General features: G+C 38.1%; 1 protein-coding gene across 3 annotated transcripts; it reads right to left on the reverse strand.

The window, feature by feature from the left end:
• Positions 1 to 2,484: 2,484 nt before the first annotated feature.
• Positions 2,485 to 22,881, reverse strand: VCAM1 (vascular cell adhesion molecule 1). Of its 3 annotated transcripts, none has more exons than XM_003260120.3 (9): positions 22,609 to 22,881; positions 21,979 to 22,068; positions 18,881 to 19,201; positions 17,339 to 17,605; positions 12,164 to 12,439; positions 10,018 to 10,338; positions 8,852 to 9,118; positions 6,762 to 7,028; positions 2,485 to 3,411 (listed from the first exon to the last, which is right to left on the reverse strand). In XM_003260120.3, exons 1-9 carry the CDS (start codon positions 22,670 to 22,672, stop codon positions 3,251 to 3,253), a joined length of 2,034 nt encoding a protein of 677 aa, XP_003260168.1. In that variant the 5' UTR covers positions 22,673 to 22,881; the 3' UTR covers positions 2,485 to 3,250. The 3 variants fall into 3 exon arrangements, with proteins under 3 accessions (XP_003260168.1, XP_003260166.1, XP_003260167.1); XM_003260118.3 differs by having other exon boundaries at positions 21,793 to 22,068; positions 22,609 to 22,776; XM_003260119.3 differs by lacking the exon at positions 12,164 to 12,439 and having other exon boundaries at positions 21,793 to 22,068.
• Positions 22,882 to 72,089: the final 49,208 nt, after the last annotated feature.

The following is a 72,089-nucleotide window of genomic DNA, read 5'->3' on the forward strand; positions in this document are numbered from 1 at the left end:
AATGCCAAGTGTTTATGTAGTCGTAGAGTAACTGGGACCAAATCCTAGGTCTGTCTCTTTCTTTCTCTCCCTCTCTCCACATATTCCACATAAATATCTGTATTTAAATATTTATACCAGACTTATTAACAATAACCAAAACTCATAAACAACCCAATTGTCTACTGATGACTAGATAAATAAGCTTTACCATAAGCATTCAGTGGTATGCTCTAACAAAAAAAAATAACAAACAGTTGATATACATAATGACATAAATAAACCTCAGGAGAGTCGAGCTAAGTGAAGGAAGACAGACGTAAAAGACTATATACTCCCCGTCTCTACTAAAAATACAAAAAATTAGCCTGGCGTGGTGGCGGGCGCCTGTAGTCCCAGCTACTCAGAGAGGCTGAGGCAGGAGAATGGCGTGAACCCGGGAGGCGGAGCTTGCAGTGAGCCGAGATCGCGCCACTGCACTCCAGCCTGGGCGACAGAGCAAGACTCTGTCTCAAAAAAAAAAAAAAAAAAGACTATATACTGTACAATCTCATTTATATAAAATTCTAGAATAGGCAAGAGTATAGTGACAGAAAACAGATTGATTTTTGCCAACGGCCAGAGGAGGTGGTGGGTGGGGAGATTCACTGCAATGGAGCCTGATGGAAATCTTAAAGTGATAAAAAAAAGTTGTATTTGTTGATTGTGGTGGTAGTTAATGAATTTTATTGTATGAAAGTTATACCTCAAATAAATATAATTTTGAAGATACTACTAATAACAGTATAAAAATCCAAACTCCATAGAAATAAATTTTTAAAAGGAATAAGGCATTTATGAAATTAAAAAAACATTTCTGTAAGACATCAAAGATAATCTAAAAATAACTATACGTTTTTCATGGATTAGAAGACTCAATGCTTTAAAAATATCAATTCTATTCAAAGTGATCTATATATTCAATATAATTTGAGTTAAAAATCTTAATTTTTTGTTCTATATCTTAACAAAATGACTTTAAAATTCATATGGAAGTTCAAAAACTAGAATAATCAACAGACATTTATAAAAAGAAATATATATTAATTTATGAATATAAATATATAAATTCATATATATAATGAGCTTTTCAATAAATGGTATAAGGACAATTGTTTCATGCCCACCCTGCGTTGTATAAAAAATCCATTCCAACTATACAGCCATAAAAAAGAACGAGATCATGTTCTTTGCAGAGACATGGATGAAGCTGGAGGTCATTATCCTTAGCAAACTAACACAGAAAACCAAATGCCACAAGTTCTCACTCATAAGTGGGAGCTAAATGATGAGAACACATGGACACATACAGGGGAACACACACACTGGAGCCTTTTGGAGGGAGGAGGGTGGGAAGAGGGAGAGGATCAAGAAAATCAGCTGATGGGTACTAGGGTTAATACTTGGGTAATAAAATAATCTGTACAACAGACCCCCATGACACAAGTTTACCCATGTAACAAACTTAAACTTGTACCCCTTAACTTAAAACTTAAAAAAAATCCATTCCAAGTGGAGAAAAATGAATGACCTATAACTACACAACACAAATGTATCATGAAAAACATAACTTTGAGTGAAAGAATAGTTACAAGGCAAATGTATAATTGGATTGTATTTATATAAAATGCAAAATCTAGCAAAACTAAGTAATGTACTACTTAAGGATACACAGACAGGTATAAAACCTCCAATGGGGCCAGGCGCGGTGGCTCACGCCTGTAATCCCAGCACTTCGGGAGGCCGAGGCCAGCGGATCACGAGGTCAGGAGATCGAGACCATCCTGGCTAACACAGTGAAACCCCGTCTCTACTAAAAATACAAAAAAATTAGCGGGCGTGGTGCCGGGCGCCTGTAGTCCCAGCTACTCGGGAGACTGAGGTGGGAGAATGGCGTGAACCCGGGAGGGGGAGCTTGCTGTGAGCCGAGATGCAAGATGGCGCCACTGCACTCCAGCCTGGGCGACAGAGCGAGACTCCATCTCAAAAAAAAAAAAAAAAACCTCCAGAGGAAGCATGGAAATGATCAATGTATGATTCACGACATTTATGGGTGACTGCTCAGTGAGGGAAGAGTGTTGCCATCACTATGTGGTATATAAAAGGTAGCTATACTATCTCTTGCTTTTAATGTTCTGTACACAGGTGTTCATTTGTTGCCCATTAACATGTGCATGTTCATCTGCATTAAATCTTTTTGTGTATATTTTTCTAAATTAAAAAATTGCAGATTCCAAGGACCAAAAACCAGACATTTCTATTCAATATCTTAGACTGGCACCAAGAAATCTAAATTTTTATCAAGTTCCTACAGTAATTTTAATAATAGTAGTCTGAGGGTCACATTTTGAGTATCTGTATTATTTCCATAGTTTGAATATTTTACTCTTGTAACTTGGCATTTCAGAAAGAGCTACAATGTCAATCACTAAAGGAGGCAGTTTATAATAAATAAACATACAACCGTTCTAATTCCAGAAATTATCACTTTACTATACAAAAAAACCTAAACATTTACAAAAGAAAATAAAAAGAAGTTGCATTTTTAGGCCACATTGGGAAAGTTGCACAGGAGTCTGATGAACAAACTTCGTGAAACATCTCCGTACCATGCCAGTACTATACAGAGAAACCCAGTCAACCATTATACCATAGGTTGAGATATTTAGTACCTGAAAGTCAACCCAGTGCTCTCTTTGCTTATTATTTGTCTATAAAAATATGAAACCCGGCATCTTTACAAAACCTGAAATTATTGTCAATAAACTTTACAGGAATGAAATTTTGTTAAAGGGAATAAAATAGAAGAAAGGTGACAAAGGTCAGCTATCAGTCCATATTAATGTGAAATTCTCCTAACATGCATTAAATTATAATAGTCAGTCCAAGCAACACCAGTTATTTTAACAATCTAAATATAGAGTGTTGCTATTTTAAGCAATCTTGCTATGGCATAATTTTATTTTACATATGTACAAATCATGTTATTGTATATACAGATCAAGGAACTCCTCCAGTTCTCTCATCTCGATGGCAGTTACTGTTTTTCAGGCAGCAAGTTTTCCTTTGACTTCTTGCTCACAGCAAGGGACATAGATGGGCATTTCTTTCCAAGTTCAATACATTCAGGGAAGTCTGCCTCTCAGCTCATTGTTTTTCTCATGGAATGATGAGCAGTATCAAGGATTTGCACAGATAAATAGTGTCTCCAGTTGAACATATCAAGCATTAGCTACACTTTTGATTTCTGTGCTTCTACAAGACTATATGACCCCTTCATGTTGGCTTTTCTTGCAAAGTAAATTATCATTCCAATGGCAGGTATTATTAAGGAGGATGCAAAATAGAGCCCGAGAAGCCCAGGAGAAAAATAGTCTTTCTTGTTTTCTCTTCCTGGAAAATAACAAAATGGATACAATTAATGTCTAGTACAAAAAGATAGCATTTAATAACAACAGTTACATGCTTTTTTATAACAGTACAACTAGTTCTCCAAAGAGAAGGGAATCAAAGCAGTGATAAGGACCATCAGGACCCAAGATGCATATTTCTCCGAATTATCCAAATAATCAGTTGGTGGTTGCTATGGTCATGATGGATCTAAAGACAATAGTTGTTGGCTTCCACAAACTTGGATGAAAATAGATTCAGGTTCAGTTGTAAAATGGAAGGGAGGATACAAGTTTTTAGGGCTCTTTGAACAAGAGCAGGAATTGGAGAGAGGCACTTGCTTTGGGAAATAAAAATATCTGCTAAAGAACTGGGACTCTGATGACCATGAATTGAAATGATTAATCAGTTCTCTAAGAAAATCCTTATAATATGCAGAGTGTGACCATTATAGCTAAATGCCACAAATAAGATCGTAAGAGAAAAAAAGATTTTGCCAATGGCTTTTTCAGAGATATATAAAAGTTTCTATGTTTTTAATGTCAGAAATAGGGCATATTAATATGTTTTTCCTCTTCAGCATTTATATCATCTTTTGATAAACTGGAGTTCCTTGGACAGTATTATGTTACAGCTTAAATGTTTCTTAGAGGCATTCTCTGATCTGTATCTCCCTCATTCTAAATTAAGAACCTCAACATATTCTCAAAACCCACTCGTTTTCCCTTCAAAACCCTTATCACAGCTTTTAATTAAACATTTATCCATATAATTACTTATTAAGTTTAGTTTCCTCCCCTAAGCTATAAACTACATCAAGACATGTATATCTATTTTCTTTTTAGTCCATCACTGAACAGCCAGCACCTGACTCACTGCTTGGCCTAGTTGGCACCAAAAAAATATTTTTTAAACACTAATAACACTTTTTTCTCTCTACATTTTGCTTTTGCCATTTAATTGTAAATGGAGTACAGTAGGTAACAGCATTCAAAAACTTTAAAATTAGCATTCTTTCTAACCTGCTAAAAAATCATCTGACAGCTGCTATACTGTTTAACATCTTAACTTTATAAGAACGCCTGGAGAAGATAGTGTGTCATTTACTGAAGACTCACTTCTGTTTATACTTTGCACAGCATCATGTCACCACACAAGTATTAAGTTTCACCAAGTGGCATATACATTGTCTCAGTCCTGGCAGAAACTAGAGATCTGACTTTGGTGATTACTACATTCTTTCCAGAGCTTTCTAATGACTGGAGGTCAACCAAGTAAAAAGAATCACGAGCATCAGATGACGTGAAGTCATTTTTTCAAATTATTGAAGAAAAACAGTTCACCCTAAGCATAATGATAATTGCCTCACTTTTTGACTTTCCCTTGCTAGAGCTCAGCTAGTCAAAGTATAAGGGCAATATTTGAATGGGATGACCATCAACATGATTGTGGATAGGCATCAATATTGGTGACATGCTGAGAAACAGAAATACTATTTCTATTTCTTTTCTTTCTTTCTTTTCAATGTAACATATATTATCTTTTGCCTTTCAGTCTTCCCCGCAGGCATCGGCAGAAAAATACAAATTTGCTGCCAAGGTAGTTGCCAGGGCAACCTTCAAATACAAGTCTCTATTTGTTGGATAAACACTGAATATCTTTAAAAAAAAATCCTGATGATTTCTATTAATGGAATACATTCAAGCTAAGACAAAATGAAACAAATAAAAAATCCAGCCAAATGCAAAAGGAATCTAGTTCAAAATACCCAGAAAAATGTCCATTTTTTGGTCTTCATTAAAATTTAGCTAGTTTAAACTATATACAGTTTGGGGACGTGAGTTTCTAGCTGAGTGCTTAATATTCTTTGATTGTTCATTTAAATAATGAGTAAAAAGTAGCAACTGTGTAAGTGGCTAATTTGATAAAGCAATTAGAAAATAAAGCAATGTGTGTGAGACAGAGTTCAAAAGTAGAGAAGCAGGTTTGATGTGTCTTTAAAAGATCACAATTAATTAACAAAAGAATTACAGAAATGTTAGGGGACCAATTTCCCAGGGCTAGGCTTAATTAAAGGTGGCCCAGAGGCATTAAGGACTAAAGAAAATAGGGATGAATAAATTCAACCTACTGATAACTGAGATTGCAATCTGTCCAGAATCATCCCCAACCTCATTGGAAGCACTGATTACATATACCCCTAAATCATTTTGAGTGACATGATACAAAGTAAATGTTCCCTTCTTTGAACACATAATAACTTCATTGGCTAGATCAACTCTTTTCAGGATAATTACTGCAGGTGGATGACTAGAAGTTTTATATATAATCGTGATGTTTCCCCCTTCTTTAACATTTCTAGATGGATGTATAGCTATATAGCTATTGTCATGTTTTGAGGAGGTACTGTGAAGATGGAAAACATACATACGGTAAGGCTTGCCATTTTGAGAAATTTGGGTAGACGAACAAACATTTTACCTGTTTCTGATGTGGATTCAAATTTTCTCTGCATTGACAAGTGATTGCTCATTCCAATAGCCAAGTGCCAGACCTCTTAAGACCTGGCATTTATTTGCAGTCCTGTTTGCACTCCACCGCCAAGTATGGCCTCCATTACACAATAGCAGCTAATTGGTGTGCAAGGGGTGTGATACTGATCAGCCAAGGCTGATGTATTTTGCTTACACCAATAAGATCAGCAGATCCTACCTACTGTGCATTCACAAGAGGGCTTAGGAGATTAAGGGGCCCCTGAAGTTTCTCCAATGAGGATACTGCTCCTCTCTTTCTCCATCCACCAGAATAGAGTAGGATGGCAAGTGGGTTGGAATTTTAATGAGGCTTTTCGATAGTCTAGAGATTTTTTTATGTTTTTCAGGATCAAGTTTACTATTCCCAATTATTATCCTGAAAACAGTCAATCCAGAATATTGCAGTTACTCCATGTTCAGAAAATAGTGTTTCCTTCTGGTAGAAAGGAAGAGGGTCTGGATAGAAGCCTTCTTTTTCAATGTGCCAATCCTACTTCTTTAGTTTCCTTATAACCTCCAGGGAGAAGGTTTGAAAATATGGTTAAACATTTAGCAACTGCAAGACCTCAGAGACAAATGATAAATTGTAAACTGAAAAAAGCAAGCAGGAGTTCCTCACTCACGAATGATTAATGTCAACTTCCTGGCTAAACTTTATAGGATAAAGCAGCTGTGCTTGATTTTTCTAAGAACCATTAAGAAATAAACCACAGCTCCATTTTGCCAACTCATTCGTCAAATATTGGAAACTCTTAGTAATCCTTGGAACCTCTGAACTATTACCAAGAAAACAAAAACAAAAACTCAAAACAAACTCACCTTGAACATCTAGTGTTAAACTTCTTAATTGTGAGCCAACTTTGTTTTTAGATTCACATTCATATACTCCTGCATCTTTCAACTGGGCCTTTTGGATGGTATAGGCGCCATCTATAGATTTTAGTACTGTGTCTCCTGTCTCTGCTTTTTTCTTCAGGATTATCCATGTTTCTGGAACATTTCCACATGTACAAGAGATGATGACAGTGTCTCCTTCTTTGACACTCTCAGAAGGAAAAGCTGTAAGTTTTATGTCTTTTGGAGTAACTGTAAAGAGAATTTAAAAGGCATCTCTGATTGAGTGAAATATAAACCATTCCATATTAATGTAGTGACATCAACAACAGCTTCCATGGAGCTATTTGTGCTTAGTGTTTGCATTAAATGTTAAGAAGGGCAAGTAAAGAAGTCAAGCATTGCTGGATTGTTGGAAATGATCATGTTTTAACTAAGAGAGTACATGGCTTATGCTTCTTTCATGTTCCTTTATAAAATTATTTACCCAGCCTAGCACAAAGAATAGGTGTTTGATATGGTTTGGCTCTGTGTCCCCATCCAGGTCTCAACTTGAATTGTAATCCTCAGGTTTTGAGAGAGGAACCTGGTGAGAGGTGACTGGATCATGGGGGCTGTTTCCCCCATGCTGTTCTCATGACAGTGAATGAGTTCTTACGAGAACTTTTGGTTTTAAAGTGTGGCACTTCCTCACTCTCTCTTGCCTGCTGCCATGTTAAGGTGTGCCTTGCTGCCCTTTCTCCTTTGCCATGATTGCACATTTTGTGAGGTCTTCCCAGCCACGTGGAACTGTATCAAACCTCTTTTATAAATTACCAATCTCAAGTGGTATCTTTATGGCAGTGTGAAAATTGACAAATACAATGTTTAATAAAGAGCTATAGAATTCAGATGTGAAATAGAAACTTAATTTTTTGTAATACCGTTTTGCAAAAATTTCCTTGAAGTACAAAGGCCTTTACAGATTTCTGAGTTTTGAGTTGGATCCTTCAATCAAGAAGTTAAGCTGTACAGATGTGGCTTTTTCACTATCCTTAACAATACTACTGCCATTTATTAAGTTCCAAGCACTGAGCTAAGTACTTGACATATAACATCTCTATTAATGCAACAACCGCTGGAGGCAGGTACCATATCACCAATTTTTAATCCCTATTAAGGTCTTCTATTTTGTAAGTTGATTTGAAATTCTTTCCCCATCCAAGGTCATGGCAACCATCCAAAAGGTTTTTTTGTTTGTTTGTTTGTCTGTTTTTTAAGGATGTGTATTGCCTTTCCAATATTCTTCTTCTAAAATACAAATCTTATTGAGTTGAGATAACAAGAAAGTCACTAATATCTTAATGGGAATAATGCCAAGGGGTAAGAGAGGAAATGACAGCCCTGGCAAAGAAAAGAACCCTGCTACCCTAAAGGGACAGGATAGAGGAAATCCTCATTGATTACTTGATGATTTTGCTCATAACTCCGTATGGCTTCAACCTGCCAACTAGGAATTGTCTTGTTCTCAGTCTTGGGTCTCCATCCTAAAAAGAAGGGGCCTGGATCTGTTGACTTAATCTACTTTAGTGGTTCCATGCTCTCAGGCTGATGAGCCAGAGGACAGAGTCACAGCTACCCATAATCTCAGAATTTGCAAAAGACTTAAGTGCCAGCTTAGGCTTCTAAGCAAATAATACTGGCCATCTTGTGAGATTGCCACTCAGAGTTCAATTCAGCCAGATATGGTGGCTTTAATCCTACATAATTCCAAATGCAGGCATTCCTCATCCTATTCTTATTTCAATACCATAACCACTGCCTCATAAGTGTAACTGGAACTTCTGACACAGGTCCTGAAGGCTTGCACTTCACTTGAGTTTAAAAGAGTCTCAGGACAAGAAACTTGTAACAATTCATGAGAAAGGACAATTTCAGGAGATTTCTCCATACATTGGAAACATCATAAACTCTTCGAAACCCTCAACACACTTTTGTAGTAAAAATTTTGTTTTCAGAGAAGACTTTACTCATAATCAGTAACATAACCAAAAACATTACTAGCAAGGATAACTCATTACTCACACTCTGCTCACCTTGGATAATTAATTCCACTTCCTTTCTGCTTCTTCCAGCCTGGTTAATTCCTTCACATAAATAAACCCCAGAATCTTCCATTTTTGTAGAAATTAAGGTGAGAGTTGCATTCTCAGAAAAAGGCTGTAGCTTGCCATTAGGGAGCTGCTTGCTCCACAGGATTTTCGGAGCAGGAAAGCCATGGCTCAAGCATGTCATATTCACAGAACTGCCTTCCCCCAGGATGGAGGAAGGGCTGACCAAGATGGTTGTATCTCTGGGGGCAACTGAAAAGACAGAGACGCTTGTTAGCTTGACCTGTTATGCCCTGAGTTCCAAAGAGTTTTAATAATGTTGCAAAACTGGGCTATGGATTCAGCAGACTCAAACAGTTTATAAACCTTCATAATTTACCACGAGAGGTTTTGGTCCTCATTTACTTTAGCTGATACCAAATGACAGAGTAGAACATGGACACGTAAGGGTGTTTTCTAATGGAAGTAAGTTCAGTATATACTTCCTTGCAACCAAAGAATGACAAGGGTCAATGATAGTGTGTACTGCCATTTATAGTAGAGTCAACATGACTACGAATTATTTGAATCTCCTTCTGTGAAAAGATGTGGTCTATTTTTCCACCCCTTGAATCTCTAGGCTGGCTTCATGACTCACTTTGACCAATAGAATGTGGAAGAAGAAGTAACACTGTAGGACTTCCAAACCCAGGCCTTGAAGAGGCTGCTTTCATTTACACCTTCTTGAAACACTGAGCTCTGGTGAGTAAATCTAGGCTACTGTTCCTCAGGGTGACACCACATGAAGAAAGAGAGGCCAAGTCATCCCAGATACGGCTCCAGACACGTGGGTGAAGTCATCTGAGACCAGCCAGCCCTGCTAACCTTACTGAAAATGCACGAGTGAGCTCAGCTAATACCATATTGAACAGAATAACTGCCTAGCTGGCCCCTTCCGAAATTGCCTACTCAAAGCATCATAAGCCAGTAAATAGTCACTATTTTAAGTTTAGGGAGGGTGATTTGTTACAATCATCATTATTTTGAAATTTCTTTTCAGTAATGTTTTTTCTCCACAGAGGTTTTAACAATTAACCTTATGTTAACTATTGCCTGGCAAACACAATAAAGAGACAGGTATTAAACTGTAGATACTTCACATATGTACTTACCATTGACATAAAGTGTTTGTGTACTCTGCCTTTGTTTGGGTTCGAATTCCATGTCATCAATATGTAACTTAGCCTGACAAACAAGAGCTTTTCCCGTATCTTCAATGGTAGGGATGAAGGTCATTTCCAAACTTTTGTTCTCTAGAGATTTCATGTCCGTATCCTCCAAAAACTCTATATTCTTCAGAATAGTCTCCCCCTTAAGTAATTCAATCTCCAACCGGTCAAGGGGGTACACGCTAGGAACCTTGCAGCTTACAGTGACGGGGCTCCCACCAATGAGGTCACCACTCATCTCGATTTCTGGATCTCTAGGGAATGCTGCAAATCGCAAGCAAAAACGATTTTTATTCTTCATATTCAAGGAAAAATTGAGCTAAGCTTTATTAAATGTAAAGGCCTAAAAATGACAGCTTTAAGTCACCTGGGATAGAATGACTGTCAATATATAAGTAATGACAGTATTTATAAATGATGTATTTATGATATTATATATGAATAATGTTAGAAACAAAAACTACTTAGTATATCCAGTCATTGAGTAATAAATTTTCACTTACTTTTTTTCTTCTTAATATGCAATCTTGCTGTGTGCCATGGCTTGATCTTTTCTAACTACACATCAGCTTCCACCATCTTATTTAGTAAGTATATATTTCACATGTTTTAAAATTTGCCATGTTATGCTGAATACTTACTGTAAACTAGTCCCCTAATATTCATTATCTCAGTCTTCAAAGCAGCTACATAAAATGGGTATTACTTATTTTACAGCCAGGAATACTGAAACATATAGAGGCTAAGAGACTTTCCTCACACATTATGACTAGTAAGTCACTGAGACGGGCTGAGAATCCGTATTTCTCTGACCTCAGAGCCCAGCTTTGGTTTTACAGAGCTGTGCAGTCTCTGAGTATCAAATAAGACAAACAAGGAAGTTCTCAACTTAGTTTAAATTTTAATGACCAAATTTAGGCAGCAAGTTTTAAATATTTCTCAGATAATACTTGTAATCAAGAAAAGAACTGCCTTAACTGTATTCTTTATAATACAGTACAAATCAATAAAATGAGACTAAAATAGCTTTAAGGGCAAGAGTAATGCTTAAACATTGTTTTTCCTTAACCAAAATGTTGTTAAAGTGATACATGCTCAAATATTTCTATGTTGCAATAAGACTCCACTGCTGGTTCTCATTTCTGCTGGGAATGTGCCTATCTCAGCAGATCATGGACTCTGGGTAATATGATAATGCAAATAAAATTTATCTTTCTTTGGAGAGACCCAAATCCCTTTACAGGCATACTCTAACTCATTCTGAACAAAATCCTGAAGGGTAACACAAGTTTGGGCAAGGTTTCTGGTAGAAAATCTCTATAATATGTTCTCTTGAGTTCTACTGAATAAAACAAGGCAGAGTGATCCCCTCAAAAAAAAATAACTTTATGGTCACTTTGCATATTTTGTTCTTCATTCAATATGGACTGAGGAACTCCAGCAATGTCAAGTTCATAGAGATTTGAGGTTGCAAAGAATGTTTATTAAGACAAAAGAAGAGTGAGAGAAAGTGTAGTATATGTAGGGGGCATAAATCAACATTAAGATCTAGCGCTGCTTCCCGATTCTGCTCTTCACCTGAGCCACTGCCACTGACCATCCCCATCTCCAATCTAACTTCTTATCTTTAATTTTGGCTTCCTTCTGCTTCCTATTCCCTTATTTTTTTCCCATCCTGCAGACAGCTCTTCAAATGTGCCTCTAAAACAGTGCCTTAAAACAGTTTAAAACTACTCATTCCCAACTGGAGTAGCTGAACAGTAGTCACCTCTACTCAGTCCTCTGAATGGACACTGACCCCAATGCAGTCACCTCCAGCATGGAGTGTGTTCAAGTGCATGATGAGAGAGTATTGACAAGGCATAAACCAAGGACTGTGGGTGCTGTGTACATATGTAATATGTACTTAAGATTTAGGCTAATTATGTTGCATCAAACCATTCTGATTCAGATTTAGGAACAAAATTCACAACGCTAAATTCCTTTTCTAAACATAAGGATCTCATTGCACTTAACAGACTTGTATTCTTTTTCTTCCAATAGAACTGAAAAAAAAAAAAAACAGTAAACAATTCTGAAAACCACTTACAGTAGAGCTCCACCTGGATTCCCTTTTCCAGTTTCTTATGTCCACAAGTCACTGTGCACAGGTAAGAGTGTTCGTTCTCAAAACTCACAGGGCTCAGGGTCAGCGTGGAATTGGTCCCCTCACTCCTCACCTTGCCGCTCAGAGGGCTGTCTATCTGGGTTCTCCAGGAGAAAGATGGGGACTCACAGCCCATGACACTACATGTCAACATGACGGAGTCTCCAATCTGAGCAGCAATCCGGGGTCCAGGGGAGATCTCAACAGTAAATGGTTTCTCTGGGACAGAGATGGAAAACAAGATGAAAAGAACATAAGATTCTTTTCTTCTTTCATCACATTCTGACATATGATCTTTATTTTTCCTGATCTCCTTTCAGCTAATATCTATGCCAAGAAGAAATTACTCTTTTCCACCTTGGGACCATCAGAAATGAGACCACATCTTTTAAGAATGAAACCATGATAGTTTGTTGATTCATTCATTTAACAAATTGAATAGATAAAAATTTGTCAAGAGAGGTTGCTATCTCTTCACAGCAATAATAGTCTCTGCTCAAATGTAGTTTATCAAATAAATCACTGTAAGAGTGAACAATCACTCAAATAATTTTTAAATGGTTCTTGTGTGTCAAGCACTATCTAAATTACTATATATATATATATATATATATTCTCATTTAATCCTCACAACAATTTTGTACACTAGTACTATTCTTTCTTCTTTGCCTTCTCTTTCTGCTTCTACTCTTTCTCTTCCTCCTTTTCCCCCTCCTTTTTCTTCTTGAGGAAATTTAGGCTCAGAAATGCTAAATAACTTTGCCCAGTTTGCAAGTAGCAAAATTAGGACTTGATGCCAGGTGGGTCTGATTCAAGATCCCAGCTTTTCAGTTGCTACAACAACTAAATCAAGTCATCCTCATATGGAGATAAAATGATCTAAAAGAGGTACTGGAAAAAGCTACAAAAAATGTCTTCTAATTAGATATAATACCCACAGTGGACAAGCATTTAGAGCTTCTGTTCCAATAATACAGTTATACCATCGAAAGTCACATAGCATCATCCTGAAATCAAAGTCAAAATCTAAGCATTAAAATGATACATAAGTCACCTCCAAAATTTGCCTGATGCAATATAAAAATATTTTACAATTAATTCAGGGTCTGAAAGCTGAGATGTGAGGGCAAACTCCTAAGATTCAAATATCCAGGAATGCTCTTTGGCCATCAGCGCTATCCCTGCTGGGTGCATGGGCTTCTTTTGAATGACTGCTATTTAGGGAGAAAGAGAACACCACATCTTGGCTCTGTTTCCCTGAAGAAACTGGCAGTGTTTGGGCAACTCTTAAAGCAACAGATGAGACCCCCCCATAAAAATCACTGAAATCTTACTTGTAAATTACAGGCTTGAGGTAAAAGAAAGAAATCTCAATACATAAATAATCCAAGCATTATATTTTGCATAGTTCTCATCTGTGCCATAAGTTATTTTTCTCAATACGTTTGTCTAATCGTGACATCTTAGTATTTTCTGAAGAAAATTCTCCTCAAGTTACCTCAATAAACTGGTATGCTATTAGATTTTGGAAGAGAGCTCATTCACAAAAACGACCAGAGCTTCTGAATTTCTTACATGCTAGTGTGAGAATGAGGAACTTTTAAAAACAGATCCACCGCCTGTCTGTGAACACTTCTCAAGTCATTCTTTACAGTGGCCACATGTATTGCCATGTGAACTTGGAACCATTGGAGGAGTAACTCTTTTAGGTAGCTGAAAGTTTCTCTGAAAGTACTTTCAGTACTTTAGGCCAGTAGTATCCCATGTGATGCAAAGTGCAAAACAACTCTCTCCAGCCCCAAAATACATGTCCTTTGTACATTGAAATAGGATACAGTTTATTATGGAGTGGCATTATTCCAGGGTGAATGATTAGCTTTACACACTTTTATTAGTATAACATCTTTCCTGGTCACTTGAGAATGCTAACCCAACATCCAACTGAGATAATCTACTCATGGTGAGTTTGATTTTTATTTTAATCATCCAAGTTTAAATACCATGTTTTCACATTTTAAAAATTTGTGTTGAGCTGGGTATAGTGGCACGTGCTTATAATCCCAGCTACTCAGGCAGCTAGGGTGGGAGGATCACTTGAGCCTAGGAGTTTGACTTCAGCCTGGGCAACATAGCAATATCTGATTTCCTAAAACAAACAAACATAAGACTATGCTGCCCATGTTTATAATCTATTCATTAATTCAGCAAACATTTACTGAACATTTATTATGTGTTAGGTACTGTGCTAAGAATCCAAACATTCACACACACACAGAATTCCTGATTTTAAGGAGTTTACAGATTTTTAAAAAATTAAATAGAAACAGGAGGTCTCACTATGTTGCCCAGGCTGGTCTTGTACTCCTGGCCTCAAGCAATCCTTCCACCTAAGCCTCCCAAAGTGCTGGGATTATAGGCTTGAGCCATCGTGCCCAGAGCAGGAATTTACAGTTTAGTGAAAAGACACATTTAGAAAGATATACTATTTTGGCTCTTACTAAGGAATATTTGAGTTACCTATTTATATGCCTGTCCTTCCTTCCTAGTTTGTATGCTCCCCTAGGGCAGTTGTCATATCTTTTTTTCATATCTGTACCCCCAGTACCAAGTACAATTCTTGGATTCTTGGACAAGGGCTCTTAATATGTGTTGAACTGAACAGAACTGCATAAATGACTATAAGGAGTGTTGAGCGTACACGAAGGAAAGAATATGTAGTTTGGTCTGACACAGCCTGGAACTGGGAGGCTGACATGAGCTTCGTATTGGAGAATGGCTAAGATTTTGCCAGATGAAGGAAGGAAAAAGGCCATTTCAGGCAGAAGGAACAGCATAAGCAGAAGCACTGAGTCATCAACAAAGCTGCAAAGGTAGTTTCTGACCAGATCATAAAGAGTTCTGTGTGACAGTTTTAAGAAATGTGATGGAAGTTATAGAAAATGAGCAGCTTTCCAACTCTTTGCTATTGTGAATAGTGCCGCAATAAACACACGTGTGCATGTGTCTTTGTAGCAGCATGATTTATAGTCCTTTGGGTATATACCCAGTAATGGGATGGCTGGGTCATATGGTATTTCTAGTTCTAGATCCCTGAGGAATCGCCACACTGACTTCCACAATGGTTGAACTAGTTTACAGTCCCACCAATAGCAAAGAGTTGGAACCAACCCAAATGTCCCACAACGATAGACTGGATTAAGAAAATGTGGCACATACACACCATGGAATACTATGCAGCCATAAAAAATGATGAGTTTGTGTCCTTTGTAGGGACATGGATGAAACTGGAAAACATCATTCTCAGTAAACTATCGCAAGGACAAAAAACCAAACACCGCATGTTCTCACTCATAGGTGGGAATTGAACAATGAGAACTCATGGACACAGGAAGGGGAACATCACACTCTGGGGACTGTTGTGGGGTTGGGGGAGGGGGGAGGGACAGCATTAGGAGATATACCTAATGCTAAATGAAGAGTTAATGGGTGCAGGAAATCAACATGGCACATGGATACATATGTAACAAACCTGCACATTGTGCACATGTACCCTAAAACCTAAAGTATAATAATAATAATAATAATAAAAAACTAGCTGTAATTCTGAATTAAAAAATAAAATAAAATAAAATGAGCAGCTTTTTGTTTAAGGTAATAAACCCTGGTAGCAGTGCAAAAGATTGATTTTATTAGGGACAGAATGTTAGCAGGGAGACTATTTAAAGATAATTAGCCATAAAATATGTGAAATATTATTCAGCCTTAAAAAACAAAAGAGGAAATTCTGTCATTTGCAACAAAAGGGATGAACCCAGAGGACATTATGCTAAGTGAAACAAGCCAGGCACAGAGAGGCCAGTACCTCCTGATCTCACTTATATGTGGGATCTACTTCTAAAGTCATAGAAGTAGAGAGTAGAATGGTGGTTACCAAAGGCTGGGGCGAGGAGTGGAAGGGAACGAGGAGATGTTGGTCAATGGGTACAAAGTTTCAGTTAGACAGGAGAGTAAGTTGTTGAGATCTATTGTACATCATGATGACTATAGTTAATGATAATATAGTGTATATTTAAAAATAGCTAAGAAAGTGAATTTCAAATGCATCACCACAAAAGAGCAAGTGAGGCAATGGATATGTTGACTTGACTTAATCATTCTACATTGTACACCTATACCAAACATCACATTGTAGTCTATAAATGTATACAATCATGATTTATCCATTAAAAATATTTTTAAAAAGAAATAATAAAGACAATTAACTATAAAATTAAAAAGGCAAAGGAGTTTTCATTAAAATGAACCTGTATTAAAACCATAGTGAATGCAACTAAAGAGCTATTTAGCCCCAGGAAAAGTATGAACTATGCTGAGCCTGGGTTTTTAATAGTGTTGTGTAAAGATTAATGAGATAAAATATATAAAGCAGAATATAGAATTCCTGGGAAATATTAGGTGTACAATCAATAGGCGGTGTCATTATTAATCTCTGGGAGATTCCACTCTCTCATCTGTAAAATGAATACAAAATACTTACTTTTTAGTTACTTCTTGAGGATGGCATATGGAAAGTGCCAGAAACATATATGGTGTTTAGCGAATGCTGTTATGTAAGAATATCTTGCAGGAGCCCAAGTGAGAGATGATAAACTAAGGCAATGGCAAGTGGGGTGAAGAAGAGGTCATATTCCAGGAAGCATTTTGAGGTAGAACTGACAGGATTTAACAGCATGGAATTGGAACATGAATTTGGGAGTAATCAACATATTGTAGTCCAATTCTTGGGAGTCTAGCGTGAGAACAGAAAAGGACCCAAGGGTGTAAACCTGAAAATACCAATATCCGAGGGGCAGGAGGAAGAGAGAAAGTGAGGGAATGAAGCAGAGAAAAAGTGATATGAGATGAAAAAGAATCAGAAAAGCAGAGCCATGGAAACTCTGGGAGGGAAGACTTCCAAGAAGTACTAGTAAGATAAACATATATTTGTGCTAAAGGATATGACAATCAGATAGGTCATCAGTGAAACTAAGGGAAGCAATTTCATCATTGAAGCTGTGTGACTATTGCTCAAATCCCACTGACAGCACCTTTATCATTCCTTTTTCATATTCTACTCACCTTGAACAATTAATTCCACCTCTTTTCTGTTTTTTCCAATCAAATTAACTCCTTCACACATATAAATTCCAGAATCTTCCATCCTCATAGCAATTAAAGTGAGAGTTGCATTCCCAGAAAGATGCTGTAGATTCCCATTATCTAATTTCTTACTCCAGAAAATCTCTGGAGGTGGTAGACCCTCACTGGAACAGGTCATGGTCACAGAGCCACCTTCTTGCAGCTTTGTGGATGGATTCACAGAAATAACTGTATTCTTGGGTGATACTGAAAAGGCAAAAAATACTATTAGCAATTGCTAAGCATCATCCCAGTGCAACAGAGGTAATGTATTTCTCTTAGACAGTATTTATGTGCTTCCACAAATTTGACGAAATTACTCTGCCAAATTAGTATAAAGAACTGCTGAATCATTCAAAATAGTCTATCCAGTTTCTGACTAAACTGATCAAGTTTAGTTGACATTTCATATTTTTCAGATGGTTATAGATACTCAGAAATTAAGAAGAACCATGTGGCTTAACCTCCCACTTAAGGGTAGGAGTCCCATTTAAGCATTCTTGCCAAGTGCCCATTCAAGTCAGCTTCAACATTTACTGAGAGAATCAACCCACTGCTTTCCAAAAGAGTCAATTTGATTTTTGGACAGCTCTACATATTAGCACATTTCTCCCTATTGAGCTGAAATCTTCTCTCTATACTATTTTAAACATATTGACCATAGTTCAGCCCTGTGCTGTTACAGAACAAGGTAAATTACTCTTTCATATAACTGTCTGTCAAACGCTTAATTAGAGCTCTCTTTTCCAGGTTTTGTATTCTCTTTGGAAAAATATCCTCTATCTTGACTATTCTTCTCAAAATATTGTTAAAATCCTTCCCAGCTCATTCTCTTTCAGCTAAACATGCCGTAGTTGGCAATACTCCTTTTAAATGTGGTGCCCAGTGCAGAACATAGCATTTTAATCTAGAACAGAGCACAGTGAGCCCACTCTTACACAACGCTGGGACTACAGGACTCCCACAAATCCCGTGGCAGTATCAGGGAGATTGGAGGCAATCAAATCCCAGCATTTTTGCCCTGTCCAATGCACATATGTACGTATGTGCATATGCATACACACACACAGAGAATAAGTGATCACCTTGTCAAGTTTCTATACCTGTGCAACTAATATTTCAAGGCATACTATAAGAGTTTACAAAACAATATTAAAATGTTTTATCATTTGAGCCTATTTCCCACTACCCAATCAGGTGATATTACGATTCCCTTTTTATACACTGGGAAATAGAGAAATTAAGTAACCCAAACTCACACAGTTAATAGAGCCAGAAATTAAGCTCAAGCCTTCTCAGTCCAAATCCAGTGTTCTTTTCACTGAATTATACTATTGGCAAACATTATGTTCTGAATGAATACAAATGGAATACAAACTATATACAAGTTTTTTTTTTTTTTACTTTTCTGCTAAGTTTATTGCTATACACAACCAAAGTGAGACTCTCACAAAGACTGGAACACATCGCACAAGTACTTACTGTAGACTTGCAATTCTTTTACAGCCTGCCTTTCTGCGGGCACAGAATCCATTCCATCAATGCGTAATTTAGCTCGGCAAACAAGAACTTTTCCAATATCCTCAATGACAGGAGTAAAAGTTACTTCCAAACTCTTGGTTTCCAGGGACTTCCTGTCTGCATCCTCCAGAAATTCCTGACTCTTCATGAGATGATCTCCTTTCAGTAAGTCTATCTCCAGCCTGTCAAATGGGTATACATCAGCAACCGAACACTTGACTGTGATCGGCTTCCCAGCCTCCAGAGGGCCACTGAAATGAATCTCTGGATCCTTAGGAAAAGCTGAAAAGGCCAAACAAATACATGGATGGGCTTTTTGCTCACTTGATATAAGGTCTCTTACTGCTTTAACACAATACAAATCAAGTCTAGTGTTTTTGTTAATACAGTCTTAATACAACAGAATTGTTTAAATAGCCTTTCATGATTTGGGGTGAGTTCAAGGCACAAGAATTGGAAGCAAACATTTTTTGCAACATTATTCAATTCTGATCCTGTATATATTAAGAGTTGCATGTTATTACAGTAAAATAAAGAAAAAAATGTTTATATTGAACCTTACATGTGGCTGTCACTGTGCTATAGATTTAACATGAATGATTTCATTTTATCCTCACAGTAACTCTAGGAGATAGAGATCACATTTCACAGAAAAGAAGACTTGGACTTAGTACATTTACATAACTTGTCTAAGGTCACACACCTAGTAAGTGGTAAAGCTGGGATTTAAACTCAGGATTTCTATTACTCTGTTTTGCTACTACAGATTTACATTATGTTACATCACATTTTCTTATTATAGTCAGGGCAGATATATTTCCATTTTACAGATAATGACCGTAAGGCTTGGAATGTCATTGCAAAGAATAGCTATTGTCAAGATATTCTAAGAAATGAAAAGACCAACTTCAAGTAATTAGCTTCTGAAAATGGTGCCTCTGACAGGAATTCATCCACCAGAAAGATACATTTGTGCAATCTTTATGTTCTGGAACACATATTTGCCTCCTGAAATGCCTAACTCACTATCCCAACAAGTGTTCCATTGAAGCTTCTAGTACAAGGAAATACACTACTTCACATGGCCATTGCCTCCTTTGCAAGAGTTACCTTTTTCATTACGCATTACCATGAAGTAACATATTGGTGGATTCAAAACTCTGTGTAGCAAAAAGAATACAAAGGTCTCAACTCTAACCACTATTACAATCAAATGTGGAAAGGAGACAGAACTGTTATACATAATGAGAAACAGACGCTCTTGGAGAAAAACCTCAGGCAAGATAATTAAAACCAGAAGCGTCTTCATTTCTCTTTCTTAAATCTTCAACTATTTGGTACTAGTGGGCAAAAGACAAAGGAGCTGGAAATGCTTTGCTATGTGAAGAAACATGGTATTTTTCATTTTTCCAGCAATAATGTCTGTCCCTCATATTCTGTAAGAAATGTTCCTCTAATCCACACAGTTTGATGTCAGGTAACATAAGAACTTGCTACTTTTCCCTGTATTTACATAAGGGAAGCTTTCAAGGAGCTCGGGAGGCTGCACAGACATAAACTATGCACGTACAACCAGAATAATTGAAAGCAGCCAGCCAAGCACAGTTTCTTGGGAAGCTTGAGCAACACATGCAGCTTGTTGCAGAATCAGTTAAGGTTACTGGGAAAAGTTGGGCTCCAGTACAATAGAACGGAACCAAAGTAATTATAATCAAATGAGGTCTTCATGAAGACATGACCATAAATGGGTTCAGTTTTTTAGAAAGAGAGGCCATCAGTAACAAAAGGTAAATGATTTATGTATGGTTAGTTTTTTACTCCTCTTGCTAACTTTGTTTGCTGAATGGAGAATGGAGTGGGATGCATTTTGGCAGGCTGGTAAACTAGGGACATCCACTCACTTTCATGAGGCAAATCTAATTCATTATATAAATATCTTTGAGGTTGAGCAGTTAAGCACCAAGGCTTCTTGGCACCAAAAAAAACAAAAAAAATCCTAAATCTGTCAACACCAAAGTCAAATGAGTGAAACATTTGCAGATATTAACAATTATGTCTAAGGAGAACACTTTTATACTAATACCTATTACTAATTATAGATCTACTTAATGTTTAAGCTAATTTTAAGCATCAAATTGCATAAGAATAAATGAATAGAAAATCCCTGAAGGATGGAATTCATAAATCAATCAGACACATAAGCAAGTAAACACTTAAGGATGTAATCAAAAATATTTTTTAATAAAACAAAAAGAACCTTAGAAATGATCATTTTACAGCTAAGGAAACCAGAGCCCAGAGAAGTTGAGTCTTTTTTTTTTTTTTAAAGACTTCACTTATTTTTTCAGCTTCATTTCTTTCTTAAGCTCTTAATTTCTTAAGTTTCTGAACTGTATTCCCCACATATATCAATTGACTAGGATGGCAAAGTATAGAATATGCCATATTTATTCCTCTAGTGAAGGCAAAGGGAATAGCATTTGATGCATTTTGTAATTCTGTGTTTGGTGTGTCTCAGCTAGATAGATGAAAATGTACCTTTGTTTTACCTAGGATGACTTTTAGGCCTGAAATGCCAGTCATATTTGTCTGTTTTCTCTTAATATATTTAGTACTCACTTCAGTATGATCTTTTCTTTCTATCCCCATGGTCACTGCGTTTGTGGCAGAGGTAGAAATAGAAGCCAAGATTTGGATTCCTGCTCTCTCTCATGGTGTCATTAGCTGTCCCTAGCTTTCCTGATGTTGTGTGTTCTTTAGCCAAGAATCTGTACATGAATATCCATTTTAAAACTTTTTTTAAAAATATCATTTTTAAAAAGTGATTTTAAAGCAAAATTGAGATAAAAACAAAGATTTTCTAAAGCACTCACAGTAGATCTCCACCTGGATTCCTTTTTCCAATTTCCTAGATTCACAAGTTGCTGTGCACAGGTAAGAGTGTTCGTTCCCAAAACTAACAGGATTCATTGTCAGCGTAGACGTGGTCCCCTCATTCGTCACCTTCCCATTCAGTGGACTATCTATCTGGGTTCTCCAAGAGAAAAATGGGGACTCACAGCCTGTGGTGCTGCAAGTCAACGAGACGGAGTCACCAATCTGAGCAAGATATCTAGATTCTGGGGTGGTCTCAATTTTAAAAGCTTGAGCTGCAAAAGCAAAAAAAAGAAGCAAATTTACCACTAGTTTGTCTAGTATTCTCCTCCTTCCTCTCTGTATAATGTCTAAAATATGATCAGACTGATCTCTTTCCTAAGCTGCTTCAAACTAACTGCAAGGTAGCCAAAAAGCACCGAAGTCACTGCCAAAAAAGTTCATGGAATCATCTTCACTAAAGAGAATTCTCAGTTCCAACCTTGATGCCCGTTTATCAAAGCTGTTTTGTTATTTGCTAAGTTTGACCTCATGGTCAAGTATAGGAAACTAAGGAGACGGACCAACTAGAGACAGAATAAAATTAATTGCCTTTGGAAAAAAAAGATACCAAAAACATCAATTTTCAGCTCTATGACAGTACAATGGTATACAGCAAAACTCAATTGCACATTAAAAGTTAGGCTAAATTAACTTTTCCTACTGTTTAAAATCCTAGTGTCTTTACTTCACTACTGTCGCAAAACTGACTGAAGCCAAAACCAGGGCTAAAATTGAATGCTAACATTTGAAACAGATGAAGGAAAATAACTTACAAGCTGCAAACATTATCCAAAGTATATTTGAGGCTCCAAAGATCACCGCCATCTTCCCAGGCATTTTAAGTTGCTGTTGTGATGAGAAAATAGTGATTCCAAAACCCTTATTTGTGTCCCACCTGTATGTGCCTGGGAGGTTATTCAGCTCCTGAAGCCAGTGAGGCCCGATGCTGCGGAGTGAAATAGAAAGTCTGTGCTTTATAAAGGGTCTTGCTGCAGAGGCGGAGGGAAATCCCTTCAAGGGGAAACCCAGGGCAGAGCCAGAGAAAAAAGTTTAGTGGACACCCAGCCAAGTTTCACTATTAACCCCTTCCGTTGCTCTCACTGCTGAAGCTGCTCTCTCTGTCCTGGCAAAAGAAGACATTTCCAAGACTATAAAATACAGGCTTTTCCTCATCTTCGACTCCAAAAGGCTATCTTTACTGGAAAGATAAAGGACAATGCTGATTGCAGAATGAAGCTTTCTGAATCCAATGTGGGTTAAGGGGGTGGGGAGAGAAAAACAGGAGACAGAGTAGTAAATTCTCTGGTTTTTGAACTGGATAAATAACGACTATGTCATGTGAATTGATTTTCTCCATCAAGGAAATATGTTTGCAATTCTAAAAGAGATTGATTTTTTCTCTCAGAAGAGAAAGGAAAAAGTTATTTCTTTTGATGAGTCATTTTTTAAAAAGGAGACACCATAACTTCTTAGTTTTATACTTATTCATAAAAACAGTTCTTTTGGCAACAAACATCAACTTTTTGAAACTATTTTCTTGAGTGAATGTAAAGGAATATAACTGAAATTGCTGCCAAAACAAGGGAAATAATTTTTTTGTTGTTTTAGAAAAGTTACCAATAATTTGGTTAAATTGCTGGATAATTGAAATTTTTTTGCATACTTAAACGCAAGTGTATGGAATCCATCTGAAGCGGCAAATCTCTTGGGCTGTGAGATTTAACCACAAACCCAGTTAAAAATTAAAAATAATAGGTTTTTATTATAGGGAAGGGGGCAATAACCAACTTTATGTTCCTTTTCCCCCCAGTAAAGTGCCTTTTAAAAAAAATCCCAATTAACTAACTGGCTTAGCCTTGCACACACATAGCCCAAGGCCTTGAAAAATGCTTGCCCATCAAAAAGAAACCGGAATAGCCACTTCCTTATATTAAACATGTGCAGGTCTATCTCCCCCATTGGATCATCAGTTCCTCTCATGGTCAGGACCAGTTCTTGTTCATTGTTGTATCTACTTCTACAATATCTAATGCATGATTTTCCACTTAGTGGATACAAAGAATGCAATAATAAATGTTACACATTTGAAGAAGGAAATTCTAAATACTAGCAATAATATGTAAATATGGCATGAAAAAACTGTTAAATTCTACAAGAAATTTAAATTCTAAAGCTCAGAGGCTCACTGGGATGTGTACAATAAACTTGTACTATACAACATTTGTACTCTGTAACAAAGGCCATAGCTGAGGTCTGGAATCTATAACTGTCCCTACCTGGTTGGAGAGGCTTCTGGACCTCCTCTTGGATACTGATGTGGCTCCCACTAAAAGACAAGGAGGGATAAATAAGTTGGAGATGCTGTTCTATGGTGAGGGGATATATAGGTATGACTTCACCTACCAAATATCTAGGGATCAGAAAAATTGATTCAGGAAATATTAGCTTATAAACAAGTAACCCAGAGGTCCTTTACAGTGTTTGTGTCATCATCATATAAGTTCACTACTTAACTAAAGAATAGATCAAAAGGGTATTATGGAGTTTTAATATGTTCCTTTGAGGCTCAAAGACAAATGGCCAATAGGATCCTTTGGATCATTATGACCAAGCTATGTTGTTCTGAGTTTGGATATGATTCGAAGCTTGCAACATTGGAGAAATGCCTAATCTCTTCATTTAACTCATAGTGGTCTTGGCAAATGTTTGATCAAGTCCTTCACTATATCTTTGAGTTGGATGACATCTGAAGTCCTACCTGCTCCTCCCAGGTTGGGTGGATTGCACCCTCCTCGGTGGCCTCACTACAACAAGTACATATTGATGGAGCATTTATCATTCTGCATTTGCTGGTTAATATGCCTGTATTTCCTACTTTGCGAACTCATATGGTTTCATTTTTTCATCTCAGCATTTAGCTTAAAATAAGGCATTTATTAAAATTTGTGGAATTAATGAATGATCAGAGTTGCAAGTGTAAGGTTAACAGATTGAGACCAACCTGCTTGAATAAAGTATTACTGAGTTTTGTCTTTGAACTTGTTCGGTTTAACCTTTTTATAGGTAGCATAGAGCACATAATATGGTTTGGCCATGTCCCCACTGAAATATCATTTTGAATTCCCATGTGTTGTGGGAGGTACCCTGTGGGAGGTAACTGAATCACTGGGGCAAGTCTTTCCCGTGCTGTTCTCGTGATAGTGAGTAAGTCTCATAAGAGCTGATGGTTTTAAAAAGAGGAGTTCCCCATGCAGAAGCTCTCTCTCTTTGCCTGCCACCATCCATGTAAGACGTGACTTGCTCCTCCTCGCCTTCCACCATGATTGTGAGGCTTCCCCAGCCAAGTGGAACTATAAGTCCATTAAACCTCTTTTTCTTCCTGGTTTTGGATATGTCTTTATCAGCAGTATGAAAACAAACTAATACAGCACATGATTATCTAACTATTAATAATGCAAAACTGGGAAAGACAGCCTTAGAGATGACAGGAGCAAGATAAAGAAGATCTCAAGGTATGGAATAATATTCCAGATGATGAAGTAAAATTTAATAGGAATGCATTAAAGGTCAGCATTTAAATGTTTCCAATGTTTGAGTACAGTATGGGAGAGATCTGACTTGGTCACAATTCATAGAAAGAAGGCCTTGTGATTTTATGAACCATAAAAATGAACACTGCCATGAGAAATCAAAATAGCTGTGATGAGCCCAGGTGGCACTCCTAGTAATTCAACCTTCAAGTCTTCTGAGGCCACAGTCTCTGAACACTACACACCCACCAGATCATACTGGGAGCCTGGGCGTCTAATTCAGAATGCCACTCCTTAAGAAAGATGCTGACAAAATTGAGGGTGTCCAGAGAAAAGTAATAGCTCTTATTAGGAGCTGTTGAAGGAAAAGGACATATTTTGTCTGGTGAAGAGGCACCTATGAAGCAATGTGATAATTGAATGACTAATGCACAGGGGAAGGAATTTACTTGCTACTCTGTGCTATACCAAAAGCTAAAAGTACGACTCATATGTAGGCAGTTACCAGATTATTAGCTCTAGAAGAACCAAGAATGTCTATGTCTTGTTCACCATTAGTGCTTCAGCACTTTTAACATAGTAACCAGTAGATACTAGGGGCTCAGTAAGTCCCTACTGATTGAATATATAACAATTTAAAGGAGATCTTGACTCAGAGTCTAATAGTCTTGTGTTCAAGTCCAGGTATTCTACCTAGGAATTGTGAAACCTTGTACTACTATATGTAGCCTCTCAGAGCAGGTTTACAAATGCTCAGATAGTATTATTTCAAGTGATTCATATCATTTTATGACTATCAATCAACACTGATCATATGAAATCTCTTAAAATAAATATAGTAAAATGCTATATAAATGGTATAGAGTAATAATGAGAGTAGGGGGCTGGGGGAGGGATAGCATTAGGAGAAATACCTAATGTAAATGACAAGTTGATGGGTGTAGCAAACCAACATGGCACATGTATACCTATGTAACGAACCTGCACATTGTACCCTAGAACTTAAAGTATTATAATTTTAAAAAGATACAACTATATTAAGTTGATTGTAAAAAGGACTTTCCAGTTAAATCTTTTCAGTAATGCAGTAGGTCACCTTCTGAATTCACTAGCTATTAATCACTGGAAGTATTCAAGCAAAGGTTGGATGACACCTGTGAACAATATGGTAGAAGTCAAGTTTTGCCTTATTTGAGACATAGAACTGGATGGCCATTAAGGTGCCCTCCAATGCTAAGATTCTGTTATCAGAGTCAGCGCTCTCCATTGTTTCTAGTCTAGCTTCACCAATCCCTTCATTGTCCACATCAAAATTATAATCATCATCTGATGCTGCTGTATCAGTTGGTATCTCAGTCAGGCTCTGAGATACTTCAGGCATACTTCTTTCCACTTATTTAATAACTACTGAATGCATTGCAACTCCAACACTTTCAGGACTTCCAATTAGTCAATTTATTATGAGCCTCCCTGAAGCAGAGATGATTCTTAACCTTTTTTCTTGGGTGGCCTAACACATCTTAGGGAAGTGACATTCTTAGCAGTAACTGTGGCTCACTATGGAAGCAATTCTTTCTTTTATTTTTTTATTTTTTATTTTTATCCTTGCAAGAATATGGCAGCAATTCTTACCCAGATGAGAGGAGTAATTTTTTTTTGCAGGGCATTATCAGAATGGGGTAGAAAAAGTGAAAAACCATCTCAGTAAATTCTATAATGTCAACTACTTCCCCACTAAGCTAGACAGAGTCAAAGGATCTATGCCTATGACTTCATTTGCCTTTATGTAACAGAAACCTTTCACAGTGGCTTAATTAAATAGAGGTCTAAGGGTACACAGTTCAAGGCTGGACCAACTACCAGGGAGAAACATCAAGGACCAAGATTGATTTCAGATCCAGTTTTATCATCTTTTATGTGTAACAAACCCTCATAATTCTAAGATGGCTTTGTCATCAAACAGTACCTCTGCATTTCAGTCAGCAAAGCAAGGAAAAAAGTGAAGGGCAAGAAGTCAAAGCCAATGGAGTTTGTCTCCTTTTAAATAACTTTCTAAGAAGTCACAGGCAGTGATTTCCACTCATATCTCACTGAAAAAGTAGGAAATTCAATATTTTAGCTGAATACATGGTGGCCTCCAAATAAATTAGGATTCTGTTTATAAGAAAAAAGGAAGAGTGGATGATGAGTAGGCAGGCAATTAGCAGCATCTGTCACAATTTCATAATTCAGTTCAATTCATAGAATGTTTATTGAGAGACTACTATGCTGCCACCTTTCTAGCACTGAAATATACAGATGAAGACGTGGACACAGTTCCTGTATCAGAATGGAAAAGATCTGTGTGGTATTAGTAAAGAACTTTCACATAGCTCAACTCTTCTGAGACTTTGTGACTCAGAAGTGTAATTTTATTTCCTGATTGCAGATAAATAAATGGCACCTATTCTGAGTCACCAGAATAGGTGCCATTTATCTGCAATCAGGAAATAAAATATATTTGAGTAAGCTGATATAAGCGTGAGATTTTTCTGGAAAGTAAACTACAGGAAAGATCATTATCTGGTAAGAATCTTGCTTAACCATGAATTTATTGTGACCTTTTGTAATTTTGAAAAAAAAGTTATTTCTTATTGAGTAAAACCTCTATTTAATAAAACGTACACACAAGATGTGAGAGATTTGTTGAATTTTAATATCACACTAAATGATTACATAAAATAATAATAGGAAGAAGACTGCCAATACGAAAATTATTACTCCCTTCCCTTTTCTAAATTTACTGAATGGAATTCAGAATTTGATTGTTTATGCTTTTACTATCCCATGTGTTTAAATTTGGCATTTCAGGTGGACAGAGGATCCTTTGTATATTCCAGTTCTCCTGTTTGGGATGAACTTCCCTCTTTGCAAATCTGTCTCTGGCTTCTTAAAAAGCATTTTGCCTTGTATTTGTTTTATTATTTACTATGTCCAGCTGGGGCTTTATTTTCTCGACATATTTAACGTCTTTAAGTAGAGAAGTCTTACTCGTTTTTACATATTACCTGATCTGATGCTCTGTCTGCCCCAAGTGCCTATGAATTTATATGAAATAAATAAACATGTTTTTGAGGCAATAATTCAGTACATTTCTTTCAGTTACTAATAACACTTCACATTTGTGAAACTCTGTTGTTTTTTGCTTGCCTTTTGTTTTGAGACAAAGTCTTGCCCTTTCACCCAGGCTGGAATGTGGTGGCACGATCATGACTCACTGCAGCTTTAGGACTACAGGCGCAGGCCACCATGTCCAGCTAATTTTTATGTATGCGTGTAAAGACAGAGTCTTGCCATGTCACCCAGACTGGTCTCAAACTCCCACCCCAAGAGATCCTCCCACATCAGCCTCTCAAAGCACTGGGATTACAGGCATGAGACACCGTGCCCAGCCTCACATTTGTGTAACTCTTTATCTAAAGCAACCTTGTCCAATCTGTGGCCCAGAACAGCTTGGAATGTGGCCCAACATAAATTTGTAAACTTTTTTTAAAACATTATGACATGTTCTGGCAATTTTTTAAGCTCATCAGCTATCATCAGTGTTAGTGTCTTTTATGTGTGGCTCAAGACAATTCTTCTTCCAATGTGGCCCAGGGAACCCGAAAGATTGGACACCCTTGATCTAAAGAGTTGTCCAAATGTGTCTGGAATTGGTTCCTTCTGGTGGGTTCTTGGTCTCTCTGACTTCAAGAACGAAGCCACGGACCCTTGTGGCGAGTGTTACAGTTCTTAAAGATGGTGTGTCCAGAGTTTCTTTCTTCTGGTGGGTTCGTGGTCTTGCTGACTTCAGGAGTGAAGCTGCAGACCTTTGCAGTGAGTGCTACAGCTCTCAAAGGTGGTGCATCCAGAGTTGTTCGTTCCTCCCAGTGGGTTTGTGGCCTCGCTGACGTCATCTTGCTGATTTCAGGGGTGAAGCCACAGACCTTCGCAGTGAGTGTTACAGCTCTTAAAGGTGGCGCGTCCAGAGTTGTTTGTTCCTCCTGGTGGGTTCGTGGTCATTCTGGCTTCAGGAGTGAAGCTGCAGACCTTTGCGGTGAGTGTTAAAGGTAGTGCAGACCCAAACAGTGAGGAGCAGCAAGATTTATTGCAAAGAGTGAAACAACAGGAGCTTCCACAGGTAGAAGAGGACCTGAGCAGGTTGCTGCTGCTGGCTCCAGTGGTCAGCTTTTATTACCTTATTTGGCCCTGCCCATATCCTGCTGATTGGTCCATTTTACAGAGTGCTGATTGGTGCATTTACAAACCTTTAGCTAGACAGAGAGCGCTGATTGGTACGTTTTTACAGAGTGCCGATTGGTGTGTTTACAAACCTTCAGCTAGACACAGAACACTGATTGGTGTGTTTACAATCCTTTAGCTAGACAGAAAAGTTCTCTTTTCTGTCTTTTCTCCACCCAACCCAGAAGCCCAGCCAGCTTCACCTCTTACAAAGTGCCTCAGGATTATGGCCTGTGAGCCTCACAGCAACCCTATGCGAGAGGTAATGTGGATGCTTTTATCTTCACAGTGTTGATCAGGAAACAGAGGCCCAAAGAAATTTGGTTACTTGAGCAAGCTCACGCAGACAGTGGCAAGAATTGGATCTTTACCCCAGCTCGTCTCATTCTCACTTCTCTACCTGGTGCACTATGCCAAGTCACCTCAGTGTTTGTGGGAGAGATGCACCTTCCCTTCAAATATTAATGCTGTCACTTAGAGAACCCAGATGCCCATAAGATCTCATTCCAATCTGACACTTTGAATATGACAATGACCCAGGAGACTGCATCCACTTCTCCTCAACTTGATGACTATAAACTTCTTATCACAACTTTCAGGACCATTTTTGAATATTAAATACTGGGACATTTTACGATGAGCATTCAGAATCTGCTTTAGGAGTCCAAGAAGGAAAGGGATGAGTAGACACTATGGAAACACCTTGTCCATATTCACTCTAGGGGCCTAAGACTGTAACTCCAAAAAGGGAATTCCCTGTGCCACTTGTTGGTGCTTAGAAGGAACATTAATGGAGCCTGATATGGTCTGGCTTTGTGTCCCCACTCAAACCTCATCTTAAATTGTAATGGTAATTGTAATCCCCAAATGTTGGGGGAGGGACCTTGTGAGAGGTGATTAGATCATGGGGGTGGTCCCCCCATGCTGTTCTCATGATACTGAGTTCTTACAAGATCTGACGGTTTTATAAGGAACTTTTACCCCCTTCACTCTGCACTTCTTCCTGCCACCATGCGAAGAAGGACATGTTTGCTTCCCCTTCTGCCATGATTGTAAGTTTCCTGAGGCCTCCCCAGTCCTGTAAAACTGTGAGTCAATTAAACCTCTTTTCTTTATAAATTACCCAGTTTCAGGTATTTCTTCATAGCGGTGTGAAAATGGACTAATACAGAGCCCTGAGTACCAAAACATTCCTCCTCTACATGTTCTTGTGGCTGCCTTCAGTCAGTCCAAGTGCAATATCCTTGGAAAACAGCCCTATATGTCCATCCCACCATACTTTCTGGCCCCACGTGGATTCAACTCTATAACTCATTTGCAACACAAAAGAGCTGAGGAGGTAAAAAGTATTCAGCCCCCCCCAATTCTAAAATGATCACAAAACATCTGTTTACATTTTTGAGAGGAGACTTGGACATTTCATGAGCTTTTGGTAGATAGGAAACAAGTAAATACATGAGGAAGAAAAGGAGCAAATAACATGATAGAAAATTACTCTAAACAAATGTATTATATTTATTTATAAATGACTCATGTAATTTGGGAATTATCTCATAATGTACAATGCTCAGAGTTTGGTATGTCAAACAAGTAAAATAAATACTTTTCCCATTTGACTATAACATAAACATGATGATTTTTAGTTATATGTTAAATTAAAATTACAATTTTCATAAGCAACACATAAGATTTCCTTTTGGAACCTGGAAGCCTTTCAAGAATTATAGGTCCGCATTGTACTGTTAAACTGTTTAAGACATTTTGACACCTGCAGGTTAACATTAAGAAAGCAGAAGTAGGCCAGACACAGTGGCTCATGCCTGTAATCCTAGTACTTTGGGAGGCTGAAGCAGACAGATCACTTGAGGTCAAGAATTCAAGACCAGCCTGGTGAAACCCTGTCTCTTGTATACACACAGACACACACACACACACACAATTTGCTGGGCATGGTGGTGTGCACCTGTAGTACCAGCTACTCAGGTGGCTGAGTTATGAGGATCACTTGAACCCAAGAGGCGGAGGTTGCAGTGAGCTGAAATCATGCCACTACACTCCAGCCTGAGTGACAGAGTAAGGCTCTGTCTCAAAGAAATGAAAAGAGAAAGAAAACAGAAGTAGTCAGAAGTAAAGAAACCTAGGTTCTTATCTCTATTCTGTAAATAAAAGGGTAATCTGAGGTAAAACTCTTTACTTCTAGGGCCTAAGTTTTCTCACCTGCAAAGCAGAAGAAGGCAGGCTAGATGGTCACTAAAGTCCTTCCCTTGCATCAGTATGATTTCTGGGCTAATAATGAGTAACTGAAGAACCATAGACAAATTGGCCAAATATCTGTGAATCCAGGTATTATGACTCCAAGGAAACGAACACAGGTCTTCTAACAAAGCACCTATTCTTAGTAGGAGCTTCATGGGAATCTTATTTCATGTCTTCAGGTCATTGCTATTTGCTTTTTTATGCTTTAGACAGACTTTCTGCTGTTGGCTGCAGGATCTAGCCTCTTGAGTTTACCTTGTATGTTCCAGTGTTTCTATCTGAGTCCCTGGACGTGGACATGTCTATTTCCCTCTATGTTAAGGTTGGTGACAAAATGAATATTTTTTTAGTACCTCCTGTGTGCCAACCACTGCTAGGTGCTCAGGAATACAGTGATGACAAAGCAAACAATATTCCAGCTTTCATGGAGTTCACATGCTAGTGAAACTGAACAAAGAAACATGAGGAGCAAAGGAACTAGCAGAGGGAGGATAAATTGGAAAGGAGAGGGAAACAAACCCCAGATGGAAGTACAAAATGGTTGAACAAGAAGACGACAAGCCTCTTTCAGAACCTCTCCCTCCTCAGTCTATTAAAAGAAAGAGGCAGGGTGTAGTTAGTAGCCTACAATAAAGAGTATGGATGGTGTGAAATAAATAGTCATTAAAGAATGATGTAGTGTCACCAGAAGATACCAGGAGGCTAACGGAGATAAGATTCGGACAGCAGTGGAGAGGGGAAATGTTTTGGAAGTGGCCACAAGAAGAAGGATTCCTAATCTGACTTCCAGGCTCTGTGGCATGTAGGGTCACCATCTGACAAGTCTCAGATATAGTGTTATTTACCAACCCAGGCTTCCATTAGGATAAAAAGATAAAGGCTTAATGGAGGTAGACAATATCAGGAATTTTGCAGACAATTCTAGAGGGCACAATGAAAGTCTTGAGAGACCCAGAATTGGCTTGGAATAAGGAATGTACAGAGATGTATTGATAATGAGTCCAGAAGTTTGGACTTATTGAGAGAGATGTGAAGAAAGATGGGATTACTCCTGATCATCTGTTAGAGAATGATCTGAGACCAGATCACCATCTTCTGGGTATGGCTTCATAGGCAAATTCATAGGCAATTTGCAGTGGTAAGACCAGCAGTGGAGGGGTGATCTTTTCAGAAGCTCACTGAGCTTTGGAAGAAGAGCAGAAGAGGGGAGGGTGGTCTTAACAGAAATAACAGGAACTCAGTAAGCTCCTCTTACATCCTATAGCAGAACCTGCCCCAAAAAGCTAGTAAGATAGACTTACTAGAGTATAAATAAATTGTTATGATATAAGCACCACCATGTCCTGACAAAGAAAAATGTCCCAGTTAATCTTGCCATTATATCCAATTTAAACATTGGGTGTTCAAAGATTAACTGAATTATAGAAAGATGTTATAAAGATGTCTCACATTAGTAATGTGCTTCATAATCTTAAAAATTATTTAATATAGTTTATCTTATGTGAGCCTTTTAATAATCCTAGGAAATATGCCAGGTGAGTATTTTTTTTAATTGTCATTAAAAGATGAGGAAACTGAGGGTCAGAAAGGTTAATTGACCTACTCGAAGCCACACAGCTAGGTAATATGAAAACTAGGACTAGAGGTTAAGTTTCCTGATTCTACATTGAGTGTTCTTTCCATTCTAGCACACTGGCTACTTTCAAAACAGTCTCAACTCAGCTCAACCCCAGAACTTTTTGAGTCTTCCTGTACTGGTGGCTGTCCAGGAAAGCTTTGTACTTAACTCAGGCGTCGTCATTTCCTTTGATATGGTATCATCAATGCAAACTATTTTTGCCATTTTTTCCTCTGAATTTATAAAAACCAACTTTCCATTACCAAATCATACTTAAAATTCATTGCCCTGTTAAGCAAATATATCTGCAAAAAAAAACAATGTTGTGAAGTAAGCCAACTAGATTCAAAAATTCCCTGCTTTCTATCTCTGTATATTTTTGTTGGCTCAGAACATAAGCTGTGGAAATTCCAAGACTTCCATATAAAAAATTCTAAAAGCTTGCTTGCAATTTGCCACATTACAGTTAAAATGGGACTTAAGGAAAATATCCTGTTTTTGAAGCCTTTGTGCCAGGATAAATAGGATAAATACTAAGTGATTAAAATGCTCAAAAAGGAAATTATAACACAAGTATTGCATTGTACTTATGGACATCACAAATATTTTCTAAAATTTCCCCAGGCAGGCTTTTTAAAATCCGAAAGGAAAAATATAAATAAGGAGAAATGCTGAATGTTAACATGTAAGTAAACAGTTTAACTTAAAAGATTTCCCCGTTTGACAGATTCAGGCATCTACCATTCAGGGGGTTCTATTATCTTCTCCATCCCAGGGCTGAGGTCATCTTTGTTTGAGATGACGATGATCTTCACAAGCCAGCAGGTACCACACAGCCTGACATTTTCCATGTCTCTTGAGATTCTGCAGGAGAAATGATGGAGTCTAGTCATTTTGTTTTCTTCTCAGTGTTCTTCTCAAGTGTTTTCAAATAATAACCACTGCACCTTGTTTTCAGATTAGTAAACTGGACAAAAACTGAGAAATAATTGCACTACGTAACTCATCTTCCAAGCAGTGAATCCAGAAAGATTATCATGAGGTCTGCTGGGTAAAAATCCAAGGCTGTAAATGAGATGTTTGTGTAGGAAGGGATCTGAAAAATCACTGTCTTGTAATTCCAGCCACAGAGTGGTAATCAGGTGTGAGTACTATCATCAATAACTTTTTGTTAATAATAGTGTGCTGCCCTTTGGAAATGTTCTTGATCCAGAGAATTAGAAAATGAGGGCAATCGGGGGGGTCATATTCTAAGGTCTCATTGTAGTTTGTTTATTTCCTCTAGGTTTAATAGGCTAATAGTTTTTGAACTAGGCAATATCTTGGCTTTTGTCTAGTCCATCTAAAGCCCAGAGTAGGTATCATGTTCCCAAATATGTAAGGCTATTTGCAGCAGAGAGGGCAGCTTGAGCCCAGGCCTCTGGCCTACAATTAGCTCACTGTTTTTCCAGTAAACAAATATACTCTCCTACTTTTTGAAAAATAAAAATATCATGGCAATTGAGGGAACCTACAAGAATTTTTTTTTTTTAAATCCTAATCTTGTCCTGTCAGTTAAGTCAGTTTCCTAATACTTGTTTTACAAAGTCTGTAAAGACATTTGCTCAAGTAGCTGGTGACATTGCCATTGTCTGTAAGGCTGATTGTCCTAAAAGTCACAGGATGAGGTGGAGGGCAGATGTAACAAAAATCACTGGGGGAGGGGATCGGCATCTTTTAGGTAAAAGCTCAGTTTTGAAAATCTCCCACTTCCCAAACACACATACTTTAAGCAGGGTTTTCTTTCCCTTTTCCTAAGTTAAGATCAATCATTGCTCTTTATAAAACTAGTTTCCATCCTGATTAACAGGATGCATTCTCCCTTGTAAGCAGATTCTTTGATTCAGCATCAAAGTTCAAGGCTCTTGTAAAAGACAGAAATGTCTGTATGAGAATGTCTGGAATGACTGTATCAGGTTTTCTCAAGGACCAAGAACCTTGTGTTGATAAGAGAGATATCACAATGTGGCCCTGAGGCTGCTATGTGACAGTATCAGAAGAATGTAGGGGCTTTATCTGGAATAACATTAAAAACAAACAAAACAAAGCTTATATGATGATTATGTGAACTACAAAATATGATTGTTTTAGTTCTCATATTGGTTATTATTGAGTGTTTATCAAATATTTTTGAGGAATCATTATAAGGTGTCTTTACCTCATTTTCTTTTCCCAGCAGATTGAAACCTAGTCTCCCCTTTCACAAGCCCATAGTCATTTTTTCAGGCCTCCATATGTCAGACATACAAGAGATATGAATTAACAGGCTGTATTGCCCTTGCTTTAATGGACCTGCAGGAACCAGTCATCTTGGAAATTTACCTCTGTGTCCTGTGCCAATAGGTTGCAGGCATTTGCTTGCCGTTGATTTCAATGCAGAGGTACTATTTCTGGTTCACCAGAAAACAGTTAAATGAGGCCACCAGAGTTGCTCTCAGCCAACAGGGAACTTGCATCTCCCACATCATTAGCTTAGCTCTGTGAGTAGCTACTTATACCATATTCCCAAAGGCGAATTTAGCCCCCAGGAAAAACAATGCAATTAATCTAATCTCAACATTTCTCAATTTCAGGGAAAGACAAGTTTGTGGAGACAATGTGATGTGGTACAAACAGTGAAGAATGCTGTAGTCAGAAAAGTAAAGTATACACCTAGGGTCCACTCTGTATTCACTGAGTGACTGTAGTATCTCACTTAATGTGTGACCCTTCGTTTATTCACTTGCAAAATGTAATAATAATAATAATGCCAGCCTCACATATATTTCATCTATAAGAAAAAGTGGAACAAAAACTGGAACAGTTTAAATGTATTTTAACCTTATTACCAGCTATTTTGCTCTTGCACATAGAGTTCAAAGTAATTCTCAAACAGTTCCATAAGGGTCATGTACATGTATATTGGTTTCAGCATCATTTGGGGTGTGATAACTGAGGTAATATTGGTCAACATCACTGGGAGAGTATGTAGGGAAAATGTGCACATTGTGTAGTGGTTAGAGGCAAGGGATTATATGTACACATAGCAACATGGATGGCTCTTAAAACATGGTCCAAGGAAAATAAAACCTAAAATGGATTGAATTTTATGATGTGATATTATTTATGTAAATTTGATGTACACAAAAATATGCTTTTTGCAAGAACACATGCAAACAAAAAGGTACACATTTAATATATTAGAAGGGCTACCTGTGGGGAGGTGGAATGGGAATGAGGAATGGAAATAAAAAGGAAAAAATTTTAAAAAATAAAGCCTTGCTGCGGCCAGTGATGATAATGACCCATGAATTGAATCATGAACTCAATTATCTGCATCTGATGTCCAGAAGGGAAAAAGAATTATAATATAAAAATGTTTGTTAAGATAATTGTTGTGTCTCACTCCAAATTCTTCAGCTTTCTTTCAGTGTTCCATTGAAGGATTTTCCTTCCTCTGATCCTTTATCAACTATTGCATTTCCTCTAGTAGGGAAACTGATATGAATAATTAATTTGTGTTATGTTATTTTGAATCCCACTATCTTATTTCCTCTATCTTTTATTATTAGATAAAAAGAAATGCTTAAAATAAAAGACTCCCCCTTCATGGTGGAATTTAAGGCCAAGGCAAATGGGGGGACTATTTGGAAGAATGGAAGGTACTCCACTAGAGCCAGGTCAAAGGCATCAAAGGTCCTCAGAGGTCAGTGACAGTGGATTGAAAATTTGGATAACACATGGACACAGGAAGGGGAACATCACACTCCGGGGACTGTTGTGGGGTGGGGGGAGGGGGGAGGGATAGCATTAAGAGATATACCTAATGCTAAATGACGAGTTAATGGGCGCAGCACACCAATATGGCACATGTATACATATGTAACAAACCTGCACATTGTGCACATGTACCCTAAAACTTAAAGTATAATAATAATAAAATAAAATAAAGAAAAGAAAGAAAGGAAAAAAAAAAGAGAATTTGGGTAGGATCTCATATAATTAAGGAAAGAAGACCACAAGTGGCTGATTATTTTCTTATCTTCTTGAAAATTGGCTCCTGATAGAGGGTTTCAGGCCAAGGTGATCCCCCTATCGCTCTTCTTCAGTACATATGAAGACTATGTCTGCCCTAATCAGTAAATATATCTAATCCATTAACTCCTATGAGATTTTATGAGTGGGACAATAAAAGGAGAGATGAGGTGGAGTTGGAGGACTTCAATAACCAGGATTTAGGGGGTACAAATAAAAGACTGATGAAGGTGAAATACAGCTTGCTGGATGCGTTGCCCAGTTAAGTCTTTCACACCAGGCACCATCACACTTTCTAGCCATCTGATTTCCCTCTACCAAGGAAGTTAAGGAGTTACAGTGAGAGGCTCTCTTTTATCTATTAACAAAAGGGCAGGTGTTTGTAGGTGTACTGCGGAGGAGGCTTCTGACGTTTCTTATTCCGTGGATTATGTTTAACTTGTCACCCTGTCATCTTTCTTTTGTGTTTCTTGTATTCCTCCTTTAACATTTTCACCTTGCTCTACTGACTTCTTTGTTCTATGAGATGTTAAGGGTCATCAAGACTTCATAGCCATTGTCAAGACACTGTCATTTTGTCAGGAAAATCAGTCACTGCAATTGTCCCCTTCTGCCTGGTAACTTCTTTGTGAAGTTAAAAGTGTTGCAGACACTCTTCTTGCTCTTTGCTCCATCTTGATTACTCAGTCTCTTGGATCATCTAAGGCAATGAAGGAGCATAGTACCTGGCCTTCCCATAAGAGGTTTATCTTCCAAAAAGTAGTTTACAATAACAGCATTAACAACCAACAGCATTATCAGCTCCTGTTCTTTTCCTTGTTTGCTTGATTTAGGAGCATTTTTGCAGTAACTCTTTGGCCAGCATGCTCTGTTACTTCCAAGAAGGATCCACATATTGAATTGTCAGGTGCTGAAAAAATAAATAATTTTAAAACATGATTATTTCTTGTATACTGAATTAGTGATTGAACTTCACTGCAGTTATTTGTAGGAGTTTAAGTTCTATTGTGATGTCCAAATAAGAATAAAATTTAGTCTATATCATTTGCCTGGATTTCCTGTGTCTTAGTATTGCAGGGCCCTGGAAAATTTATCTCGGAGACACACAGAAAAGTGTTGGCCAGGCTGGATGCTGCCAGTTGCTCTAACCAGCCACAAGTCAGCATTACAAGAAGGATGTTTTTTCCCTTGAGTTCCTAAGGAAATATTGCTGCAATTTATAGAGTCAAAGGGAAGAATTGGGCAGACAAATTACATTCCAAAATAATAAGAGCAGCTGTTAGTCATGGTATAGCCTTCCCTTGTCACTTTTAGGAACAATTGAGACAACCAGGTTTCCTTAAATGCATTCCTGTTCTGGTAAACGGGCCAAAAATTTACAATTCCTCAGAATCCTGTGTTTCAAAGTATAATCTTGCTCGACCTTTACCCCTCAGGCAGATTTGTCGGAAAAGAACTGTGCCAAACAAATCTCCAGAAAAGCTAAGCGACATAATCGAAAATGTCATTCATTTCTTTCATTATTTTCTTTATATCACTTTAATAACTTCTTACAATGAAATACAAAATCTATGTTTACAATGTTATTACAACTGACATGACAGCAAGTATGTGGGCTGCTAGCTTTTTCCCACCAACCTTACTGTCACCACACATGTGATGAGGAAGAAGATGGAGCCGAAATATCAGCATAAGAATTAGAGGCCCCGGTTGAAAGGCAATTGTGTAGCAGCTAATGGAGATGACTGGGGTCGGGTAAGAGTGGGAAAGCACCAATAAAGAGTTGTAGAAAGCTGGAAAATATGGCCGAGAAATAAGCAGAGGAAGACATTTGCAGTTATTTTCTTTTCCTCTTTATTGCATTAGAAGAGCTTTCCCTATTTGCCGTGTTGCCACTGCAGGGCAGAAAAACTGGGCCAAGGCAGTGCTAGCCAGAAACAACAGGATAACAATGTGCTAGTGCCAGAACCCAGCTGGGGTAGAAGCAGGTAACAACAGATGCAGGCAGAACAGCAGCCTCCTAAGAGTTCCTTCTTAGGAAATTTATTTGAGGGAATGATTGAGATGAACTTTCCTGGCCTTGCTAGATATCTAAACATCCAAATACAAGAAGCTCAAAAAACTCCTGAGAAATCCATCATAAAAATGGTTATTACCTAGGCACATAGTTACCAGGTTAGCTAAAGTCAAGATGAAGAAAATAATCTTAAGAGCTGTGAGAAAAAAGCATTAAGTAACCTATCAGCAGAAACTTTACCAACCAGAGGAATCAGAGTCCTATCTTTAGCCTCCTTAAACAAAATAATTAGCTAAGAATTTTATGTTCAGCAAAACTAAGCTTCATAAATGAAGGAGATAAAGTCTTTGTTAGATAAACAAATGTTGAGAAAATTTGCCACTACCAAACCAACAATACAAGAAATACTACAATAAGTTCTAAATCTTGGAGTAAAACCTCAAAATACACCAAAATAGAACCTCCTTAAGCACAAATCTCACAGGCCTATAAAACAATAATACAATGAAAAAAATGAGGTATTTAGTCAACAACTAGCATGATGTATAGAACAATACCTCAAATCTCAATACTAACCTAAATGCTCCACTTAAAAGATACAGAATGGCAGAATGAATAAAAATCCACCAACCACGTATTTGCTGTCTTCAAAAAACTCATCTAATACATGGCTTATATAAACTTAAGGTAAAGGGGTGGACAAATACTCCATGCAAATAGGTGTAGCTATTCTATTATATTGAACAAAACAGACTTCAAAGCAACAGCAGCAAAAAAAAAAAAGACAAAGAAGGACATTATACCATGATAAAAGGAGTAGTCCCACAGGAAGATATCACAATCCTAAATACATATGCATCTAAAACTGGAACTCCCAAATTTATAAAACTAGACCTAAGAAATGAGATAGACACCAACACGATAATAGCGGGAGAATTTCAATACTCCACTGACAGCACTAGATAGGTCATCAAGACAGAAAGTCAACAAAGAAACAATGGACTTAAACTATACCCTAGAACAAATGGACTCCACAGATATTTACAGAACATTCCAGCCAACAACTCCAGAATATACATTCTTCTCATGAGCACATGGAACATTCTTCTCCAAGATAGACAATATAATGGGTCACAAGACAAGTCTGAATACTTTTAAGAAAATGAAAATTATATCAGTTATCTTCTCAAACCACAGTAGAATAAAACTAGAAATGAACTCCAAAGGGAACCCTCAAAACTGTACAAATACATGGAAATTAAATAATCTGCTCTTGAATGATCTTTTGGATTAACAGTGAAATCAAGATGGAAATTTTAAAATTCTTTGAATGGAGCAATAATAGTGACACCAACTAATCAAAGCCTCTGGGATACAGCAAAAGCAGTGCTAAGAGGAAAGTTCATAGCATTAAATGCATACATCAAAAAGTCTGAAAGAACACAAATAGAAAACCGAATGTCACACCTCAAGGAACTAGGGAAACAAGAACAAACCAAACCAAAATCCAGCAGAAGAAAAGACATAACAAAGATCAGACCAGTAAAGAGAATTGGGATCATGGAGGATAGGAGACAGAATTAGCTTGCAGCTCTGACTTAGACAGACAGACCAGCATGTGAAGGTTTGCATCATGAATTTTAGCTCCAGATCAACTGCAAGAACAAACCAGGAACCCTGAGAGCACCCACAGACCCTCTTAAGGAAGTGGACTGCTCCTGCAGGAAGTGGGAGATACCCCAAATACTATGAGTGCCCCACCTGCAGAAGTGGAAAAGGAAGATCCTCCTCTCCTGAACACATGCCCTCAATGGGGAAACTGAAAATCTGTTTGCAGGACAAGTTTCTGACCTTACCTGGAACTGAGTCAATTTAGAGAGCTGAATGAAATACAGGGATAGAGGAAGCAGCAGAAAAGGCCCTGGGAGCTCACTGGGTCCTCAAGCTGGCCATTCCTGCCTGGCACCACAGGGATCCATTGGGAGGGTGGTCAGAGGAGCAGGGGAAAATGTCACAGAGAGAAGGAAGTCTCCAGCTGAATTTTGTAACAATTTGAACCGGGCAAGAAGCCTCTCGGCCAGAACTCAGGAAACAGCATGAATCCAGTGGGCAGACTCTGCAAGTGGGGGAAGAACCAAGCCCTTTTCTTTAGCAGCTGGGAGGCAGGTAGCCTGGGGCAAGTTCTCAAGCCCTGTTCACCCATAACCTGGAAACAAACTTGGTGCTGTTATAGGGGACATGGTGGGAGTGAGACCGGCTCTTCAGTTTGTGTGGGAGCTGGCTTTCCCCCACTTCCCTGACAACCTGCATGACTCAGCAGACACATCCATAATTCTCCTAGGTACACAACTCCATTGACCTGGGAGCCTCACCTCTATGCCCCAAAGCAGCTGAAGCAAGCCCTGCCCAAGGAAAGTCTGAGCTCAGACATGCCTAGCCCTGATGGGCCTTTCCTATCCACTCTGGTAGTTGAAGACAAAGGGCATATAATCTTGGGAGTTCTAGGACTCCACCCACCACTGGTTCTTCTCCATACTACCACAGCTGATGCTTTCTGTTGGCATCACCTACTGGCAAGAGGCCAACCAGCACAAAAATAGAGCATTAAACCACCAAAGCTAAGAACCCTCACGGAGTCTCCATTTCACCCCACTGCCACCTCCACTGGAACAGGTGCTGGTATCCATGGCTAAGAGACCCATAGACAGTTCACATCACAGGACTCTGTGCAGACAACCCCGAGTACCAGCCTGGAGCTAGGTAGACTTGCTAGGTGGCTAGACCCAGAAGAGAGATAACAATCACTGCAGCTCGGGTCACAGGAAGCCACAACCATAGGACAAGGAGGAGAGTACTACATCAAGGGAACATCCCATGAGACAAAAGAATCCGAACAACAGCCTTCAGCCCTAGACCTTCCCTCTGACACAGCCTACCCAAATGAGAAGAAACTGGAAAACCAACTCTGGTAATGTGACAAAACAAGGCTCTTTAACACCCCAAAAAATCACACTAGTTCACCAGCAACGGATACTAACCAAGAAGAAATCCCTGGTTTACCAGAAAGAAAATTCAGGTGGTTATTAAGCTAATCAGGGAGGCACCAAAGAAAGGCAAAGCCCAATGCAAAGAAATCCAAAAAACAATATAAGACGTGAAAGAGAAATATTCAAGGAAATAGCATAAAGAAAAACAATCAAAACTTCAGGAAATATTGGACATACTTATAGAAATGCAAAATGCTCTGGAAAGTCTCAGCAATAGAATAGAACAAGTAGAAGAAAGAAATTCAGAGCTCAAAGACTAGGTGTTTGAAGTAGCCCAATCCAACAAAGACAAAGAAAAAAGCATAAGAAAATATGAAAAAGCCTCCAAGAAGTCTGGGATTATGTTAAATGACCAAAGCTAAGAATAATCAGTGTTTCTGAGGAAGAAGAGAAATCTGAAAGTTTGGAGAACGTATTCGGTGGAATAATCAAAGAAAACTTCCCAGGCCTTGCTATACACCTAGACATCCAAATACAAGAAGCACAAAGAACACCTGGGAAATGCATCACAAAAAGGTTGCCATAGGCACATTGTCATCACGTTATCTAAAGTTAAGATGAAGGAAAGAATCTTAAGAGCTGTGAGACAAAAGCACCAGGTAACCTATAAAGGAAAACCTCAGGTTAACAGCAGATTTCTCAGCAGAAACCATGTAAGACAGAAGGGATTGGGCACTATCTTGAGCCTCCTGAAGCAAAATAATTATCAGCTGAGAACTTTGTATCCAGCAAAACTAAGCATCATATATGAAGGAAAGATACAGTCATTTTCAGACAAACAAATGCTTAGAGAATTCACCACTACCAATCCACCACTACAAGATCTGCTAAAAGGAGCTCTAAATCTTGAAATAAATCCTGGAAACACATCAAACTAGAACCTCTTCAAAGCATAAATCACACATGACCTATAAAACAAAAATACAACTTAAAAAGCAAAAACTAAAATAAAAAAAAACAAGGTACACAGGCAACAAATAACATGATGAATGCAATGTTCGTTCATATCTCAATACTAACATTGAATGTAAATGGCCTAAATGCTCCACTTAAAAGATACAGTACTGCAGAATGGATAAGAACTCACCAACTATCTACTGCCTTCAGGAGACTCACCTAACATATAAGGACTCACATAAACTTAAAGTAAAAATGTGGAAAAAGGCATTTCATGCAAATGGACACCAAAAGCGAGCAGGGGTAGCTATTCTTACATCAGACAAAACAAACTTTAAAGCAACAGTGGTTAAAAGAGACAAGGACATTATATAATGGTAAAAGGCCTTGTCCAACAGGAAAGTATCACAATTCTAAACATGTATGTACCTAACACTGGAGCTCCCAAATTTATAAAACAATTACTAATAGAGCTAAGAAATGAGGTAGACAACAACACAATAATAGTGGGGGACTTCCATACTCCACTGACAGCACTAGACAAGTCATCAAGACAGAAAGTCAACAAAGAAACAATGGATTTAAACTATACCTTGGAACAATTGGACTTAACAGATATAGAATTCTACCAGACATTCAAAGAAGAATTGGTACCAATCCTTTTGACACTATTTCACAAGATAGAGAAAGAGGAAACCCTCCCTAATTAATTCTATGAAGCCAGCATCACCCTAATACCAAAACCAGGAAAGGACATAACCAAAAAAGAAAACTACAGGCCAGTATCCATGATGAACACAGATGCCAAAATCCTTAAAAAAATACTAGCTAACTGAATCCAACAACATATCAAAAAGATAATCCACCATGATCAAGCGGGTGTCATACCAGGGATGCAGGAATGTTTTAACACATGCAAGTCAATAAATGTGATATACCACATAAACAGAATTAAAAACAAAAATCACATGATCATCTCAATAGATGCAGAGAAAGCATTTGACAAAATCCAGCAACACTTTACAATTAAAACTCTCAGAAAAATCAGCATATGAGGGACGTATCTCAATATAATAAAAGCCATCTATGACAAATCCACAGCCAACATAATACTGAATGGGGAAAAGTTGAAAGCATTCCCTCTGAGAACTGGAACAAGGCAAGGATACCTATTCTCACCACTCCTTTTTGACATAGTGCTGGAAGTCCTAGCTAAAGCAATCAGACAAGAGAAAGAAATAAAGGGGATGCACATCGGTAAAGAGGAAGTCAAACTGTCACTGTTGGCTGATGATATGATTGTTTACCTAGAAAACCCTAAAGACTCCTCCAGAAAGCTCCTAGAACTGATAAAACAATTCAGCAAAGTTTCTGGATACAAGATTAATGTACACAAATTAGTAGCCCTTCTATACACCAACAGTGACCAAGTGGAGAATCAAATCAAGAACTCAACCCCTTTTACAAAGCTGCAAAAAAAAAAAAAAAGAAAGAAAAGAAAAGTAGTAATACACCTAACCAAGGAGGTGAAAAAGTTCTACAAGGAAAACTACAAAACACTGCCAAAAGAAATCATAGACAACACAAAGAAATGGAAACACATCCCATACATCCCATGATGACGGATGGATAGAATAAATATCGTGAGCATACTGCCAAAAGCAATCTATGAATTCAATGTAATCACCATCAAAATATCACCATCATTCTTTACAGAATTAGAAAAAACAATTCTAAAATTTATATGGAACCAAAAAGGAGCCTGCATAGCCAAAGCAAGACTAAGCAAAAAGAACAAATCTGGAGGCTTCACACTACCTGATTTCAAACTATACTATAAGGCCATAGTCATCAAAACAGCATGGTACTGGTATAAAAATAGACACATGACCAATGGAACAGAATAGAGAACACAGAAATAAACCCAAATATTTAAAGCCAACTGATCTTTGACAAAGCAAACAAAAATGTAAAGTGGAAAAAGGATACCCTTTTCAACAAATGGTGCTGAAATATTTGGCTGGCCACATGTAGGATAATGAAACTGGATTCTCATCTTTCACTTTATATAAAAATCAACTTAAGATGAATTAAGGATTTAAATTGAAGACCTGAAACTATAAACATTCTTGAAGATAACATTGGGAAAATCCATTCTAGACATTGGCTTAGGCAAGGATTTCATGACCAAGAACCCAAAAGCAAATGCAGTAAAAACAAAGATAAATAGTTGGGACTTAATTAAACTAAAGAACTTTTGCACAGCAAAAGGAACAGTCCACATAGTAAAAAGATAATCCACAGAGTGGGAGAAAATCTTCTCAATCTATACATTTGACAAAGCACTACTATCCAGAGTCTACAACTAACTCAAACAAGCCAGTAAGAAAAAAACAAATAATCCCATCAAAAAGTGGTCTAAGGACATGAATAGGCAATTCTCAAAAGAAGATTTACAAATGGCCAACAAACATATGAAAAAATGCTCAACATCACTAATAGGAAAGTGTAAATCAAAACCACATTGCAATACCACCTTAGTCCTGCAAGAATGGCCATAATCAAAAAATCAAAAAACAGTAGATGTTTGTGTGGATGTGGTGATCAGGGAACACTTCTACACTGCTGATGGGAATGCAAACTAATACAGCCACTATGGAGAACAGTGTGGAGATTCCTTAAAGAACTAAAGGTAGAACTACCATTTAATCTAGCTATCCCACTACCCAGAGGAAAAGAAATCATTAAACGAAAAAGATAATTGCACATGCATGTTTATAGCAGCACCATTCACAATTGCAAGATCGTGGAACCAGCCCAAATGCCCATCAATCAATGAGTGGATAAAAAAACTGTGGTGTGTGCATATATATGTATGTATATGTATACATATACATATAGTATATATACATATACATATAGTATATATACATATACATATAGTATATATAGGCACATACACATATATGTATATATACATATATACATCATATATAGTGTGTATATATACACATATACATGCATATATGATGTATATATGTTATATATATGTATATATACAAATACATATGTGGGATATTTGGCTAGCCACATGTAGGAGAATGAAACTGGATTCTCGTCTTTCACCTTATACAAAAATCAACTCAAGATGAATTAAGGACTTAAATCGAAGACTTGAAACTATAAATATATGTATATATATATGTGTGTATGTATATATATATATGACAGAATTCTACTCAGCCATAAAAAGGAATGAATTAACAGCATTCACAGAGACCTGGAAGAGGTTGGAGATTACTATTCTAAGTGAAGTAACTCAGGAATGGAAAACCAAACATCGTATGTTCTCACTGATATGTGGGAGCTAAGCTATAAGGATTTAAAGGCATGAGAATGATACAATGGACTTTGGGGACTGGCAGGGAAGGGTGGGAGGGGGGCGAGGGATCAAAGACCACAAATAAGGTGCCGTGTATACTGCTCTGTGATGGGTGCACCAAAATCTCACAAATCACCACTAAATAACTTAATCATGTAACCAAATACCACCTGTACCCCAATATCCTATGGAAAAAATTTTTTTTAAAGTTTGAAAAAGATCAGAGCAGAACTAAATGAAATTGAAACAAAAAAATACAAAAGATAAATGAAACAAAAAGCTGGTTCTTTGAAAAGATAAACAAAATTGATAGACCATTAGTGAGATTAATAAATTTGTTCTCCGATTCTCATTTCCCAATTTTTAAAATAAATATTTAAAAATACCTGCTGTGTCAATTTCACCAGATTGGTAACTCTCAAATAAGAAAATTTATGTGAAAAGTGTTTGATAAAAGGTGTTTAAAATATTATTGTTGTTCTTATCAGTATATCAGCAATTTGCTCACTGTTTAGCTGTACTTCTCTAAAAATTGCAGCACAAAGATGTCCTTTAGTAGGTGAATGGATAATAACTGTGGTATATCTAGACAATGAAATATTATTCAACACTAAAAACAAATGAGTTATCAAGCCATGAAAAGATATGGAAGCAACTTAAATGCATATTACTAAGTGAAAGAAGCCAATCTGAAAAGGCTATGTACTGTCTGATTCTAAATGTATGACATTCTGGAAATGGCACAACTGTGGAGACAAGAAAAAGATCAGCAGTTACCAGGGGTTAGTGGGCAGGCATAATGAACAAGCAGAACACAGAGAACTTTCAGGGCAGTGAAAGAGTGAATCTTAATGTAAACTATGAATTTGGGGTAATAATGAAGTATCAATGTAGGTTCATCAATTGTAACAAAGGGGCCACTTTGATAGCGGATATTGATAATGGGAAATATTATGCATATGTGGGGTGTATAGGAGATCTGTATACCTTCCTCTCAATTTTGCTGTGAACCTAAAACTGCTTAAAAGGAGTCTTCTTAGAAAAGAACATTTTCATTATTTACTCAGTAGTCATTCAGGAGCAGGTTGCTCAGTTTCCATGTAGTTGTGCAGCACTATTCACAATAGCAAAGACTTGGAACCAATCCAAATGCCCATCAATGACAGACTGGATAAAGAAAATGTGGCACATATACACCGTGGAATACTATGCAGCCATAAAAAAGGATGAGTTCATGTCCTTTGCAGAGACATGGATGAAGCTGGAAGCCATCATTCTCAGCAAACTAACACAGGAACAGAAAAACAATCACCACAAGTTCTCACTCATAAGTGGGAGTTGAACAATGAGAACACATGGAAACAAGGAGGGGAACATCACACACTGGGGCCTGTTGGGGGGTGGGGGGCTAGGGGAGGGATAGCATTTGGAGAAATACCTAATGTAGATTACTGGTTGATTGGTGCAGCAAACCACCATGGCACATGTACACCTATGTAACAAACCTGCATGTTCTGCACATGTATTCCAGAACTTAAAGTATAATAACAAAAAAGAACACTTTAATATAATAAACTATCATATACATATGTTGAATATGTATATTTTCCCATTATTTTTCACCACGTGAAAAGTTAGGTATTAATATTTCCAGTTCAAAGATAATGATGCTGTGGTTCGTAGAGACCACAGTACTTCACCAGGAGTGCCCAGTTGGAAAATTAGATCTAGTGTTGAACTCATATATTCCTGACACTGATACTAAAATACATCAACACTGCATTCACTAAGGGAAATATATGTAATAAATATTCTAACCAAATAGTGAGTAGACACACTGAAAAGAGTTAAAACTAGCAAAGGAAATGGCCCCTTAGTCCTCAAGGAGGAGTGTAGGGTGTAAGGAAGTAATTAAAGCAGCAGTCAGCTTTCATTGCACCTCAGAGCCTGAGAGAAACTGCAGAGTCTTAAACAATAATGAGGTGTCTGGTTCCGAGTCCTCAGCCAGTGGTCACTAAGCATGGCACAGAAAGCCCATGTACCGTCGGCTATCCCATACGATGATCTATTTCAGAAGAAATGTATGCAGATAACTTTTTCTTCCTCACATGGAGATTTCTAAGAAAGCACAAAATGAAGCCAGATGCTGAAATGAAGGAACAGCCTTTCTCAGCAAGATTGGAACCAGCTGATCTCCTGGGTCCTGGACTACATTCACTAGGTTTATCAAGAGCATCCAGGAACCTGTGCCTTTCTCAGCAGGGAAGAGCAATCAATCCATGTGCAATGGAGACAAGACGATCAGAAGAGTCTCAGTGGTCCCCCTGCTTTAAAGATACCCAAGACATCAGTCAAGTACTTTCACTCAGTGTCAGCAAAAGGCAAGACTTAGTTAAAGTTGTGAGGAAGCCACTGCAGATCCTCCGCGTGCCCTTCATCCCATGTTTCAGATTCTTCTTGCTGGGAAAGTCCCATTTCCCCTTCCCCTTGCTGGCCAGCTTTCTCCAGCTTCCTCTTTGCTCTGGCTACATATTTTTTTTTTAATCATTTACACCTCAGGGTAAAAACAAAAGGCTTTGTTCTGGGGTACACTTGCTTTTGAAGCTTCATCTCTAATTGGTGACTGAGAGACACAGTCACCTCCTCAAGGCAATTGTGGGAAGACAGAAGAGGAGATTTGCGCAGAAAAAGCTGAAGGTCCTTCCCAGGCCTATGAAGTCTCAGGGCTGAGGCCACTTACTCCCAAGCTGCAGGACAAAGTGGGCAATTCCCCATTCGCTCATCAGCTGTCAGCTCCAAATTGCACTATTTACTAGCTGAGGATTTTGAGGAAGGAAATTTTGTGGCTACCTAGTCAGTGGGGGAAAAAAGTCCAACTGAAGTACATGGGTTGTTTCACTAGCCACAAGAGGAAATTAAAATCTGTTGCCACTGAAACATGAAGCTATGTTATTTTTAGGCCAGAAGTAATTAAAGCAGAAGTAGAAGAAAAACCGACACAAATCATGAGATTTTATAATTAAATAAAATATTTCAACCTTAGACCTTTCTGCAGAAGGTAAGACTTGAGAATAAAAACAGTCTGAGACTTTTTTTTAAACTTTTAACCATAAAAGTAGAAATTATTTGGTTAATGGACTCCTCAAGAACAGAAAGTGCAGTAGGAGTAGGGAGGGAGAAAAGGGACTCTTTCTTTTACCTACTAGCATGCAGTGGCCTTGAATGCAAAGACTGTGTATTATTCAACTTCATATAATCAGTGTTTGGCATACAGGGGCCCATGGATAGTGCAAAGGTTTTAACTTGGTTGTCAACTGTAGTCTATTCATAGTTACTGTGGGGTGTTCTGTGTTGAGGATTCCAAGGCTCAGAGGAAAAGAATGCTGCAATCTATTAGTGCTGTCTTCCATGGAACAGGGGGCAGAGGGTGGAGGATGGGGCTGCAGAATTTACCATCCCTTTAGTGAAGAGTGAATAAATTTGCTTTTGGTAGGGAAGGATGTGAAGAAAATTTTAGCAATGTAAGAATTTATGTTTAGGGGACTTCTCTGCAGAAATAAATAATCATTTGGCAATGCTATCTCAGTGTCTGACCACTTCTTCTCCCCACCTCCCAAAAAGAAAAACCTCAGGCAGGGGAGTCAACATTTCTGTTCAGTAGTAAGCCACAGGACCAAAGCTAAGTGTCATCTGCACAGGTGTTTGTTTGATAACCAGGGATTACGGCTAGAAGACCAGAGCTAGTAGTGGGACCTAAAGTGAATAAAGACCACAGAAAGGTTTTATTCATAGCTATCTTCTTTTGATTATAAATCCTCAATAAGACCATAGTGTTATAATGAAAGTTTAGTGGAATTAAACTCGGGCATCTCAAAATTATGTTATAAATTGCATTCACCTTCAATCAAAAGGGCCTGACACCTGAAGGCTGTCAATTAAACAATAGCAATGGCAGCAGATAATGGTGAACGTCAAGTGTGCGGACCAAAAATTTTGAATGGCAAAGAGATTTCCGAGACAAGAATAACTTGGTTCATGCTTCCTCTAAGATCACTCCAGTTACAAAGTAAACTCACTGTAAGACATTCAATTTCTTTTTCCTAACGAAAGGATGATTGATAGCACCCAAATGAACAAGGGAATTCAGGAAGAGGAAAAGATAAATGAGCCTTCCTCTGCCCAAAGGAGATATTTAAACTCTTGAGTTTAGCCCACAGGATGGGCCTGTTTCCCATCCTCTATACACACACTGCAGTCTTGGAGTCCAGTAAGGAGCAATTGCCAATGATCTCCATATGCATTAGACATGAAGCACTGTGGAGCTGCCAAACACTTTCAGTGTAACAGGCATACACAACTTCCTTTAAAACGATGCTGCTATAAAAACCCTTCTCACACAGTCATGGAGCTTTTGTTAAATGCTAGAAAACCGTAAACTTTTCTGCCTCTCAACCACTTTCTAGATTTGGAGAGGAAGAAAAAACAAAAAGAAACAGATAATAAGGAGTAGGAAACTTGTCAGGAAAGATTTCATAGAAGGGATAACCCTTGAGCTGAGACTTGCAAGGTGAGTAAATATTCTTCTGGAATTTTGGAAGAAAGGACAATCTAAGCAAAGATTCAGAGGTGAGAAACAGCCAGACATATAAGATTCATGTCTTCCACATTATTCTCATTATCTGGCATAAGCTTATAATTTGGGATGAAGGCATTATAGCCTGCTCTATTTAAATGTTTTTTCTCACCTACTTGCTTCCCAGTGGCTGATCAGACAGATCCATTCTAAGAATATCCACCCTCAGCAAAGAGCAGCCTCAGAGTTTTAATGGAAGAGATAACTTGATCAGAGTTGTGCTTTAGAAAGATCACTCGGGCAGCAGTGAGGAGGATGAAGGGCAGAAAGACAATTTGAAGTGAAATGAAATAGCCCAAAAATAGCAAGAAAAGTTGGTGGCCTGAACTAAGATTATGTGGGGAACTTGAGTAGGCTGATTATTCCTCTTTCCTGCAAACTGATGTTTTTAAAATATTTGCTCAATATTTGTTCATAGAAGGAGTTAGTTGCTAGTCCCCACTCACAAAATCAGAGCACTGCATTATCCAGAACCCATTTGCTTCCTAATGCAGTTTAGTAACTATTGGCTGCAACTGAAGCAGGCCCCATGAAGGTTTCAGCCCTCACCCAAAGGCTTTTCAGTGTACGTCTTTCAATCAATGCAATATCCTCCTTTGTAGGCTATTGGTATATACAAGATGTACAATGGTCTGTAAGCACCACTTATAGATTAGCATCCCAAGCTCCTAGCTGGCATGACCTTACCCCTTGGACTGCCTTTGCTTGAATTAAAGCATAAAGAACGTTTGGTCAGGGGTGGTGGCTCACGCCTGTAATTCCAGCACTTTGGGAGGCCAAGGCGAGCGGATCACAAGGTCAGGAGATTGAGGCCATCCTGGCCAACATGGTGAAACCCCATCTCTACTAAAAATACAAAAATTAGCTGGGTGTGGTGGTGCATGCCTATAGTCCCAGCTACTTGGGAGGCTGAGGCAGGAGAATCTCTTGAACCCAGGAGGCGGAGATTGCAGTGAGACGAGATCATGCCAGTGCACTCCAGCCTGGGGACAGAGTGGGACTCTGTCTCAAAAAAAGAAAAGAAAAGAAAAGAACATTTAGGCAGGAGAGAATTGATACAGGCACTATTTTTAAAAGTATGATCTATATGACCCAGTGACTATAAAGCAGGAGATAAGGCAGAGGAAAGCAAAGTTAGCAACGGACACTGAGAAAGAAGAATTGGAAAATAGGAGAAGAAACTTGAAACAGATGGACCAGTTGCATTAGACAGTGTTGATTAATCGCTCCCAAATCTCAGTGGCTTAACACATAAAATTCTCACTTATGCAAAATCCAATGTAATTCCTAGTAGGAAGGGCTTCTTGAGAGGCTACCCTCAAAGTGATGACTCGTAGACCCAGACTCCTTCCACCTTGTGTCTCTGCCATCTCATGGTTTCAAAGTTGTCCAGGTACCAGCCTGTCAGCAGATGTTTAGAGTACAATGCATACTCAGATACAATGCACACACTTCCTCTCACATTCCATGGGCAGCTACTTGTCATGAAACCCACCTAGACATGCGAGGGAGTCAGAAAGTTAGTCCCTGTCTGGGCACTGCTCTCCGACAACTCTACACCGTGGAGGGGATCACAGATTTGGTCATCACCCAGCCGACTCTGTCACAGAGTCAAGGGAAGAGAAAGTTTCAACACATGAGTGACTATTACATTTAAAATTTTATAATTCAACAAATGAATGGTTAAACAAAATGCAGTATACACACAATATGCAATATTATTCAGCCTTAAAAAGGAAGGAAATTCTGACACATACTAAAACATGGATGAATCTTGAAGAATTGTGCTAAATGAAACAAGCTAGTCGCAAAAAGACAAATATTGTATGATTTCACTTATATAAGGTACCTAGAGTAGTCAAATTTAGGGAGACAGGAAGTAGAATGGTGGTCAACAGGGGAAAGGGGGTGAGGGAATAGGGAGTTATTGTTTAATGAGTACGGAGTTTCAGTTGAGGAAGATGAAAAAGTTCTGGAGATGGATGGTGGGGATGGTTGCACAACCAAGTGAATGCACTTAATGTCACCGAACTGTACATTAAGATGGTAAAAATGGTAAACTTCACATGTATATTTATTGTAATAAATTTCTAAAAACTTTTTATGAAGATGTTTAGCCCTGTGTTACAATATCTACTATCTAATATTTATTGGCCATAAATCCTTCCAGGATAAGGTCAGACCTAAATAGATAACACCTAACTTTTTAATTTTTTCATATGTTATCTGCTTTAACTAAATGAATAGTCACAAAATAATTTGTCTCCAACTTGATTTCCAACTCTTGTGGAGACTAAATACCACAGGCTTTCAAGTCTAGATGTAAAAGACAACTGGATTTCTTTAAAGCTTTGCCTTGTTCCTTCATGCCTGGATTAAATACCCCAAATTCTTGACAAGTTGGTCCAGCACAAAAAAAGTAGATCAGAATGTCAGTGGAAGAAAAGCATGGGAGCAGATCATATATACACAATATCACACTTCTTTTTCTCATATATATGATATATATTTACTTATTAATACATATATCACTTAAAAAGTTAACGGTAATCTGTAAGCATTGTGATTACAAGAGTTGGTTGCTTCATTCTGTATATTTGCCTTCTATTTCCAAAATGTAGTTCATATGTATATATTACCTTTCCAATCCACTAGTCTAAAAAGCTGTTAGGTTGGTGCAAAAGTAATTATGGGTTTTGCCATTAAAAGTAATAGCAAAAATTGCAATTACTTTTGTACCAACCTAATATACAGTGCTCAGGCTTTGAGACTGTTGGTATTGTTAATGCTGGGGAAAAACTTTTGGCATATACATAAGGGTGGATCTCTGGGATACATCTTTCCTCCAGAGATTTTCTATCTAAAAAAAATTTAAGTATATTTGACGCCCTCTAACCTGAGCCTGCTTAATCCTTCTATAGGCTTAGTTGGCCACTGTAATTTAACATTTTTCAGAGGAATAGAATATCTCTTGCTAAGAAACATGCCACATAAACAACTTTTTTAGTGATTTTAACCTTCCTAACAAATATTTCTGTTATAGAGGGGACAGAGGAAGTGACAGGATGTCCAAGTAAAATATGCAATGATGGCAAGAAATACATTTATGAAACTGCCCCCAAAGTCCTGACAAACACAATATTTGTATTCTTCAACTTTTTTGTCCTTCATTCCTCTGACTCTTTTGTTTTGATTTCCTTATTTGTCTGTTCCTCTTTAGCCATCTCTGCAGCATCTTTTCAGACAGTTATTGGGCAAAAGGGAACATGAACTCAATGCTCCTCTCCTAAAAACAAAAGTGCCTGGTATTAAGTAAGCACTTAATAACTCAAGAAAACACAAAAAACAAAAACAAAAACAGAGCCAAGACTGAAGACTACAAAGGCAGCCATTACAGTAGCAACGTAGAGATTAGCTGTTCAGTAGACTCCTCTTTCAGAGAGACTTCAATGGGACCAAATTTGTAGAACCTTAAGGAGGAGCTGGAACAGAGTAATTCATTTTTATTATCATCCTTTGAGTACGGGAAAAAAATTATAAATTTAATAAGGCTCTTTGTTTTATACATTTTTTAAACACTAAAGTTCATATAATTTGAATACAAAACTTCTTTGGGTTCTTGTCGGATTTAATCACATCTTTTTCTTTAATTGTTTCTTACATAAGCATTGTAGCTTATATACTCCAAAGTGACTTATAGTCCTGGAGTAGCAGAATCATGTTTTATCACTTTTCTTATATCATGATCAGAGTTAAGCACTTTTCCAGGTACTGGTAGTTGCTTTATACATACATATCAATTCATTTTTTAATCAAAGAAATAAATGTGCTTGTAAAAGAAAAACAAAAATATTTTTAAAGCCTAAAAGACTTTTGTAGAAAAATAACACAGTTCATTTTGAACATCCCCTATTCCCTATCCACCCTTGACTGAGGCAACTACTTTGAGTTCTTACAGCCATTTCTTCTAGTATTTCTTTATATATTACTTTCCAATATGTGTGTTATTTCTTGATTTATTAAATATACATCTTCTCTATTGATTTTTTTTGCATTTAATGCCCTTACACCATCATTGCTCACACACTCAGTACTCCTGTCCCCTTATCCCAATAAAGTCATATCATGATTTATGGTAAAGTAAATAATCAATAGTTGTACTACAATAATGATGTGTTATTCACTGCTGAGCCAAACAGTATATAAGAATTATACTTTCCTTTATCAACAACCTCTTTTGCTTTTTTTTTTCATTTTCAAAGTTTTCTCCATGACTAATTATTCCATCACATCTGTGATGTGTTTTTTTATATTATTTTTCAAGACCCTTTTTCTTTCTTTCCCCTAGAGCTCTCCCTTCTGGGCTTCTGCATGCTGCAGCACAGTTTTCATTCTGGTACTTCCTTCCCTTGGCTACTGTTCCTTAGCTAGCCGTTTCCCAAGCCTTGTCTTTCTCTTCCTTGTTTTACATATTCCCCCAAAAGCTTTCTGTGACAGGATGCATGAGAGTTACATTTTTTTGAGCTCTTGTATGTGCAAAAATGGATTGTTTTTCCACACTTGATACCTGAGTATGAATGAACCAATGAATGGAAATGGACATAGCATGTGTAAAGGCCCAGAGGAAAGAAAGGATTGCACATTTGTGGAATGGTGAAAGAGAAGAATAACAGGCTTGTAACAACCGAACAAACAATAAGAAAATGGACTGCACCATTATTTTCATAAGAAGGCTATTTAAAACTGAGAGCAAAAGAAATAACTTTGCTTGAATATTAATTCAATAAATTACAAAAGCTAAGGATCCTCTAGAAGAGCACAGGGTTGTCTTATCTATATAGCTGCATTGAGTTAGAGACAATATCATCAATGATTTTATACTCTATATTTTAAAATTCTAACAGCAGCAAGATGCTGTGAGGAAAAATGATTCACAGACACATTTTCCTGCTGCCTTCTAGCAATTTCTCGTATAATATCTATGTGAGGTCACTGAGGCTGTTAGGTCATATGGTAGTTTCCAAACTTGACTGAGCATCAGAATTACCAGGGGGAGCTTTAAAAAAAAAAAAGAAAAAAAAATCAAGTTCCAGTTCTTACTCCAGATCCACAGACTGAGAAGTTCATTTGGCTAGAGTTTGGCAGTAGGAATGGGGGATAAGTGGGAAAGGATCTGAGATGTTTGTGGGATTGCCAGTGAATGGAAGCTCACCTCTCTTGCACAGTCTCAGAGTCCAGCAACCTGAATAGGTTATTCAGGGGCAGAGGCTATGCCTTGTACATCCAATGCCCAGAACTCTCTCTGGCCAAAGGCACACACTCAATAAACTTATGCTAAATTAAAGAAGGGTTGACACTCTTCACCTTAAACTGTAAATGCTGAATATATATCTGCTGCCACATCCTGCCATCCCTAACGAGCCTGCAAGATGCTCAAGGTCCTGAACGATATCCTTTATATTAGCACACCAAATAAAATTAAAAAGTGTAAATACATGGAAGCAATAAATATAATAAGGAAGTTATTGAAATATATAAGAAATAGAGTATATAAACTTACTATCAATTTTAACTAGCTTTCTTTCTGATATCAATGCCACAAGCCAAGGCCTGTTGTGTTTTTGTTTGTTTGTTTGTTTTAAGAAAATGTAAGAGAAAATAAAATGTCAAGACTGGAGATAAGATTGAGAGGTCGGGAGAAAGAATCAGTCGAAGACCTCCAGAAAACTGCTCCATGCTGAAGCACTATTGCATCGGACAGAGGAAGAGTCCTATTAAAAGGAGATTTTGCAATGTTTTTATTATACAACTGTTCCTTAACAGCATATAGTCTCTGTTGGATTTTTGAATAAATAAATGTTTATATGATGTAAACTGTATCCAACTATTATTTGCAAGAGATAATAAAGAGCTGACTAATACCATCTTTAGCAAGGACATTGAAAACTTCCTCATCCAGGAAGACAATGCTTCACAGGGCAAATTTAACCAATGAGGTGCCATGTTTTTTAAAAAAAAGAGTCAAATGATAATGATAATTAATAACAAGCTTCAAAGCAATTTTCCCCAAAATGTAAAATTCAAGAGCTAAAATTCAAGAATGTTAAGTTTCCTACATCTAACAAAATGAAATATTTTATCTTGTGCATCATGCTATACAAATATATAAAATCTCCCACACACATAATTTTTAGTGTGTAAGTCTCATATGAAGGCAGATTTTTGTGGTAAGTAATTTTTCATCTATTTCTTTGGGAAGGAAATGGAAATTGTCAAAATAGCCTATGGTCATTTTTTTCCTTTCAGTTTCTAAAGTTTTTTCTGATTATTAAAATAATATGTTTATCCATAAAGTACATACAAGTGTAAAAGAACAGGAATAAAATTATCCATTAATATCTTGCCATATTTTATCTTTTTAAATTCTTTACATAACTGAAATCTAGTATATAAATTTAGTATCTTGACTTTTTTCCACTTACCATCTTTGTGGATATATTTAAACCTGTTTCTGATTGCTTTCTCATTATACATCCCTAGAAGAATAAATAGGGTATAAACATGTGAAAGACTTTAAAGTATACTGCCAAATTGCTTTCCAGAAATTTTGTACCCATTTGATAAGGATGCTCATTCTGTCTCACTCTGCTTAGCACTTGATTTAAAGAAAATTGTTCTTTGCTAATCTAAAAGACAAAAATGTAGTTTTCTTTTTATTTTAATTTGCACTTCTTTGAGTCCTAGTGAGATCATTTACATTTACTCGATTGTTATATTTTTATTATATGAATGGAAGATTCACATCCTTTGCCCATTTACCTCCCAAGGTCTTGCTGCTTTAAAAAAATCATTTTGTATGAGTTATTAATAAATTAAAATTATACATCTGTCTATCATACTTCTTGCAAAAACCACTTTCTTCATTCTAAGTTACACTGATGGGAAGTTGAACTGATGAGAAAACATTACTTTTATAACAGCTTTTAAAAAAATAAAGAAGGGAGACAATATGGTCGAATAGGAACAGCTCCAGTCTACAGCTCCAAGCATGAGCGATGCAGAAGACAGGTGATTTCTGCATTTCCAACTGAGGTACTGGGTTCATCTCACTGGGGAGTGTCATCTCACTGGGGAGTGGGTGCAGGATAGTGGGTGCAGCGCACTGTGCATGAGCCGAAGCAGGGCAAGGCATCGCCTCATCCAGGAAGCACAAGGGGTCAGGGAATTCCCTTTCCTAGTCAAAGAAAGGGGTGACAGACGGCACCTGGAAAATTGGGTCACTCTCACCCTAACACTGCGCTTTTCCAATGGTCTTAGCAAAGGGCATACCAGGAGACTATATCCCGTGCCCAGCTCAGAGGGTCCTATGCCCACAGAGCCTCGCTCATTGCTAGCACAGCAGACTGAAATCAAACTGCAAGGTGGCAGCAAGGCTGGGGGAGGGGCACCCGCCATTTCCCAGGCTTGAGTAGGTAAACAAAGCAGCCAGGAAGCTCGATCTGGCTGGAGCCCACCGCAGCTCAAGGAGGCCTGCCTGCCTCTGTAGACTCCACCTCTGGAGGCAGGGCATAGCCAAACAAAAGGCAGCAGAAACCACTGCAGACTTAAATGTCCCTGTCTGACAGCTTTGAAGAGAGTAGTGGTTCTCCCAGCACACAGCTAGAGATCTGAAAATGGACAGACTGCCTCCTCAAGTGGGTCCCTGACCCCCGAGCAGCCTAACTGGGAGGCACCCCCCAGTAGGTGCAGACTGACACCTCACATGGCCGGGTACTCCTCTGAGACAAAACTTCCAGAGGAACAATCAGGCAGCAACATTTGCTGTTCACCAATATCTGCTATTCTGCAGCCTCTGCTGGTGATACCCAGGCAAACAAGGTCTGGAGTGGACCTCCAGCAAACTCCAACAGACCTGCAGCTGAAGGTCCTGACTGTTAGAAGGAAAACTAACAAACAGAAAGGACATCCACACCAAAACCCCATCTGTACGTCACCATCATCAAAGACCAAACGTAGATAAAACGGCAAAGATGAGGAAAAAACAGAGCAGAAAAACTGGAAACTCTAAAAATCAGAGCGCCTCTCCTCCTCCAAAGGAACGCACCTCCTCACCAGCAATGGAACAAAGGTGGATGGAGAATGATTTTGACGAGTTGAGAGAAGAAGGCTTCAGATGATCAAACTACTCCAAGCTAAAGGAGGAAGTTCAAACCCATGGCAAAGAAGTTAAAAACCTTGAAAAAAAAATAGACGAATAGCTAATTAGAATAACCAATGCAGAGAAGTCCTTAAAGGACCTAATGGAGCTGAAAACCACAGCATGAGAACTACATGACGAAGGCACAAGCCTCAGTAGCTGATTCGATCAACTGGAAGAAAGGGTATCAGTGATGGAAGATCAAATGAATGAAATGAAGCGAGAAGAGATGTTTAGAGAAAAAAGAACAAAAAGAAACTAACAAAGCATCCAAGAAATATGGGACTATGTGAAAAGACCAAATCTACGTCTGATTGGTGTACCTGAAAGTGACAGGGAGAATGGAACCAAGTTGGAAAACACTCTGCAGGATATTATCCAGGAGAACTTCCCCAATCTAGCAAGGCAGGCCAACATTCAAATTCAGGAAATACAGAGAATGCCACAAAGATACTCCTTGAGAAGAGCAACTCCAAGACACATAATTGTCAGATTCACCAAAGTCGAAATGAAGGAAAAAATGTTAAGGGAGGCCGGAGAGAAAGGTCGAGTTACCCACAAAGGGAAGCCCATCAGACTAACAGCTGATCTCTCGGCAGAAACTCTACAAGCCAGAAGAGAGTGGGGGCCAATATTCAACACTCTTAAAGAAAAGAATTTTCAAACCAGAAGTTCATATCCAGCCAAACTAAGCTTCACAAGTGAAGGAGAAATAAAATCCTTTACAGACAAGCAAATGCTGAGAGATTTTGTCACCATCAGACCTGCCCTAAAAGAGCTCCTGAAGGAAGCACTAAATATGGAAAGGAACAACCGCTACCAGCCACCGCAAAAACATGCCAAATTGTAAAGATCATCGACGCTAGGAAGAAACTGCATCAACTAAAGAGCAAAATAACCAGCTAACATCATAATGACAGCATCAAATTCATATGTAACAATATTAACCTTAAATGTAAATGGGCTAAATCCTCCAATTAAAAGACACAAACTGGCAAATTGGATAAAGAGTCAAGACCCATCAGTGTGCTGTATTCAGGAAACCCATCTCACGTGCAGAGACACACAAAGGCTCAAAATAAAGGGATGGAGGAAGATCTGCCAAGCAAATGGAAAACAAAAAAAGGCAGGGGTTGCAATCCTAGTCTCTGATAAAACAAACTTTAAGCCAACAAAGATCAAAAGAGACAAAGAAGGCCATCACATAATGGTAAAGGGATCAATTCAACAAGAAGAGCTAACTATCCTAAATATACATGCACCCAATACAGGAGCACCCAGATTCATAAAGCAAGTCCTTAGAGGCCTACAAAGAGACTTAGACACCCACACAATAATAATGGGAGACTGCAACGCCCCATTGTCAACATTAAACAGATCCATGAGACAGAAAGTTAACAAGGATATCGAGGAATTGAACTTAGCTCTGCACCAAGCGGACCTAACAGACATCTGCTGAACTCTCCACCCCGAATCAACAGAATATACATTCTTTTCAGCACCACACCATGCCTATTCCAAAATTGACCACATAGTTGGAAGTAAAGCATTCCTCAGCAAATGTAAAGGAATGGAAATAATAACAAACTGTCTCTCAGACCACAGTGCAATCAAACTAGAACTCAGGATTAAGAAACTCACCCAAAACTGCTCCACTACATGGAAACTGAGCAACCTGCTCCTGAATGACTACTGGGTACATAATGAAATGAAGGCAGAAATAAAGATGTTCTTTGAAACCAACAAGAATAAAGATACAACATACCAGAATCTCTGGGACACATTCAAAGCAGTATGTAGAGAGAAATTTATAGCACTAAAGGCCCACAAGAGAAAGCAGGAAAGATCTAAAATTGACACCCTAACATCAAAATTAAAAGAACTAGAGAAGCAAGAGCAAACACATTCAAAAGCTAGCAGAAGGCAAGAAATAACCAAGATCAGAGCAGAACTGAAGGAAATAGAGACACAAAAAAACCCTCAAAAAATCAATGAATCCAGGAGCTGGTTTTCTGAAAAGATGAACAAAATTGATAGACCGCTAGGAAGATTAATAAAGAAGAAAAGAGAGAAGAATCAAATAGACTCAATAAAAAATGATAAAGGGGATATCACCACCCATCCCACAGAAATACAAACTACCATCAGAGAATACTATAAACACCTCTACACAAATAAACTAGAAAATCTAGAAGAAATGGATAAATTCCTTGACACATACATACTTCCAAGACTAAATCAGGAAGAAGTTGAATCTCTGAATAGACCAATAACAGGCTCTGAAAGTGAGGCAATAATTAATAGCTTACCAACTAAAAAAGGTCCAGGACCAGATGGATTCACAGCCAAATTCTACCAGAGGTACAAGGAGGAGCTGGTACCATTCCTTCTGAAACTATTGCAATCAATAGAAAAAGAGGGAATCCTCCCTAACACATTTTATGAGGCCAGCATCATCCTGATACCAAAGCCTGGCAGAGACACAACAAAAAAAGAGAATTTCAGACAAATATCCTTGATGAACATTGATGCAAAAATCCTCAATAAAACATTGGCAAACCAAATCCAGCAGCACATCAAAAAGCTTATCCACCATGATCAAGTGGGCCTCATCCCTGGGATGCAAGGCTGGTTCAACGTACACAAATCAATAAACGTAATCCAGCATATAAACAGAACCAAAGACAAAAACCACATGATTATCTCAATAGATGCAGAAAAGGCTTTGACAAAATTCAATAACCCTTCATGCTAAAAACTCTCAATAAATTAGGTATTGATGGGACGTATCTCAAAATAATGAGCTACTTATGACAAATCCACAGCCAATATCATACTGAATGGGCAAAAACTGGAAGCATTCCCTTTGAAAACGGGCACAAGACAGGGATGCCCTCTCTCACCACTCCTATTCAACATAGTACTGAAAGTTCTGGCCAGGACAATCAGTCAAGAGAAGGAAATAAATGGTATTCAATTAGGAAAAGAGGATGTCAAATTGTTCCTGTTTGCAGATAACATGATTGTACATCTAGAAAACCCCATTGTCTCAGCCCAAAATCTCCTTAAGCTGATAGGCAACTTCAGCAAAGTCTCAGGATACGAAATCAATGTACAAAAATCACAAGCATTCTTATACACCAATAACAGACAAACAGAGAGCCAAATCATGAGTGAACTCCCATTCACAATTTCTTCAAAGAGAATAAAATACCTAGGAATTCAACTTACAAGGGATGTGAAGGACCTCTTCAAGGAGAACTACAAAACACTGCTCAATGAAATAGAAGAGGATACAAACAAATGGAAGAACATACTATGCTCATGGGTAGGAAGAATCAATATCGTGAAAATAGCCATACTGCCCAAGGTAATTTATAGATTCAGTGCCATCCCCATCAAGCTACCAATGACTTTCTTCACAGAATTGGAAAAAACTACTTTAAAGTTCATATGGAACCAAAAGAGCCCGCATTGCCAAGTCAATCCTAAGCAAAAAGAACAAAGCTGGAGGCATCACGCTACCTGACTTCAAACTCAGTAACCAAAACAGCATGGTACTGGTACCAAAACAGAGATATAGACCAATGGAACAGAACGGAGCCCTCAGAAATAATGTCATATATCTACAACTATCTGATCTTTGACAAACCTGACAAAAACAAGAAATGGGGAAAGGATTCCCTATTTAATAAATGGTGCTGGGAAAATTGGCTAGCCATATGTAGAAAGCTGAAACTGGATCCCATCCTTACACCTTATACAAAAATTAATTCAAGATGGATTAAAGACTTAAATGTTAGACCTAAAACCATAAAAACCCTAGAAGAAAACCTAGGCAATACCATTCAGGACATAGGCATGGGCAAGGACTTCATGTCTAAAACATCAGAAGCAATGGCAACAAAAGCCAAAATTGACAAATGGGATCTAATTAAACTAAAGAGGTTCTACACAGCAAAAGAATATACCATCAGGGTGAACAGGCAACCTACAGAATGGGACAAAATTTTTGCAATCTAGTCATCTGACAAAGGGCTAATATCCAGAATCTACAATGAACTCAGACAAATTTACAAGAAAAAACAACCCCATCAACAATTGAGTGAAGGATATGAACAGATATTTCTCAAAAGAAGACACTTATGCAGCCAAAAGACACATGAAAAAATGCTCATCATTGCTGGCCATCAGAGAAATGCAAATCAAAACCACAATGAGATACCATCTCACACCAGGTAGAATGACGATCATTAAAAAGTCAGGAAACAACAGGTGCTGGAGAGGATATGGAGAAATAGGAACACTTTATACTGTTGGTGGGACTGTAAACTAGTTCAACCATTGTGGAAGTCAGTGTGGTGATTCCTCAGGGATCTAGAACTAGAAATACCATTTGACCCAGCCATCCCATTGCTGGGTATATACCCAAAGGACTATAAATCATGCTGCTATAAAGACACATGCACACATATGTTTATTGCGACACTATTCACAATAGCAAAGACTTGGAACCAACCCAAATGTCCAACAACGATAGACTGGATTAAGAAAATGTGGCACATACACACCATGGAATACTATGCAGCCATAAAAAATGATGAGTTCATGTCCTTTGTAGGGACATGGATGAAACTGGAAATCATCATTCTCAGTAAACAATCGGAAGGACAAAAAACCAAACACTGCATGTTCTCATTCATAGGCGGGAATTGAACAATGAGAACACATGGACACAGGAAGGGGAACATCACACACAGAGGCCTGTTGTGGGATGGGGGGAGGGTGGAGGGATAGCATTAGGAGATATACTTAATGTTAAATGACGAGTTAATGAGTGCAGCACACCAACATGGCACATGTATACATATGTAACAAACCTGCACGTTGTGCACATGTACCCTAAAACTTAAAGTATAATAAAAAAATAAATAAAAATAAAATAAATAAAATTTAAAAAAGAAATATTCATAAAATGTTGATTATAAGACATCGATACTAGCGATGTTAAAATGCATATAATGCTACAATATTAAAATACGGAGAATGTTAATATGTAGAGTTGGCTCTGAATAGGTACAGCATGATTTTATTGTGGATTCTTGTAATTGATTATATCATGTGATGAGTATTGTTACCAGAGAGAGTAATATGACCCAATATCTAAAAGTATACCCAGTATGATAAAATGCACGAATTTTAATATAGCTCATCAAATGTTGACTCAGTGGCAGTTACTTGACCTTGGATCATAAATTACTCTAAGCCTTTAGTTGATAAGTGCTGCTTGATGATGTAGTAACTGATAGACAAGAATTCTGTTGTGAATGTTAATGCCATCTGTTGAGTTATGATGTGCTAGTTCATTCTAGTTATTGTCAGGAAACTTACACAGATCTATCTGTCTATACCTATACCCATTTATCTATACATGTATATGTCTATCACTCTATCCATCCTAAGTGTGTGTGTTTTAGTGTATGAAATGAGTCATTAACGTTGAATGTTTAACATCTACAAAAGCTGCCACCACAAGGCCACTTTTCCAGAACCCTTTTCATGTTCATTGTCTATCAAGAATCATAGAAAGGCCTAGAACATGTGGTCATTTTGAAGCATGAGGTTTATTGACCTGGAGTTATATATATGTAACTTATTACCGTGGAATAATCTAAAGCGGGTTTCCCTTATTGGATAAAAACGTATTTCTTGTATCTAAAGCCTGAACGTGGTACTGTAATTATTCCTCCTTACTACTCACTGGTCCAGGGATATTTTGTAACCCCTCACAATAACAATAAACACAGCTATCAACTGAGCGTATTAATGTGCTAGTCACTTCAGAAATTTTGTGAAGAAAGAATAGTCCACATGGAACCAATAAATTGACTTCAACTTATTTATGTATTCATTCCAACATTTTTTGAGCACCTTCTGTCTGCCAGGCACTGTTCTGTGTACTGGGGCAAACAAGAAAGACAAGGTCTCTGATTTCATGGTATTTACAATGCGATGGGTTTGGGGTGAGGAACAGACAATAAACAAGTGAACAAATAAGAAATGTCAGAATGTGAATAAGAGCCATGAAGAAAATAAAAATATAAAAAAATAAAAATATGTGGTAGTGACTCTTGGGGGTGCTACTTTAGTCGAGATTGCCAGGCAAGACCTGTCTAAGTAAATGTGTACTGATAGGGTGCCCAGGACGATTCTCTCTTGAGTTCAGAGCTCATCTGCACCTGCTACTATATAATAAAGTTTTCTCTCTATGACCACAAGACAATGGTTTAAATTAATTGAAGTCTGTTGGTCTTGTATTAAAAGTAGCTTGATGCAACTCATCTGTAATGTAAGAGTTTATAATTAGGTATAAATATGATTTGAAATGTAAGATAACAGTTGGTTTTGGGCAATATAATTTAAAATAGTTACAAGATACCTCATACACAAGCAGTCTGGCTAACTTCCATGAGAACAACTATCTCAGGTAGCCCCTTAAACAAAAGACTGTTTGTGGTTATTTTTCCAGGGCAGCTGCTGACCTAGGACTGCTAATGGAATAACTGTTTCTCTGTGTCTGAATGAGCAAACCCAGTTCCTTTAGGATCCCATGGTTGCCAAAGCAAAGCTAATTCAGTCCCTACATCCTTGTGCTCCATCTCTTGGAATGATGGGAAAATGTAACATTTGCTCCCCTGCTGGTCTAGGAACCCTCCTTTTCTTCCCCTTTACCATGGTCTAGGCATGGTGGGAGAGGACAATAATCCATGCTTTTGTTTTGCACATTTTCTGAGTACAGGTCATTCTACTTTTAGTTAGATTTTTTTAATTAGTCTGTAATTAGCCAACACAACTCAGTCTCACTTACCTCACTCTTAATCCAGCCCTGCTGGATCTTGCCTTTATTTAAAATTTTGATACTTTGTTCAGTATGGATTTTTTGCGTTAACTTTGAGTCTCAAAATATTGTATTAAAATATTATTTGTCTTGATCACGAAGATCTTTGGCACCCCCTAAAATTTTGCCTGACTTATGTCACACTAGTCCCAACCCTGTCTTGAATGATGTTAGAGCAGAGCCCACCAACTGACCACATTGAACTGTGAGAAATACATGTTTGTTGTGCTAAGCCACTGAGATACGAGTGCACTAACAAGTGCAGCTGATGTCACTGATGTCACTTACCCTAATGAATACAGCTCATTAATCGCTCCTGAAATCTTACTCAGTGGATATTTCTTAAGCTTTTCCTTTATTTTGTAAAGACTTAGATTGCTGTATTATCCAAAACTTCTTTTGTGGATAACTCAGGAGGAAAGCCAACAATTAGCTTCTATTACTATTTTGGAATCCATTAAAGACCTTATATATCTCCCATTCTAATAGCATACATATACAATTCTTGAGAAGCAAGATCACAGAGGGATTATATATGTAGACTGTGGGGTCAGATATTCCATATCTGAATTTCAGTTTGGTAGAATGTGAAATCTTAGACTAGATACTAACTTCCCTAAACCTCAATTACTTCTTCTATAAAATGGGGCACATAATACCTACTGTTATGTGAGGAATAAATGAGATCAAACTTAGTATAGAGTAAGCACATGATAATTATTAGCAGTTACTGTTCTAATTTTCTTTTGGTTGGAGCCACTTCTTACCTCTCCGCCTTTGTTATTTGATGGAAATTTGAATTGGGAGGATAATTATCAATCAAAATTACTTGATTTCTTTTTGCAGAATCATTGACGTTAAATGGAAATTTGAACTGCATATTAAACAAGCTGTGCTATGGAGAAGTCCTGTGGCAGTCCTGTAGCTGGAGAAGGAAGCAATACCAACAGGAAAGGTGACAGGAGCCTTTTGGATGGCCACATCCAGAGACTCAGGTGCCAAGGCTGGCTCCAGAGAGCCTGGTCTCCCACCCATATGGGAGCCATCAGCAGGGGAATTGTAAATAAGGATGGAGTCTCCTCGCCCATTGGATTAAATTCAAAACTTGCAATGGCAGTGAGAATTAAGATATCTTTGCCAAAAAGATAGCAAGAGAAACAATGGATGTTGGAATTTTCTTTTGAAGTCAACTCCCCAATGGGAACTTTTTTTCCTTGCTTGTTACCTGTAAGTGTCTCAATTCACAAAAAGGATTACTAACACAAAGAAAAATGTTACAACATTCCCCAATGTTTAATGACTATTTATAGGAAAGATTCTCCTTTGGCTGATGAAAGAAGATGAGACTGGATAAGAGAATTAGTTTTGTTTCAATTTACAGAAAGTATTTGCTTCCTGGATTATAGACTCATTGAAGCTTAAAGCCAAGAGGGACCCTAGAAATCACAAAATCACTCAAACATTAATTTATTCCTTTTTTGTTGTTGCAAAAATGAAGGCCTCAAAAGGAAGTAGAAGCCAGGTCCCCTGGTTCTTGTCTAATGTTTATTCATTATGATATGATTTTTTGCCTGGTATGTTAGTCAGCTGTTTTTAAAGTTCTGCAGTTATACAAAAGCCTTCCGATGACCTTCATGCCATCCAGACTTTGCAGCAGGATATTGATATAATCTTCATAGTTGTAAGTTCTAATTCTTCTTATACTTAAAATATTTAAAGTGGAAGGGAGGGTTTCAAAATTAATACCAATATCTATTCAAAAGGACAAGCAATAAATTTTAGCTGCTTAGGGCTGGGACTCAGAAATTCATCTGCTCTTGTTATTTAGAGCCTCAAATAAAATGATCCATGCTTTTGTAGAATACAGAAAGAAGGAGGAGCAGCTGTGGAAGGGCTAATGGCCAAAGAGATTATCTTTGGAGGCACTTACGAGAGTCTAAGTGGCACAAAATCTAGAGAAATTATGCTGTTACACTACTTTACACATTAACTCAGCAAATATAAATATGTGCCACATGCTGCATGGGAAATGGTGAACCAAAGCCTGGGCTTTAAAGGGAGGCAAGCATGTCAGAGTAAGTAATGCAATCTGCTAAGCACAGTAACTAACTTGGATCTGAGGGGTCAGGCAGGGATATAGGGATGAAGACTGGCTTTGCAGGGTGAGTAATAACAGGTGGACAAGACAGAAGGGGTGTTCTTAGCAGAGGAAACAGTAAATTGTAAATGTCTTTCATAGGAGATGGTGCCTCATGAGCTAAATTCTGAAGGATGAGTAAGACTAGGTGGACAAGATAGGAAAGAACAATTCTGGCAGAGGAAGCAAAGCAAACTGCTAAGCTTCATGACAGATTTCATAAGCTCCAGAAGGTCAGGGGCCATGTGCTGCTCAACTTGGTAATCCTGACTCTAGCACAAAGCCTGGCCAAGGGTAGGATATTGGAATGAATGATGGGTGAGTAAATCAATGAATGCATCTGGGAGGCAGGTATTCTCATTTTCAGTCCTCAGACTTTGGCACTGTGCCCCCAAATAGTGCCTGGGAATTTCCGTATTTTTCCAAACTCCCCTGAACTTCTAGCATGAGGCATCCGTCATGCCTCTGTGACCAAGGGTAACATTTGGCAACAACTGTAGCTGCCCAAGACTCATCAGTTTGAAGCGGAGGAAGGCACTGTTTTCTTAGCTTTGAGCTCTGCTGGGAAATGGAATAAACCTTAATACAGAGATAAAAACATTCCTGCAGGATAAATCAAGTTGTCCCTTTACAAAAACATGGACTAGGGGGTGTGGAGTGGTAAGCATATTAAACTCTCCCTTACAGAGTGGGCAATCTTCCTTTGAAGTTACTCTTTAAATTAAGTGTTGTTGATTGTAGCTGGATAAGGTTCGCTGTCCCTCTGGCTACACAGATGACATAAGTTCAAGAGCAAAATGGCTAACACTCTCCAGACCCCTCATCCCTGAAGCTTTCTTGTGGGCACTAAAGGTTAAGCTAGCAAACTGTGGTTGTAAGGGCACGGGGGAATGTTACTTTCATTACGTCGGGATTTTTAAGTATAAAAATAAGACATGTAAGTGGTAAATGTTTTTTCAAACAGAACAAAAGGATAGCATAATCAAGTAATATTAGTTACTGTTGAACTTAAGTGATAAGTAAATGGGAGAAAGGTCAATATATCATTCTTTCCACCTTGTGTATGTTTGTAATTTTCTGTACTAAAACATTTAAAAAAGAGTTACCATTCCTCCTCATAGTCTGTATTCCCTTAGACTCCCTATCCCACTCTCCAGTTAGATATGATAATGATTTCTTCTATATTCTTCGCCAAATTTTCTGACCATTTACAAGCTCACTTATGCATATACGGAGCCCATACTTTTTGTAAATAGTATTTTACAAAGTATATGATTCTGTACATTGAGGTTTTTTTCTTTACGATATAATTACAATATAATGAGATTTTCCATGGCAGAATATGTAGTTCTACTTCATTCTTTTAATGGCTATTTAGTATTCCATCAGAAGTAGGTAACAGTCTGTAGTATTAACTTTTATTTACATCTTTGCAAATGTAATAGATGAAGAAGTATTTTATTAATTCTAAGTGAGGTTCAGTCTTTCTTTCATATGTTTATTGGTCGTTGACATTTCTTTTTCGGTTAATTGCCCATTTGGGTCTTTTGCTCATTTCTCTTTTAGGGATGGATTTTGGGGGGATTTTTTTCCTTTTTTTTGGTAATATCTCTCTAATAACAAGGCAATTTTTCTTTTGTCTGATGTGTGCTGCAGACATGTGGGGCGCAGTATAGTGGTATGGTTGAGAGTGACCCGCTGGAGCCAGATGACCAGCTGCCTGAACACTTATAACTTTGTCTTGGTCTCAATTGTGGCAACATGGCCATCCTATTCCATTGAAATATACTATTGGTAGATAATGTTACAAGACTTGTCACAATTGAGACCAAGAACGTCAGATGGGAAAAACTTTTCTCAGCACACAAAGAATTATAAACCTTCCTACAAGCCTTTCCCAAGAGCTTTCACAGATGGATCCAGAACACAGTGACTGCTGTCAGAGGCTGAAAGCTTCCCTTTCTGCAGACTGATGGCTCATTTGGAAGTGCAACCCCTCCAGGAGGCCTTGACTACTGAACCACCCCCACCTCCCACCACTTCCTCCTCTTCTCTCCTCACCCACTTACTTACCTACTCCCCCAACCAGGAGATTGACTTGGTGTACTCTCAGCCAGGGAAACTCACCAAGCACAGTAGAAACAACCTTGTTATCCTTGATCCTCACCCAAGACATAAGCCCGACTGGTATCCCATTCTCTTCCTTGTCAACCCAATCCCCATTCCTCTCCTCCTTTCCAGATCTTCCCTCTGAGCCCTCTGTAACTCTCATCCCATGAATGAGCCCCCTACAGCCTGGACCTCTTCATTGAGCCTTCCCTCCTTGACTTGATTGAAACCTGGCTCCCCAGAAACACTCAGCAGCCCTGTCTCAAGCGAAAGCTGCTCTTTTCCCCACATTCCGTATAAAACCTTTGGATCAAAAGGTTAGATCATGATCTTCTTTACTCCCTACTTCTGCTTCCAGGCCATTTCTCCCTTACCATTCGTGAAATTTTTTCTATTTCTTGCCACTAAACTTACAAATTTACCTACAGTTTGACCTTTTCTTTCAATCCTCTTTTCCTCCCATTTCAATATACCTCTCTGTCTAGGGTTAACCCCTCCACTTGTTCTCTTGATCTTATTCCCCTCCCACCACATGAGGTAACTTATCCTACTGGTTTTTCTCCCCCTCTTATAGCTTCAACCTCTTCTTCTCCACGGATGACCCCTTTCCATCAGTATAGTGGGCAGAACAACATAAGTGGACCCAGTGGGTAATGGTTAACAGCACAGACTCTGGAGCCAGGTAGCCTGGAGACGGATGCTGACACCACTCTTTCCTAGCTGCGTGGCTATAGGCTACTTTTTTTTATCTGTAAAATGTAGACAACAAGAATACCTCTCTTTGGCTGGGCGCGGTGGCTCATGCCTGTAATCCCAGCACTTTGGGAGGCCCAGGCAGGCAGATCACGAGGTCAGGAGATCGAGACCATCCTGGCTAACAGGGTGAAACCCTGTCTCTACTAAAAATACAAAAAATTAGCCAGGCGTGGTGGCAGGCACCTGTAGTCCCAGCTACTCAGGAGGTTGAGGCAGGAGAATGGCGTGAACCCGTGAGGCAGAGCTGGCAGTGAGCCACGATTGTGCCACTGCACTCTAGCCTGGACAACAGAGCGAGACTCCATCTCAAAAAAAAACAAAAAAAAAACAAAGAAAAAGAATACCTCTCTTTATGAGGATTAAATCAGTGAACATGTGTAAAGTATTTAGAACAGTGCCAGCCCATTCGCAGGTATTATGTAAGCATTTGTTAAGTAATTCAGCATTTTAAGACGTCTCTCCCT

The sequence above is a fragment of the Nomascus leucogenys genome, chromosome 12, assembly GCF_006542625.1.
Source record: "Nomascus leucogenys isolate Asia chromosome 12, Asia_NLE_v1, whole genome shotgun sequence".
Lineage (NCBI taxonomy): Eukaryota > Metazoa > Chordata > Mammalia > Primates > Hylobatidae > Nomascus > Nomascus leucogenys.

Excerpts from the sequence above, each read along its gene's own strand:
- VCAM1 (XM_003260118.3), bottom strand. The coding sequence starts at position 22,672 with ATGCCTGGGAAGATGGCGGTGATCTTTGGAGCCTCAAATATACTTTGG. Across the intron at positions 19,202-21,792 it reads AATCCAGGTGGAGATCTACT|CTTTTCCTAAGGATCCAGAG; the intron begins GTGAGTGCTTTA and ends TGGCCTTTTCAG. Across the intron at positions 3,412-6,761 it reads TTTAACACTAGATGTTCAAG|GAAGAGAAAACAAGAAAGAC; the intron begins GTGAGTTTGTTT and ends GTTATTTTCCAG.